The sequence below is a fragment of the Cavia porcellus genome, unplaced genomic scaffold, assembly GCF_034190915.1.
Source record: "Cavia porcellus strain 051 isolate PalLab524CR breed Dunkin Hartley unplaced genomic scaffold, mCavPor4.1 scaffold_3, whole genome shotgun sequence".
NCBI lineage: Eukaryota > Metazoa > Chordata > Mammalia > Rodentia > Caviidae > Cavia > Cavia porcellus.
In genome coordinates, this window is record NW_026947486.1 from 118144002 (window position 1) to 118215832 (window position 71831).

A 71831-nucleotide genomic window follows, 5' to 3' on the forward strand; every position below is an offset into this window, starting at 1 on the left:
TGTGAGAGCATCCCAAGGTTTCAGTGGGCTGTGCAATCTCATGAGAGTCAGTGTGAGGGGAAAAGAAAAGCGGGGCAGGGAACGGGAAATGGAATATAAGGTGGTTGCTCACAGGTTCTGTGTGGGTTCACAAGAGCACACAGCTGGTTGTTCAGTCACTTGGTACACCCTCCATTTAAACTGTGTAAAGGCAGAACTTCAGGAAGTGTTGCCCCGAGCAGCACTTAGTGTGTGGGAGGAGGCCCGGAGACTACCTACCCATTTCATTGGGTCTCATGAGTCAGAGATTACACAGAGATGATAACGACTGCCCTTCCCAGGATCTGGCCCTTTAGGGAACTCAGCAGAGAGGGTGTGGTTTTTACCAATCCAGCCACAGTGGGTGGAAGCCTGCCCTGCGGGTGGCATAGGAGGCTGCAGAAGCTGCCTTGGTGGAGGTGGGAGGGCTGGGGAGGGCGGGTGCAGCCCCGCTGAGGCTGTGCCCACCGAGGCCGGGGTGAGTGCAGGCTTTCGCTGCATCAAGCATGTGCCAGGCTGCACAGCAGCAAGAGCGCTTCTAGGTGAAATCACTGCAGGCAGGGTGGGTGGCAGGGTGGGTGTGGCTACCCTCTCCACAGTAATGGCGCATGAGTTGACAGATGCTGGGGTTGATCTCTGGCCTCAGTGGTAGTGGGTGAAGGTTGTTTCCAAGGCGTTGTTCTGTGTTGCTTTGTTTTCTGCGGTGCTGCGGCTGGAGCCCAGCCCGTGCTCGGCAAGCCCCGTGCCACTGAGCTACCCCGAGTGCTTGGTTGCAAGTTCTTATCATTCCATGTTGTTTCTAATAATTCTGCTTGCCGGCTTTGTAAATTTTGGTTAATGTGGTGGGAGCAGAATAGTATCATTTTGTGTCAGTGACATTTCCCTGGCTGCAAATGACACGTGTGTTTTGAGGCCTTGTGTACTTCCTCTCTCATGAGACACTTGTAGTGTTCTTCTGTTTCTTATTGAAGTATCCTTAGTTTTTACACTGGAGACTCTTTACTGATGTCTTTTTACGTGGCTCTTTATAGCCATTTCTTTTCTTGACTGTTTTGTATTTTAATTTTTGTTATTTTAACACTGCATATTTATGGGGTACAGTGTGATAATTCCATACATGTACACAACGTGTAAGTATCAAGTCAGATAGTTTCCATCTGGGAATGTAGCTTAGGGGTGCAGTGTTCATCTAGCTTGCGCAACACCCTGGGCATCAACTTCCAGTGCCACAAAAATACTTTCTGAATAAATGTAATGGTTGTACTCATGGAGTGCAGTGATATTTCAATACATTCATAATTTACAAGATCATGTGTAGGCTTTAAAATTGATTCTGAGAGCTAATCATCTGCTAGTTAGATTTTCCCTCCTGCTGTGTAGCTTGTTTTTTTTTTTTTTTTACTCTGTTGAAGGTGCTTTTTGACAAATTCTTTTTTTAAAATGACAATGGAAACTGGTATGGAGATTCCTCAAAAAACCAAAACTAAAAATTACATTTGATTCTGCTATTCTTTAGTTACATGTGAAAAGAGTTAAAGACATATTAGTATGATTGGAAGTAGCCTATGTGTCCATCAGCAAATGAATGGATGTAGAAAAAGTGGAATTTATACATAATGGAGTATTACTCTGTGATGAAGAAGGGTAAACTTCAGTCATTTGTAGGAAAATGCATCCACTTGAGATCATAATGCTGTGTGAAATAAATCACATACCGCTAAAAGATCACACAATTTCTCTTACATGAGAACCCCAAATATAAATGAATAGCAAAATAAAAGATAATTAAAAGAAGTAGAGAGATGATAGATCATTTGCAAATGGAGGTATCAGGAAATGGAGAAAAAGGGGAAGAGGAGGAGAGGAAAGGGGGCAGAGAATGGAGACATGTTATGCACGCACGCTGCTCCCCATGAAGACAGTGATTGTTGTGTTCTGTAAACCTGGACTGATACAAATAAACCTGAGAAAGAGATAATAGAAAAGAGGGAAGCACATATGGGAGGGGGCCAAGAGTTGGAGCAAATGGGAGGGAGAGAGATTAAAAAAAGGAATTAAGGAGTGTTCTGCACATGTATCCATGAGGAGTAATAAAAAATACAAGCTGAGTAAAAAAAGACAAATTCTTAATTTTAAAGTAATGTTATCAACCAAAAGAGATATAATTTCTTGTTTAAGAAATCCTAACCTACCACAAAATAGTAAGTGTATCCTCTTACATTTTATTTTGAAGACTTGGACATTTTGGTACATATAAATGAATAGCAAAATAAAAGATAATTAAAAGAAGTAGAGAGATGATAGATCATTTGCAAATGGAGGTATCAAGAAATAGTATCAATACTATTTTGTAGTAGGTTACATTTGGTTTTGGTATGAGGAGTAGAACTCAGGACCTTGTGCTTATGAGCCAGGTGCTGTGCCACTGAGCTATATCCCTGGCCCTAACATTTATTATCTAAGTACATTTTGAGTTCATTTTTGTGTATGGTATATGTATCCTCCAAAGAGAAGACATTACAAAGCTGATGTACTAATCAGCATTGGGCTGCTATAACAATCAGTGTGAGGCTAGGTACAGTATAAAGAAAAGTTCTCTTTAGGGCAAAGATTTGGAGTCTGAAAGTTCCTGATCAGGTGGCTCTATCAACCCAGCCTCTGGTGAGAGCCACTTTGACAGGGTCAAGTGGCGGGACGGCACTGCAGCAGTGGAAGTCCCAAGGGAGGACATGACGTGGAAACCACAGAGATGCAGTGACCAGGCTTACTATTTTTATATCAGCTCCTTCCAGGAACTAGCTGGGGTCCCACAGAAACAGGGTACATTAATTCCTTCCAAGGTCAGTGCCCGCCCCCATGACCAAATCACCAAATCACAGTGCGCCACCTTTTGGACCGTTGGGAGATGCGCCATATCCAAGTCGGAATACTTAAAAGAGTACTTGAAAGAGTAGAGAGTACTTGAAACTGCTGGTTCCGTTCTTTAATGAATATACTATTGTTTGTATTTGCTCGCTTCCATGAGTCGCCTTTGGTAACTTATTGTCTGCTGAGAATTTGTCTGTGTCCTTGCTTTCAATCTCATCGACGTAAAAGTGCTCTTAATATGCTATTGTTGTGTCTGTGTGGCTGAAGTGTCCCAAGCGATCCACTTTTCCTTCCTAATACTGTTTGTCCTTGTCAGCACATGATCATCTTTCCTGAGGTTTGACAATGGTGCTGTTCTTTCCAATCAATTGACTTCTGATTTTCTTGATTCTTTCTTTTCTCTTGTGACTTACTGTCCTTTTTTCCATATTTCCTACTGTCAACTTTATTATGTTCTTCTACTTTTCAGGTTTATTCTTTTGTTCTCCAGCTAATAATTTTAGATTTCATTGATCTGTAACCATGTTTTCTTTTCTCATACATGCATTTAGGCCATAGTTTACAAAATGTTTGGCCACACATAGGTGCATTGATAAGTAGGCTTTACAAAATTATTCTATTATGAATATTTTATAATCTCCATGATTTCTTCTTTGGGCTGTGTTCTATTGTGGTTAAATATACATAATTTAAAGCTTACCACTTAGCTATTTTTTAGAAGAGTTTAGTGAATGAAAGTGATTCGTATGACTGGGCAGCCAGTACCACTGTCCACTCCAGAACCTTAAAATTCTGTCATTCTGGAAACTCTGTGCCTATTAAACACGAACTTCCCATCACCGCCTCTCCAAGCCCCTGAAAAGCACCAGTGTGCTGTCTGTCTCTGTGAATTTGACTTCTCTAGGAACTTCCTTTCTAGAATCATGCAGTATTATTTCATTGCTGCCTGGCTTCCTTCACTGAGTGTAACGCCTTTGTGCTTCATCCTTATGCTGATATGTGACATAACTGTCTTTGCTCTAGGGCTGAATACGATTTACTTGTATATTACACTATATTTGGGCTATCTGTTTATCTGTCAGACATTTGGCTTATATATGCATTCTATAACAAAACACCTGACATTGGGGACTTTATAAAGAAGAAAGGGGGTTTATTTAGCTCACAATTTTGGAGGCCGAAAGGCCAATACCCAGTGGTTTTGTTTGTGGGTCTCCTTGGCTGCCTCACATGCCAGATGACACCACAGGGAGGCAGTGAGAGAGAGAGAGCAAGACCCAGATCACAAGGCAAGACAGGAAGCCAGAGAACAGGGAGGGGCCAGGCTTGTCCACCGGGAACAGCCTCCCTGAAAACCCCTTCCATTCCTCCTCCTGAAGGCAGTACACCACACAGTGACCTCCCACGAGGCCTTGCCTCTTACAGGACACCCACTTCTCACATCCCCACACTGGGGACCAAGCTTCCAACACACATACCTTTGCAGCACAAATCACACCCAAGCCATTGCAGACTTTTGCACCTCGTGGCCCTTGCAAATAACACTGCTGTGAACCCAGGTGGAGGTGTAACTGCTTGGGTGCTGCTTTCAGTTCTCAGAAGTACCCCCAGAAGCGTGATGGCTGGATCCTGTGAGAATTCTGTGTTTACTTTCCTTCAGGAACTGCCCTCATGTTTTCCACAGAAGCTTCCTCATTCATCCCTCTCGCCAACAGTGTGTGGGGTTCGGGTTTCTACATGTCCTTCTCAATAACTCTTTAAGCTCTGTTTTGTTTTGTTATGATTCTTTAACCATATGAAGAATTCTGCTCACAAGTATTTGGGCTTCCTGAGTCTGAAGATCAGTGTGCTTCGTGACTTGTGCAAAAATTCTGGCCTGGAGCTAGACTTTCTCACTCTCCATGAAATTTTATTTCTCTCATTTTCCATGCATGAGTCTCCTTGTTTATTCTGAGTCTTCAGCTGACTTCTAGTTCAAAATTTTTTCCAGCTGTTTTCTAATGTGCTGTTTAGCTTATATGTTACATTTCTCTTTCCGTTTTTTCCTCCCTCGCCTCTTTTCTTTTTCCTCTTCCTCCTCCTCCTTGTTCTTTTTTTCTTTTCAGTGCATTCCACCACTGAGCAGCATCCCCAGTCCCTGAATATTTCTGATAATAATGTCATTTATTTATGTTTTGCAGCTCTCTGGCTAGTTTTAAACCTCTTGTTACTTCAAATATTCACTATCGTTTCATACTATACTTACTTTATATTCTGTGCCTGATAATTCTAATATCTCTGCTTTTCTCAATCTGATTTTGCATTTTACTGTCATCATAGTCTCATTCATAATGGTTCTTTCATCCCTTCCTGTGTTTATTATTTCTCTTACTGTAAGCTCACATGATTTGTAACTTTAGCTGTATTAATCATTTGAGCTTATGTTTTAAAATAATTCTCTAAAGGTATCTTGGATTGTTTTCTTAGGTCTAGCCAGGATCAGAATGACTATAAACTGGATAGTAGAGTTGATGGTTGAGTAGTGTCTGGATTTCATCTCCACGTGTGTGAATATGGGTTTCATGTTGTGTTTCTTGAGAGACTGTTTTCTCTTTTCCTGCTCTTGTAGCTAGAGCTGAGGTGGGAACACACCTTCCCTGTCTCTTGTTGTTGGATCAGGTGTGCTGTTTCATCTTCTGAAACTGTCTCAATTCTCTGACTGCCTTTCATATCTGATTGCTTCCCTTTCTAAACCATAAGCATGGTCCAATTTTGAAAACTAAGTTTGAGTAGCTTATTTATCATTTTCTCTACCAAGAGTGGTGGATATCAAATCCATTTACAACAGGGAGGTCATGATGTTATCTTTACTTCTAAATATATGACTAACCATAAATAAAAGTGTCCTCCAATATTCTTAGCAGTTTTGAAATTAAGCCTGCTAAAAATGAAACAATCTACACACAGAAATGAATCTTTCTGGCTCATGTTAAGAGAGGATTGTGCTAATTGGCTGTACATTGAAATCTGTGTTGTCTAAGTGACATAACATTTGTTTGATAAACATCTCATGTTTAAGCTTAAGTAGATTCCACATAGGAGGCAAAATAATGGAATTTTAATTAAGTACATGCCTACTTTATTGTTATGTAGGAAATGCAGTACATTTTCAGTACGCTTTTATAATTATGCATTTAGAAATAAAGCTATTGTTTTATTGTTGTTGCACCATTTAATTACATTATTGTTCTCTCTTCCTTAGTCATTAGACGCCTGTATGATTGTACTGAATACAGATGGAGTGATCACTTTTGTGACTGAAAATATAACATCTCTCCTTGGCTACTTAGCGGTAAGTTCCTCCAATGTTCAAGAAATCAGATCATTTGGGTTTGTGGCCTAGGGGTTATTATTTCTTTCTAGGGCACATAACACACTGGAGGAGGAGTGCATAATGTTGTCGCAAAATGCGCTCCTCTTTGGTTGTCATCTGTATTGGTTTCAGTTTCCACTCTACAGGCGAGGTAGTGAAGCATATTTCCTCTCAGGGTTTGAAAGCTGCCCTTGTAGGCAATCCCTACGGAAGCGGGTGCTTTCTGGAACAGCAGTCACTAGAATCAGTGGAAAGAGAAGAGGTGTCCCTCACTGCAATAGATATGTTGCTGGGTGTTGTTTGATTTTGTATGTTTTAGAGTCCATTACATATTGAATAAACAAAGAATGCCATGACTTCTTTGACTTCTTTCATCGGTCTAATTTGATGTGGGCTTTCTTTGTGTATCTTTATGTTGAATAACAAATTATCTAGTTTAGAAAAATACTGTAGAAACAGTTGCATAGCTTAACAATATCATAAGTATCACTGGAGACACCTAGGCATTAGCTGTTCTTGGAGATCTGGTGTCCAGAAATGATCACTTGGTCCTGAGCCCTTGGACGATGTAGAATGTCTCAGGAAAGCTCTGTCCATCTTTGTAACACTACTGAGGTGGAATATCTGATTTCCTACTTACTTAACTGGATTTTCAAGCTGCGCATTTAATGAATATATTATTTAAATATTACATTACTACCTTTTGGTGTATTTTATGCTTCAGTGAAAGATCACTACAGACTGGTTAGTTTATAAACAAAACAAATGGAGGGTCAATGCTGTGGAGATTGGGAAGCCTAAGACCAAGGGGCCCGTAGCTTTGGTGTCTGGTGGAGGCTCATTCTCTGGTTCGTTGACAGCTTTCTGCTGGCTGTGTCCATGTCTATGGAAGAGACAAGGGAGCTCTTTGAGGTTTCTTTCTTAGAACACTAATCCTATACATGAAGGCTCTGTCCTCATGACTTAATCAGGCTCAAATTCTCCACTTAAAATACCAGCATACTGAAGGTTAGCTTTCAACATATGTTGCTTGGGGGAACAGACACTCAGCCCATAGCTAGGTCTTTATATTCCAGTTAGGAAGGCGTGTGAAGACCATGTGGCCTACATCCGTCGCAGACGACCCGTTCCCACAAAGTCTGTGTCACTGGGGGAGAATCTTACTTGGGTGGTGGTTTCATTGTACAACTATTCCTCATTCCACAATTTTCTTGAATTTGACAGACCCTGAGCCAGCAAGCCATAGGAATTAATTGTTAAATACAGGAAAAAAAATAGAAACTTGCCTTGATGTTATTATAGTTATTATAGAAGTGGATTGAAAGCGTATTTTACTAGTTAAAATACACAAGTGAGCATGACCATCTTTGAAAGTCACAATACATTTGATATCCTTTTATTCTAATTTATTTTACTCTAATCTATTATGTAGGCAGTGGAACCTACTTCTCATTCCCTGCCTTTCTTTAAAAACATAGTTTACATCTCCAGATTAAGCTTATGTTTGCAAGATTCTAAGGCAGCTATGTAAAATGCTAATATTAGAAATATTTATTGAATTGGACTTGAAAATATTTATATCATAGAAGAGGAATGGTGTTAATACATCTATAGTAAATATGGAATGTGAAGATGATTCAGTATAGTTTAAATTTTATTATAGTGCAGATCAGAAACTTCCCAAATTTTGTGGCAGCTGGTAGTACTTAAATTCTTTGTTCATGGGATTGGTTACTTTTTCTTACTATATGAAGATTTCCTAGTGATGATGGTAGTTAAAATATTACCTTGAAAAAAGTAAAATATTTTGATTTTCTCATAATATTTGGTTTAAATTTTCACTTTCAAGAGGCCCTTTCATCCCTTAACATTTGAGATCCACACATGCATAGAAACACACAGTCTTGGTCACTGTAAGTAAAGGTATCTTGGACATGTGCTTTGGACTAAACTTAAAATGCAGACTTGATTATGTGAGACTGGTGTATTTAAAAGTGAAGTTGCAATGATTAGATTTATACATAAGTATTAAATAGAAATTAAAGTTATGCGGTCTTAAAACAGGGTTATTGTGAGCACCATTTCAGGTCTTCCTGTTAAACCGTAACAATCCTTAGTTTTTAACATAGGCATTTTCTGGGTTTTGGTTAAATTTTTCATTTTATAACTCTTCCATCTTATATTGTTAGGGTGGACCAAATATCTCTATACTAAACACATAAATAATCTAGAGACTAAAATTGAGTTCAGTCATGCAGGAGTTCCTTGAGCTTAGTTCCTCATCTGGAAGCCAGGAAGAGATATCACTAAGATGGTGTTGGAAGGCGGGCTGTTGTAAATAGTGTACTCTGGAAAGGCTTGTCTGATTAGATGACGTTTGAGTACTGACCCGAATGGAGCGAGTGTGCATTCCACGCAGTAGCTGGTGCAAGGGTTTTCTAGACAGAGGACAGAGCATGTAGAGAGGTCTGAGAACAAGAATGTGTTTGGTGTGGAAAAGTTTCAGCAACAAGCTGGGGTGACCAGAGCGTGGTAAGCAAAAGGAAGACCATTAGGAGATGAAGAGAAGAGAATAGGAAGGTCTTAGTTACTTTTCTTGTTGTTGAGACGAAATTCTCAATGCCCCAAGTTAAAGGAGGAAAGATTATTGTAGCTCACAGTTTGTAGGGACCCCCCCCCCCAGAGTTGGTTGGCTACAAGGCAAGGTGGCACGTGGCAGAAGGCATTGCGGAAGAGAAATAGGTCATGCCGGGCAGAAGGCAGCAAAGCAGTCAGGTAGCAAGCAGCAAATGACAAATGACAACAGCAGACCTCTTTCTGTCCCTTGTATTCTATCTAGCTACTGACTCTAATTCATACCCAGGGTGGGGCAGACTTAATCCTAGCATCGAACCATGAATCAATCCCAGTTTTGTATTCTTAATCCCAGCACCACACACCCTAGATCCAGCCATTTCTGAAAAGCTCCACCCTATAATCACATGAGGCGGGGGTGGCATCTAGATATAAGCCATAACAGGTAGCAAGGATCTATCTTGTATATGACCGCTGATCTCCCTGTGAGATGAATGGATCCATTGAGGGGGTGGAGCAGGTGGGAGTAACAATCTGACTTAAGTGTTGTGATACCTTGACCGATGTGTTCAAAATTAGCTGTGGGGAACAGGCATGAAAAGGTGGAGTCCACCTGGAAACACTTGGCTATAAGCAATAGGTGGTGGTGGGTTGGATAGGATTGAAGTACTTTGTAGGTAAAATACGCAATTTGTTGATGGATTGGGAGGGGATATGGCATCAAGATAAAGGTGGAAATAGTCCAAATTAGGATGCTACAACACTGGTCATGAATAAAATGACCAACATGACATAGCAGGGAACTGTTACCATCATGGTTTTAAATATGTATTTGAAATTTGCCATTGTATTTTTCCAATCATTCATTCCCTTGACAGCTTTTCCTTTGGAAAAACTTCATATATAGTTGGTAACTTGTAGTTCCATGGAATCACTCCCCTGATCTTAGGGGCCTCATCACCTGTGCACCTTACTCCATTACCCCCTTGAAAATAATAAACTATGGAAATTCTCCTTTGTGATTATTCAGAAAATAAAATTTTTAATTTAACAGTACATTCATCAAAGAGGTTTTCAGAACTAAAATTTCAGCAGAAGAGAACTGAACAAGTTTTGCACATGAATACCCCTTTAGTTTGTGACAGTTGTGAGCAGATTGGCACAACAGGGAATTGCTAGTGATGCGTCTCATATTTGATTGACTGATTTTTGAGACAGGGCCTTGCTATATAGTTCAGGCTGTCCTTGTACTATGTAGCCCACAGGGACCCTCCTGCCTCAGCGATGCACCTCATTTCATTTGAGATCTAGCCTGGATCTTCTGCAGTGCTCTTATACTCCTGATTCTCAGTAAATGTCATAGACTAGAGTAAAATCCTTTCTTCTGTCTTTGGCATGACTTGAGATCATAATAATATTTGTATGTCAACTAATAGGTAATCAGACTTGGCTTTTAACAAAAAATCCTTAATTTTACTCTGGTATTTATCCTTGTTTCATTAAGCGCTAAGCACCTTGATCATTCTGCCTTGTGTAATAAGAAGAGCAAATGCCAAAGATTTACAAAAATAATAAGAGATTCATAGTGGTTTCAGGTCTCTGCCCTTTAACTAAGAAGCAGGGTCACTGGAATAATGGTTGGCTCTGCTGTTTTAGTTGGTGATTTATTGTAAGGCTTATTGGTACAATTCTTATTCCTGCAGATTTTACAAGAAGCTCATTGCTTCTATTCTCATCTATAGGAGAGTAGACTGTGGCAAGATGGCTCACTTTGAATTATTTTAAGTGACAGTGCTATCCTTTCGATAATCAAGGGACTGAGACAGTAATTTGCAGCCCTTGTTTTGACCCTGTTTTGTATTTTATATCATAATTTTTGAGCATACCCTAACTGCCCTGCTTGACAGTGTACTCATTTGAGTTATAATTCTGTCAGGCTCATCTTCTGTAAATTTTTCAAGTACACAGTAGAAAAGTTTTAGATGAATGAGTTCATGCAGAATCCCCAAAATGCAGGAAATCATTTGGTAGCGAATTTTCTGGAGTTGGTACGAACTGAAAGGAAAATGCCTTGCACCAAGTGAGTTGGGAGACAAATTGTTTATTTCATTGGTGGGCTGGTGGGAAATCCAGTTCCAAATCATTAACCCCGAGTCAGCTTTGGGTTTAACTTATATAGAATTTGCAAGCAGGAAATACATAAGCTGATAGCAGGTTATTATATAATTGGTTACATGAGTCAAGTTGTATGTTGTCAGGCAGATTCATTCTAGACAGGCTTACTTAAAAAGGAATTGTTTGTCATAACTCAGGAGAATTCTGGGAGTGAGTATTAAGCACAGCGGGTAGAGTTAAATGTGTTCTTGATGGGGCCAGCCTGGCCTTGGCAGACGGTTCTTGAAACATGTTGAAAACATAGGATGCATTTTTAGGTGGGGAAACACAGACATTGCTGCTGGACGTAGGTCAAGTTGACCTGGCTGTCTGCAAGAAGCAGCTGGACACAGTCAAGGCTGACTGAGCTTAGCAGTCTTAACTGTGTGACGGGCATGATGAACCTATCTTGTCTCAATATAGCAACAGGCTACTAATGGATTTTTCAATTTCTACTGATTTTCTGCTACATTCAAATTTGTATTATAATAGAACAAGAAACGTCGAGTTGGATGGCACTTGTGCGCAAATCCCATTTCCGCATTCCTGAATTCCCAATGGTTAGAGAAGTCTTAACGTCCTCTCTCTTGCAAGGGATTCAGCGAGCTAATATGCCTGTGAAAATACCTAGCACAGTGTCAGGCTTGGAGTGTTTGCATTATCGTTTGCTACATGAGTGAATGGGTGGATGGATGGATGGGTGGGTGGGTAGGTGAGTGGCCTTCACTGATCAGAGGTAACATGCTTTGTTGTCTAAGTTGTATGTTAAAAACAAACCAATAAAAGTATTTTATTCAAAAGTTTAAGTTTAAGGAAATAAATCTGTCTTTTGGGAAAGCAATAATTTATGGTGTGACTTTGTCTGTCAAAGTGTATTGTCTATTAGTTCCATAACAGTTTGTTTGCTAAATTAAGGTAATTCTATCCTGAGCAAGCCAAGCTTTTTATTGACGGAGATGGCATCCATCTGCTAATTTGAGTTTTGGCCAACTCATAGTCTGCTTCTACAAATGGGCCATAAAGAAGTATTTCTAAATATTGATTGTGGATGATTAATACTAATCAGTTAAAAAACTAATTTTAATTTGTGGTTCCCCGGTCAAAGCCATTATTCACCTATAGAGAATATTTCTTTCTGTCATGTTAAAAACTCATTACTTCCGTGTCTGATACTCAGATTATTCATGTGTCACCATATTTCATCTACAGAGTAAAGCATTCTGTAGTCATTCAATTGATAATTTGATATATATTGAATATTAACTTATGTCAAGCTGTGTTTTCAGAGTATTCAGGGTATTCTACAGAAAGGATAAAACTTTAAGGTGATGGCTATGCTAATTACCCCAGGTTAATCACTATCCAGTATGTACATGAATTAAAACATCACATTGCATTGTATAAATATGTACACATATCATGTGTCAGTCTAAAAATAAGTGGTGAAAGTTAATAAAAGGAAGAACAAGGGATCATTTGCTTCAAACGCTGAGATGTCAAGATGAGGGCTGAGAATGCATTTGGCAGTATGGAGGTCAGCGGACATCTGGGCTGAAGTAGTTTCAGTGGAGTGATTAGGACAAAGACTTGCTTGGTTTCCAGGGAGAGTGACACGGGAAGAAAGGGGGAATGGCCAACTGTAGTTCGTTTCAGGACTTTTATTTCCAAGTAGATCAGATAAATGGAGCTATAGCTGGAGGAGAGCAGGTAGTGTCAAGGAAAGCTTAGAGCTTTTAGAATTTTGTGTGAGTTTTACTCCTTTTTTAACTATAATAAATGGGGTCAGCTGAAAATACTATAGAGGGCTAGGGGTTTGGAGGTTTAAAGGAGGAAAAGACAAAACATAGTCAGATTGAAGAGTAGAAGGATGAATTATCAGAAATGTTTTTGGGCAGGTTTCAATATCCAGTATATCACAGCAGAGGTATTTTTTCTCTCATCCATATTCATTTTGTGGAGGTGTGGGGAGCTGAAGAGCTGGAAGTGTCCAGAGTTGCGATTTTACCTGGCATATACTACAGAGGAAAAGAAAACATGGGAGTGATTGTAGTGGTCACAGAATCTTAGCTGGCCAGGGATGAATGAGACTGTTTGAGGGAGACAGAGCGTAGTGAAAATGCGAAAGGAGTGGACTGGAGGCCTCTGGGTAGAGTAATTGTTGGAGAGGTGGGGTACCTGCGTGAGCACATAGGAAAGGTAGGGGTGGCAGTCACAGTGGGGACAGTGTAGCTGTGTGATGTGCAACAGGTATGCTCATGGATGACTGAAGGGGCAGAACCTAAATTCCCTGGAGGCGAGGAGATGGGGGGATGACAAGTATTAGCACACAGGATAAAATGGTTTTTTTTGTTCTTCTCTTCCTCCTCTTCCCTCCCTCTCCTTTTCCTCTTCCTCTTCCCAGCATGAGATCACAGGCCGAAAATTATTGACCTTTCTTCCTAAGGAACAGAAAGACTTTGTCTATGATAAGATTAAGATGAAAGTTCCTCTGTCAGAATCAGGTACAGATTTTTTTTCAAATGTTAAATTCTTAGGTTTTAAGAGACAAGGAACACTCAGTGGAGTAGTTTTTAAAAGGGCATTGGAGTCACTCTAGCTTTTGATCATATGCTAATTTAATTTCATCTATCACATAGTCGGGCGTGGTGGTACGCACCTGTCATACCAGCACTTGGGAGGCTGAGGCAGTTCAAGGCCAGCCTGGGCTACACGCTGAGCTCAAGGCTAGCCTGAGCTACACAGTGAGACTGTGTCTCGAAAAACAAACAAAAAAAATCATAGATGACAGATTGTATCTCAAGTGTTTAAAAAGTTCCTCTTCTCCACTAACCTTATTCTTTATCATGAGCACTTGTTACTGCAGTGTTTATAGAATTTCATTAGTGCTACAGAAACAGTGGCTGACTCTATGTGATGTTCTAGCTAGTATCTTACTCTACAAATTCAACACACACAGAGGAGCTGCGTGTGTGCTAACATACACGGAGAAGAAAGTAGTGCTCTGTAAAATTTAGTCCAGTTAACACATTAGTATTATGAAAGGATCCTACAAAGTGTATTATAGTGCAAATCACTCTCACTTGGTTTGTGTTTCCTTTTTAGTGGGAACCCACGTTGATTTTTGTTGTCATTTACAAAGAGGAGATACTAAGTCGAGGCGTCGTGCTGTTTACGAGCCTGTGAAATTCGTCCTGACCCTCCGAGATATTTGCAGTAGTAAGTGGTTTGCTTTATTGCCTCCAAATACCGTTCAAGAGATATGTAGCCTGCCATTGCCGACATAAATTGTGTTGGTTTCTTGGTCACCACAAAGTCTTTGAGGTTGTTGTGGTCACAGTGTATGCTTACTCATATTAGATATTAAGAAGTTAATAGTGAAATTGACAAGGTGGGATCATAGAAAGATGAGGGATTAGGTGATGAAGGAGGCATCTCTCCTTTTAAAAAATGATGAAATAATTGTTTAATCTTAATAAGAGACATTGAATGCATAGCCAAACTCAAGTGAAAGAGACCACGTGTACCAGCAATTGCGAGGTGCAGCAACAGCATGGTGATAGCAAAGAAGTGGGTTCTGTGGTGGCCTCGATGGATTTTCAGTTGTGCAGAGACTTCCTTGACTGGGATCTGGAATTCCTGCCCCTCTCAAGGACCAATGCAGGAAACTTAGAGGTCACATTTTAAAGTTCTACCCATTGGCCTAGAGGCGGAATAAATCTGATCTCCCAGAAATTTCAATGGACTTAGAAATGGGCCATTTATACTAAGTCAGAATTCAAGCTTGTGTCACATGTGGGTATCAAGCTGAAAACTGTAGGCTGAGGAAATGACAAATTAATGAGAGCTAATGAATGTATGGTGCCACAAGATGTCTGGAGCTTGAATCAGAGAGGAATGGCTCCAGTAGCTTACAAATATGTGAAAAGGTGTTCCAACTCACCATGAAGCAAAGGAAGAAAATTTAGCAACTCGCAACGTGGCATTTCAGGCAGATTTGCCCACCAGAATGGCATAGATTAGAAAGGTGAACAATACCAGGCATTGGTGAGCATGTGAGAAACAAATGAATAAATAAATAGTTTGATGAATATATTTCTCATGCTTTGTGGAAATTAAAGGTGGACACCTTTTTAGAAATCTCAGACATACACACACAGTTAATATCCATGTGGGTCTGGGTAAAACAAAGACTCTAGATTTCTTCAGGTCCCTAACATGTCCATCTGTATGGGAGCAGCAGACTGAACCACTGTGAACGCACAGCTCATTCCCCATAATGACTTCTCTGTTTTGGTGGGGACGAATGGGAGAGGTCGGCTGGAAAGAAGGAAAGAGGGGAAAATCCCTTGGCTTAGAATTTTGAAAATTATCAGTGGGTTGGTAAACAGTACTTTAAAAAAAAACCAGGTGCCTGTGAATTAGATTGTCACATGTGTGCCCATCTCCTTTAGAGTCTTTCATATTTTTTGGTGGCTTCATTCCTGAGTGCCTTTGCCTGGAATCAGCTATTACGAAATTTCCCACAAAAGAGCGCTTTTTGCTTATGGGATCTGTCTGTGTCCTCAATCTTCGGCTCCTAAAGGTGAGTACACTGTGTGTGCCTTGCCACTGTGGTCATCAGGGCTTCCTTAGCAGGACACGTCCTCTTCTGTCTCTCAGCCCCTGGCCAGCATTCCTGAAGCACTGTGTACAGATACAAGGACTTTAGAATAGGTCAGTTTCTGTGCTTCAGACACTGAGCATCTCCGTGGAGAGTCAGACACACTCAGAAGGTATGCGCAGTCATTTACAAATGACTTTGATGTATTATAAAATAAGTGGGTGCTGGATACGGCACGTGATCAGAAGTGCACGTTTTGGGAGCTAAAGGAAGGTTTCTGTGATAAAGTAAACTTTGAAGTTGACTCTTTTTTTCTCATTGGGTAATTGACTGTAAAGGCTCTTGCTCGCTTAATGTTCTCCTAATCTGTCATTCACACATTTGTCTCTAAAAACAAAAGGTGGTCTTTAGAAGCCATCTGACAGCTTCAGGATCAATTAATTTCTTCTCTCAGGAACATATGTAGCAAACACCTGGTAGGTTTGAGGCACTGGGACATGCCAAGGAAACCTGAAGGCAGAGAGATAATAGCTCCTTGTACTGACAAGTGCCACAGAGCTGAGAAAATGAAATAGTGTGCTAATATCTGATGAGGTTAGGCAGTTTGAGGAGTGCTCAGGGAAAGTCTCTTTCTGATGATTTGTGTTTTGGGGAGAGGCTCCCAGTGATAATAAGAAATGAAGGCAGTCCAGGCAGGGGATGCAACAGTTGCAAAAGCCCTGAAGTAGAAACTAGTGTGGAGAGTTCAAGGGAGCAGAGTAGGCAAATGCCAGGAGGAGGTGGAAGAAACAAGGCATAGCAATAGAAAACAGAACCCAAGAGCGAGGCGTGGGCCAAATTACGCAGAACTTTGAGGTCCAGAGTGATGTGCATGAGTTTTACCCAAAGTGCACTGGAAGCAGAGGTGAGAAGACCTTGTCTTATTTTCAAAGTCAAGCTGGTGAATAGAGTATAGAGATACAAGAATGGGGCAAGAAGACTCATGGGAGAGGTGCCACAGCACATTGTGGGTTGGGCCAGGTTGGATTGCCCAATCAGGAGCTCTGTTTGGACCAACTTCACACTGTGACAACACTGCAGTTAGACTACACCAGTCGCTATGTTGGTCACTGTTCCTGTCAGATCGCTGCTAGTTATTCATGGCTTCCAGAGAGATCACTTGTTCTGCTCAACTTTGCACCTCTGGTTTAAAATGCAAACTTTCCTGACCACTTTTCAGAAACTGTGAATGTTACGGGCCACTCAGGTTTCCACAGGTCAGGTTCTGCTCAATGCTGACCGAATTGAAGGAAGCCGTGTATTTTGGTAAAAGGGAAGAAGGGATTTCTTTGAAGCTTGCTGTGAGCTGTGGGAAGCTGAACATCCTGGCCTTCAGGAAGCCACTTGTCTGTAAAGGGACAAAAAAGTTAACTTTTAAAGTTCCACTTTGCTGTGCCAGTTACACCGAGTGCCTTTATGTTCAGTTATAGACCAGTGGTCAGCACCACCATACCTCCAAATTTAAGAAGAGAAAAGCAGTAGAGAGAGAAGCCACTGAAGACAGTCGGATGATGGAGTTGCCTCTCCTCAATCCTTCCTGCAGCACCCAGGGATTTGCATTGTCCCTCTGTGCCACAAAAATATGCTCGTAGGCATCCCAGTTTAGGGCTCAGCCTAACATTGGCTTCCTCTGTCTTACATGTCTCCATCATCTGTTATGTATCCCATTTTCTCTCTCTGGATTTCTAGGACATCTGTTTCATCTAAGTATATCATTTGAAGAACAGGTCTCATGAGAACAGAGGTTACTGTGTGACAGTGTAGCTCAGTGAGAAGTGCAGTGAGTCGGAGTTGAGATTTCGTTCTGCTCCCAGATCTAATATTTCTGTGCCCTGGGCCAAATCATTATGTCTTTGTCATCCCCAGTTTTCATATCTGTAAAATCCAGTCTTTCTCGCTTTGATATGCTGATTGATTGTGACATTGAATATGAGGGTGCTTCCAGAATTAACACATGCTGTAAATGCCAGGTACTTTTACTGTACATTTGAGTGTCTAAATGTACCATTGTTCTGTTCTGCAGGAACTCTGCTGTACAAATCAATCCTATCAGAATTCGGCGAACCAAGAGCCGGATGAGGACAAGTCTGTGGGGACTTATAGGTAAGAGACAGTGCTGTTATGAGTAAAGGAAAACTAGAGTACATTTTTGCTAAGTAAAACTAAAACATGGAGAAGAACATCTGCAAGTATTTTCCCCATCAAAGTGAAAAAAGAAAACAGTCCAGATGACCGGGCTGCTACTCAGACCACACGTTTCTACTTAATGTAATTCTTATTCTTCCAGGAGAATATGAACGCAAGTGATTTGACTTTTTATGTAAAAAGCAGAAAAACAGTAAATAGCAAATTTAGTTGATATAAACATTAATGACTTTCAAATTAAGGTAACCCATTTAAAGTAGTACTTACTATTTTCTTGAAAGTGAAGGTACTATTTAAAGAATAGAAGCCATTGGCTTACTAGTTCAAGTGGGAAAAATGAACATGCATTCCTAACCTACAGGAAATACGGGCCAGCTTGCCAGTTCTCACTCAGCCCCTGTTATATATCTGTTTAACCATCCTCCAAGGGTCTCTGCAATATGTGAATTCTTTATAACACTATTTCAATATTTAGCACTCGCCAAACTTACTCATAGTCTGTGTGTGTGTGGTAAGCAAAGGTAGCAAAATTGCTTTTCAGTGTATGTGTGCTGGCAAGTGAATAATACCATGAAACATTAAACGTGTGCTCCATGCCTGTAGTACTTAGTGAGAGAGATTGCTTAGGACTGAAGGTGTGCTAGCGTGGGCTCTGCAGGTGACAGGGTGTGGTCGCTGTTACTGTTTAGAGGGGAGAGGAGCTAAGGAGCCAGGGTTGGTGAAGGACTGAATGCTACAGGAAGTGGCCGAGAGAGGCAGATACAGTCTCCCCCTTCTGGCAGGGGTATCTGCGGGTGTTTGGCTGTGAAGTAGGCTCTGTAGCTACACACAGAGCCGAGGGAGGAGGAGAAGCGCTCAAGGCAGCTGGCTGCTAGCACCCACTTCGCTGGGTTAAGAAAGGATGGTGGACGTACAGTGGCACCAGTGGAAAGATGATGGCATGTACCAGTGTGTGCCCCCACCTTTTCTTAAAGAATCTAAAAGTTCTTGTACTGATTTTTATCATGATTGTGCATTCTGATCATATTTAAATTTTTACTTGTATTAGTCTAGGTTTGCAGTACCTAATAATCACTGTCCTCGTGGGGAGTCGGTGCGTGTGCAGGACACGTCTCCATTCTCTTTTCCTCCACTTCTCCATTCCCTCCATCTCTTGGGGCCCCTTCTTATTCACAAAAGTTCTATCTCTGAGTTTCCTATTACTCATCTTTTATTTTGCTATCAATACTTTGGTTTCTCATGTAAAAGACACCGTGTAACCTCCTGTGTCCGATTTATTTCACTCAGCGTGATGGTCTTGAGGGACATCCATCTTCCTGCAAGTGACTCACATTTATCCTAATGCAGGGCAATACTATGTATGAGCCCCACATTTCGTTTTTCCAGTCATCTATTGGTGGAAATTTAGGCCGAGATTCCATCCTTAAGATTTCCAACCCACTCAAGTCTCTAAATGCTCTTCACCACCTGCAGCTCAGAACACGGACTTCAGTAGACTTCCCGGGTTTGCCCATTTCCTCCAAGAAGTCTTGTACTTTATCAGAAGACCTTTTGTTGAATTGTGCAGGGAAGAAGAAAGCTACAAAATAGAATATATTTTAGTTACCTGAACTGAAAAGACACTGTTCTATCAGGAGAGTTGCTGATATACAAGAACCACATGCCTATATCTCTTGCTTAGGCCTCTGTGATTTGACACATCTTTGCATGAAATCTAAAGCACATTCATTCAGTAAGTTTGAGTAGCAACCTGTGTGTAAAAAGATTGGCATAGCTTTGTAGCCAGTATCCACATAATGAGAGTTCATAGGGCAGGCACTGGTATTGTATTTTAGAGTTTAATTGAATGAAAAATATTCTGATGCAGAAGGAAGTCAGGTGTGACACCCGTGATGTTGATTTTTTGGTCTGCGTAAGAAAAAGCATTTGCTGAAAGCTTGAATTGTATTCTTTCTCACCTTATTTCTCTAGTCCTAGGTACTTGGGAGGATAATTCCAGCTGATTAAGTGTGAGGATCAGATAATATAAGGACATCAGATCTATATGTTCTATAAAATATTATGCAAAGGCAAGTTATTAGGAAGTTCTTTTAAATATGAACTGATTATATTTTAAAACTATGCTAATATTTAAAAATTTTCGGATGTGATATATATATATATATATATATATATATATATATATATATATACCAGTTCCCCAGAATGAATGACATTACCATGTATTGCAAACACATTAGTACATTTTTAAAAAACTATGCTAAATTCTTTTGGATCAATAAAAACATTATTAAGTATAAAAGATTACATGTAAACAGAAGATAGTCATGATCTGAAATCTGTGTCTGGTAATTGTGCTATTCCTCTTACTTTTCCATTAATTTAAGGCAGTTCATTTTTCTGCCTAAAGCAGAACATTTTAAACTTCCATTCGTAGGAGGGGGACTGTAGCTGTAGCGGTTAGGGCCTGAGGTAATGGTGCCGCAGTGCAGGGCATGTATCACTGAAAGCTCCTGAGAAGTTCGGCACCACTTACCTAAGTTAGTCCGTGAGAAGTGTCCATCGTCTGCTGACTGTGGGCCCCGAGCTGGGCGTTTCACCCTGCGGAGCCTGGGCTGCACTGCTGCCCAGCAAGGAGATGTGGACCCGCAGGCTTGTGCTTAGCAGTGACAAATAAGGAGTTGGAGCCAGCCTCGCACTTTTCCTTTACTTTTTCATATTAGTATGTGCAGGGGCTGATCCTTCCAAAAGTCAGACTTGGAAAGGCATAGGTAGAAGAAAGGAGAGAGTCTCGGGGAGGTTCCTACGTTTTATATTTGATTTTGTTTATAGGAGTCCAGGGTAATCCATATTCCATCTTTAGTTACTGACAAATTATTCTCATCGCCTAAAAGCATAAAATCATCAGACTATTAGAGTGAAGATCGATAATAGCTATTTATTAATACTTTCTGGAGAGCTCTCTGTAAGGGTTTATACTCGAAACTCATTGAAATCACTGAGTAGTTAACACGTTAATGGAAACAACAAAGTTTAGAAAAATCTAGGACAAAATATCAAAAGTACTAGCTAACCTATTTTATAGGAGGTGACTTTGAAAGGATACAGTGGAAGCTGCCTGGTCCATTCAGACAGGTAAAACTGGTTTTCTCCCTCACAGTGGTCATTTGTGACCCTGTAATCAAGATTATCAGGCTTTCACTGCAGGCGCCTAAAGAAGCAGAACAAGATGGAACTCGTTTCTTTTGTAACCGAATGGTCTTTGCCTTGTCTTTTTCTTTGTGCCTTACTGTCCTCAGCTTCATTATTTTCGTTTTGCTTTTTTACTTTTCATTTGCATTTGGCAGGACAGCGGTATTTCTCTTCCTTACCTGTGACTCATAATTGGTCAAATTTTCCCAAGTACTGTTTCCTTTTTCTGCCTTTTCTCTTCTCTTCCTTTTTTTCTCTTTTCCTATCGTCTCCATTTTTCTCTCCCTGCCAACCCTCTGGCTATGTGTGTGTGTACGTGTGTTTGTACAGTTTGTTATGGGGCATGTAGACATCCTATCTTGTCTTAAATACTTCTGTGCATTATTTCTAAACAAAGGTATTCTATTTTATGGTCCCTATAGGTCCATTTTTGATCTGTCTTGTGGCCTTTCACTGTTCTTCTTCATTACACTTCCTATAGCTTTTAACACACTGCTATCTCTGGGCTGATTGCTGCTTGTTGTGACTCTCCATGAAGCTGCAAACTTCTACTGCACTGTGTGCTCAGTGGTCAGCGCTGAGGCTTTCCTCTTAGAATTTGCTTTCTGGTATGAGTAAACAAGAGACTTCGGCAATAATATCAGCTACCATTCTGCAGAATGCCATTGAGCTCTTTAGCCATCTCTGCCCTATTATGTCTCTCCTCTCAGGACTCTGCATCCTTGACTCTTGCTTAGTGTCCCACAGCCAGTCACGTGCCCCCTGTCCAGAGTCTCAGGCTCCCCAATTGCTTTCTCATTTCCTTCTGACATTTTCGCTTTTCACCCAAGAGTCTTAGGGTTTCTAGAGAATCAAAAGCTCCCACAACTCTGGGAGACTGAGACAGGAGGGTTGCCTAGTGTGGGCAACTTAGTGAGACCCTGTCTCAAAAAAAGAAAAAAATTCTGAGCATGTAGCCCAATGCAAAGGCCTTAGGTTCAGTCTCCAGTACCAGGAAGAAAAAAGCTCCATGAGGACAGGATCTAAATCAGCCAAGTTACAAATTCAGCTTGTGTTTCCTTCAGTAGAGGGACTAACTCATTTTGTTGCATTAACTGTTTCTGATTTCTAGTATAGGGCCAGGTGGTTAGCCATGTGTCTGACTTACCACTAGAAATTGACAGGGCTGATACAAGTGCAGAAGAGAAAAGAAGACCATATTCAAAGCCACCGCACGTTTACACAGCCAGTAGTGTTTTCACAAACAACAAAGACATAACAATTTTATTATTATTATTTTAAGATATGCAAGGTCTTGACTGGTCTCTGTTGCTTTATTTCTCCAACTGGTTTGATTACAGTCCTATAAAAATGACAAAAAAATCATATGCAATGTGATTGTAGAGGCAAATCAAAAGCCAAGTGTGGTGGCTCACACCTGTAATCCCAGTATTTAGGAGGCTGAGGCAGGAGGATCATTGCAAGTTCAAGACCAGCTACACATCCCAAGCCCAGCCCAAACTGCATAGGGAGATTCTGTTTCAAAAAGACAAAAAAAGCATATCAAGATACTAAATAAAACATGGCTGTTCTGCAAAACTTTACTACAAATGTCTATAGCAGGCCAGGCCTTCTGAAGCTGCTTGCTATGCTTATTAAACAGGAGCTGACCGTGCTGTATTTGATGAAGTAAACATGTTGTGTTCCTTTCATTCAAGTGCTGTGTCAGGGAAATCGTTTTGACTGCGCAATGAACAAGTTTAATTCATGAAACAGCTTCAACATGGGAAAGCAGTATGTGATAATACAACTGTGTATGAACAAACTGGAATATGAAAATAAATGCCATACCTAGTGAATGGTAAAATGCCCACTGAACCAGCTGTTCGAGTCCTTCAAAGGGACTCTGTTCTTTTCTAGTGGGAGATGCATCTCTGTGGAACACGCCATCCTCGGGGGCATGGCCTGGCTTGAGTGGGTTGGTGCCTGGCTGGACCACAGCATGTTTTCTCTGTATCTTGCCACACAGTGCTGGTATTAGTATAGTGCTTTGTAGGATTTACAGGTTTCTACTGGAGTGAATGTCTCACAAACACGTGATGGGAATTGTGCAGCCTTGACATTAGTTCTGCCTGGGAATGTATTTAGTGTTAGTAGCCGGCACCCATGCTGGGATCCAAGGATGTCCAGGTGACTCACCGGCCAACGTTACGTCACTTCCTGTATGCTTGAGAAGTGGGCAGAACATACCATACTGAGCAGACTGTTTCATATTTCCACTTTGTTCAGATGTTAATACCAGCATTTTTTTAAGATGATAAAACCTTGAAATTTTTTGCTTAGCTATGGCCTGCCATATTTCCATAGAAATAGAGTTCTGTTGACTTGGTGTGTTTGTTTTCTCTTCATTCTTTGGTATCAGGGCAGTGATTGTCACAGGTTACCTATCCTTGGAGAAGCTAGAGACATCAAACTGAGGTTTCCACCATGTTGATGATCCACTTTTATGAGAACTATGAATATTGTGCATTTATTGTTTTTTTATTCTGGTGAGAAAATACCAAGGGGTGTTTTTCCTTTACTGAGGTGTTCGTAGAAAACTCAAGAAACACACATAAAGATGTGCAAAATGGCCCTTTAGTGAAGAGTGTTTTTTAATATTAAATGGATGGACTGTGGTTTTGGTGGAAATTTTCCCATATGGATTTCATGCTTTGTAAAACATATGAGAGTTGGAGCATTCAAGTTTTGTTTCTTTTTAGTTGTATGTGAGTAGCAGTTTGAAACAAGTCTATTACCATGTGTGCCCTGAAAACAAGAATTTCACTGTCTTAGCTAGATGATAAAATTAATTACCCGCCAGGCAGTTTTAACAGGAACTCCCTATTCCAAAGAGTTGAAACTCAGCATTTGCTTAAAGTCTTTATTTTCTGATGTGTAGTCTTGACTAATTTGTGTGATGTGGACTCAGTTATGTATCACCTTCAGATGTACCCACGTACATTTTAGAAATAAATACATAGGTGGTAAAATTTACACATATACGTGTTAACCCGCATGAGGAATATGATTTTTAAAGCTATAAGAATCTACATCTATAGGTTGAGCAAAACGCTGAAATTGAAGGATGCCTGTCATTGGTCCATTTTGCTGACTGACCGTGTGTTGCCAGACAGCTACAGCCAGAGAACCATAATGGGTATGGTGCTCAGAGCAGAAATTAGACCAAGGAGTCAGTGATTTCCCAAGCTGTTTTGTTCACTTTCTGCCTATATCCCAGTCCTAGCCTATACCACAGGTGCTTGCATACATAAATTACTCTACTGGAGAGGACTTCCCAATTTGTATAACAAACCCCCTCCCTTCATATCTGAGTGAAACACAAACGTGGGTTCTATCTTAGTTACTTTTCTTGTTGATGAAGCAAAATACCCAACATCTAAAGTTAAAGGAGGAAAGGTTTATTTTGCTCACAGTCTGCAGAGGTTTCAGTGCATAGTCAGCTGGCTCCAAGGGAGGGTGGTGTGGCAGAGGGATATCACATAGGAGAAACAGTCCATAGCAAACCGGGATAGGAAGAAGGTACCAAGTAGCAAGCAAGTGATTAGAGACAAGCAGAGACCCTCGGTCTTTCCTTTATATTGTATCCAAGTTACCTGCTCTTAGGGCAAATAGCACTCACACCTGGATGGTGCACCATTAATCCTATCCAGAACTTTCCCAAACCAAACAGTGGCCTCATTTAGCAATCACAGATGTACTGTCCCCTGGCCACAGCTGTCTGATGACAATGCAGTCACCTCTGAAAAGCCCCACTTATGACTGCATGTGGCTTTGGGGAACATCTGGACACAAACCATAACAGGTTCTCCCTCTGCAAGGTACTTTTGTTCACTAAACATGATCTCTTAAGCCAGAAGAAAATTTCCTGAAATAGTTGCTCAAAAAATGTTTCCATATTCAGAAACCATAACGGTAGCAAATGGGATTCGTTGTTCCTTTCTTGAAGGGAAAATGTGATCCGACAAACTTCAGAGCCATCATGAGCCTTCCCAAGCCAGGCCAGTTGGGCACTCTGCAGTGACATCCTGAATTACCCATTAGCCACTGTCATTAAAGGAAGAGAGGCCAGTCTTCTGGTTTTGTTTCTTCAAATTTGGAGCTGTTTATAATTTTTCATTTGAGAGAAGTCATAGCCAATGTAAGATGAATTCACCAGAAGTAAATTTTTGGGAAAGCTTCCTGCCAAATGAACAATGTATTCAGTGGCTGAATGACCAAAAATCAATTCATGCAAAACTAATTCATCAGATGATTAATTTATGGAACTAATTCGATTTATTGATTCATCAAAAACAGTTGGGCTGTTCATTTTTAATATATTCTGGGAGTTGGCAAACATTTTAGACTTTGCTACAGAAGATCTCAGTGGCATATTTTGGGGATGTTTTTGCAACCTTTTAAAAAAGAAAAAAATTCCTGCCTTGCAAATAAATAGGCTGCTGCTGTTTTTGCTCAAAGACCATAATTGGGATCCCTTCTATATTTAATGTATTAAGTACCTTTTCATACAAATATTATTCTTGATTCTATGCAATTACTGCATTCCAAGTTATAGTCAGAGAATATATCATTGTCATCAGCCTTTATAGGAATGTTTAATTTGTCAAAAGTTAAAAATTACAACATGGTTTATCATTCTTATAAATAGAAACAGAATTTCTGGACTTTGTAGGGATATTTTAGTTTATGAATCCTAATTAGCTTAAGAATACATTTTCTATTTCCTATTTTTTTCCTTCAGATTTTATCCCCAATGCCACCAAAGACTCATTTGCCAAAATTACTATTTTCCTCCCAGTTTATCTTTGAGCTTGGATAAAGTCTAGTGATTTGTAATACCTTGAAAGATCTTTTTTTTTAAACCAGCATTTGAAGATACGTAGAATACTTGTCCTGGCAAGTTTTTGTATTAGCATCTTAAGCAAGGCTCCACGGCTCTGTCCTCTGGCTCCCTATTATGGCAGCTAGACGGAGTGGGAGGAGAGAGGAAGCCTGCTGGTGGGAGATGCACCAAGGCACAGCCAGGACGCTGGCCCTGCGGTTGGACTGGGGGGGAAGCTGGGGTCCCTGACAGAGGAAGCTGGGGAGCCAGACAAGTGTCTAAAGACCCCAGGTGTCTCAAATCCTTGCTCTCTAATCATTTTCTTAAGTTGAGCCAATCTAGCATACTGTAAAATTTACAGATAGTTTGAAGAAACAGTTTTTTGGTGAAACAGTATATTTGGCCAATTATGTATTCTGATTTTTTTTTGTCATTCAGCCAACTGATCTTCTGTAGGTTGCTTTTTGGCAAATCTGATGCTAGGAGAATGACTTTTGGTGAGTTCATTTGCTCCGATCCTACAAGCCAAGGGTTTCCAAAAGCTGAGCCAAAAAGAAGGAGCCAAAAGTGAATACAGTTTGCACCTTTTCTGGAAAGAATGGGGAGCATACCAGTGTGCACAAATTTTCTTGGCTGACAGATGGTAGCTCACACTCCTGCTATGCATGATGCTTGTGAGATGCCTTGTGATATGACTGTAAACAAATGGAATTGATTTTGACATGAATTACTGATTTCAAGGACATAAACACTCTGATAATAAAAAGACAGCATATGGAACCTGTGGCATGGCAGTATCAAGACATTTATGGCTGGGGTAAAGCATACCTAGAGATGACTCAATTTCTGCTACTCTGGTGCTACTCAATTTCTGCTACCCTGGTGACAGAGTATTGCCCTTGCTGGCATTTGGAGTTTGCAGACTGCTTCATGTTCTGGCCTTGCCATTTATTAACTATGGCCTTACATGATGTTCACCTTGAGATGCTTTATTTCCTTTTTTTAAACTGTAAGTTATGCATGTCACTAGAACATGTGCCATTGTGTTGTGTTATTGCAGGACTGAGAATGGTGTGATGTGTAAGAGATCCACTGTGCGGTTGGAACGCAGTCAGTGATGATCTCTCCCCTGTCAAAAGTGAGACTGGCTATTGTCCAGTAGTAGGGTTAGTTAGCAGTTGTCTTACGAGGGTGTCCTAATAGAGGTGACAATGAAATACTTCACGACAACGATTTCTTCAGTTGATCAAAGTGATACCCATTGCCTGTCTGCCTTTTGATATGGTTTCTAAAATGAATTTTTCCATCTTTGAACTCTCTAAGTCTATTAAGGTGGCACTATTTCAATGATTTGCTTAGATAAAGTGCTACATTGGAGTATTTAAAAGGGAGGCTTTTGTTGTAGGAAAGACCAGGCTTTGTACATCCATCTAGGGGAGATTCACAAGTGTGCATTGTGTGCAGGGACCCGTAGCCACAGAACACGGTCTTCCTCTTCACCTTCCATCCCAAAGGCAGGGATTGGCCTGAGTGATCTACAGCGGTAGCAGTTTTTCTCAGGAGAAACTCTCTCATTGTGATTATGAGTTACAGTACCCACACTCTTGAACCCCAGTCTGCTTGTCTTAGTGCTTGGGGATTCTGCCACTTGGTGCTAGACAGAGAGAAGTTGCAGCAGGCAGATCTCATTTTTGAGGAACACATTTTCCAAGAAAGAGAAATTAAAATCACAGGAGTACAATTGTAAAGCGAATTATAGTATGATACTTCCTAAACTGTTTCTGTGAGTAAAGTAGCAATTGGGATGGAGTGATCAGAGGCACGAGGGCTAATGAGGGGTGTGATAGGGTCACGTTTGTAGGGGACTCTACAGACTTCAACACGCTTTTTCTTTACAATTTTAAGAAACTGAATTTTTATTTTTTGCACATAAAGTTTTAAAAAGTATTTTTTTTCTGGTTCTACTGACAAGTGACTGAACAATTGTAAACATTTAAAGGGTTCGTGATCCCAATCTGTCCACTTTCCATGGTACCCCTGAAATACTAGAGACAGTGGTGAGGTTAGGACAAACCATTCAGTGGGAATCCTCTCCCAGCAGCCCTGGGCCTGGGCTGGGACTCGTTAAGAAATAGGGGGCTTGCCTCGCAGGAACTTGGGTTTCCTCTCCAGCACCACAGGGGGGAGTGTGGTTCTGAAGGTGTATCAGTTTACTTCTCAAGGATGGCTAAGATGCAGTTAAACCTGAAGGAAAGAAAAATTCCCAATACGTGACGCAGGAGTTTACATTTTAAGTTGGGGGCCACAGTAGTGGACTTCCTGTGCAAGCTGGTTGACAAAGCCTGAATGAGGAAGCTTCAATTTTAGCTGTAAGAAACTAGCTAAACCTAGTCTTCCATTCATAACCATCATTTAAGATTAGCTCATCGCATTTGTGTGAGGAGAGACATTTAGGGCTGTGCTTGTAATGTCATGTGTTTCCTGCCTCTCCTCTGCCTCAGCTTAGTTCATCCTCCACTTACCACAACAGGACAGTGTCCGGTGTCTTTTTCATATGTACAGTTTCCTTTACACAGCAAGTAAAAGCGCATGATTTGCTGAGCAAAGAACAACTTTACATTACAGTAAATCCGCAGTGTTGAGTACTTTACCACTGACTATCAAACCTTGGAGAAAAATTACTCTGGAAATACCAAGGGCAGAGTTTAAGTGGAGTGTTTGGAGATATTAGCTAAGGAGACAGAGGTACTTTTCTTTGCAGAATTCAAATGCGGTTTTATTTTCTTTTTTAATGTAACTACACCTAGCAAAGCTTCTGCTGCAAACCTTCTGCTGCACATCGTTATCCCAAACCCAAATTCACTACTTTTGTGCATAGACTGCTTAGGTGTGAAATACTCCCTACCATTTTTTCCAAACATGTACGTGCTTATTTGCAAGTTTTATACTCTCAATCAATCATCTGGCAACCACTGTCTTACACAGCAGCATGCAAGTGTCAGTTCACTAGAATGCTTAGCAAACATTCATTCATTTGTATCATTAATACTTAGGTGGCTAGAACTGGACGTAAAACACGGTTGTTTCACAGTGTGTCACTGTCAGAGCCAGCACTCTGTCCAGTGAGGGTGGAGATGGAAGTGATGACAGACTCTGCCTCACCCACTGGCCACATGCAGCACTGAAGCACGTGAAATGTAGCTGTTGTATCCTAAGAACGAAATTTTAATTTTTATTTCATTCTTATTACCTTAAATTTGGATGCAACCTGTTGACAACACAGCAGTACATTGTTTACGTCAGGTATAAAGATACTTACTATTTACAGGCCAGTGTGAATGCATTAGATTATTTTTGAGGAACAGGCAAAGTTCTCAGCTTGCCCTTGTCCTTCAAAATAATTTTGTCAAGTTGAGCAACTTTGAGGTGAAAGATGTGCAAACCTTTCGACTGAACTGACTGCCGTGGCAAATACCCACCAAGTACATAATGAGCACTCTACATTGTGCTAACTGCTTGAGACACGCGAGATTCAAGGCACATTCATGGCCTTCAAGAAATCCACCATGCAGAAAAGGTGGACAGAAATAACGAACTTTTATGCAAGGCAGAAGACAATTGAGAAAGAATCAGAGATGACTCCCGGGTCCCAGTCCTCAGTCTCTGGGTAGAAGGTGGCAGTATTCATAAAGCAAGGCGACTCTGGCGAAGGAGTATGGACCGCAGTGAGTTGAGGTGTCAGGTTCCTGTCCTGAAAGGAGCTGAATGTCAGGGTCCGCAGCACAGGGCCATGTCTTGAGATGGACATGTGGGAGTGGCCCTTGTTGAAGCCAGGGCTACCACATGGCCCAGCAAAGTGACAATGTGAAGAAGGACCTGAAAGTCAAGAATAACCTTGAGACTTTTAGCAGACTTTATCTGGTGAGAAAACATTCTGTTTAACTAAACCGCATTATGCATGTAGGCAGAGATCGAGAAACAATCTAAAATATATAAACAATGATCTCGTTAGGGATTTTATTTAAATAATGCATGCATTTACTCTATGTCCAGGTTACTTAACGCTGAAAACTAAAACAGTAAGAAATACATATAGACATGTTATGGTACAATTATACACAAATATGACTGAAATAACTCATTAACAGGCTATTTTGTGCTGTGGAAATCAACACTACCAAATAGGGTGTGCTTGGAACACTCAAAATTTCCAAGTCCTTAAATTTTCTAATATTAGAAATAAATGACACACATAAAATAGTTTTTGTCTGAGTCCTGTAACATAGAAAATAGGCCACGGGTTTAGTAAGCATTTTTGAAATGTGTAACAGTTCAGTGAATCTATTAATTTAACTTTGCTTAGTGAACTCAGAGAGGATCTCACAGATATCATTTTGTCATTGTCTTGCTCCTGCAGATCTTATTTTTTATAGCACATTTATCAGCAGACTCTGCTTTTTTATTCTGTAGCTTGTCAAGGCTTTTCACTCTTTGGCTTCTGAAAGAAAAACTCTGGTGAGGGAGAGGAGCCGGGACTGGAACCCACTTGCTGGGCAAGTTCTCTACCACTGAGCCACATCCAAGGCTGTTAAGAGAAATTCTTGGACACACGGCTTGAAAAAACTACTTTCAATATTTAAAATAAGATGCTCGTGTATTTGTATTCTCTCTCCTTCTTCTCCTCTTCCCCTCCCCCATCTGTCTTTCAGTTTCTCTTTGATGGACGAAAAGCATTCAGATTCCAGTGTGCTGTGTAGCTACATTCTCACCTGGGGCACCAGGATTCTAATTTTCATAGAAATGAATTGTTAATGAGCCCAAGAATGGAGTTTCTCTAATTACAGGAAGCAGAATTAATTTTATCCTGAAGGCAATTTTTGTAATTGCAGTTGATTTAAAAATGGAGAAAGAGCATTTGCTCATATACATTGGCTTTAAAAAAAAAATACTTGCTTTGCTCACCGCTGTTAAAATACGGCATTGAAACTGGTGGCAAACTTCATTGTAATGAGAGTCCAGATGATTGACTTGGTAGAAATTCATGCAGGAGAATCAACATCTCAGAATTGATGTTTTATGTACTGGAAAAAAATAAATATTTTTATTTGTGCATCGCTTTTATTGTGTGACAGAAAATGTCGATTGAAATGGCTCCTGAGACATACTTACCCTGCCTTTTCCCCTTGTTTCTAGAAACGTCTTGGAAAGAACCTCCAGAGATGTTGCTGCTGCTGCTGCGGCTGCTGCCATCAGTGCCAACACCGTTTCCTTTCATGTATGTACACTGAAAGCCATAGACTAAAACTGGCTGATGCTTGCAAAGTGGATGATGTAGCTAATGTGTGTTGCCAATGTAGAAAGGTCTTAATTTCATGAAGTAGCTCTCATGAGCAGGATACCACAGTTGCCATTTGGTAGACATTCCTGATTGGGAGCCAGTAATTACCATGCTTAGAATGGTCCCTGCAGTAACTTCACAAAAGACAGTAAGTCCTATCCCAGACATAGCTGAAGGTTTGCTTGCTGTGTGCGTGTATTTTATAAGGAACGTGCACTGGCCTGGCTGGTGTACTCTAGTACAGCTCAGTTAGTAGGGCCATCAGGTGGCATTCCCTGAGCACAGGCAGTACCCAGGCTCTAATTTGCCTAGGCTGTCCCTTTCCTTTCCGTGTGGCATTCAATGCAGTGTCTGTTTCTTCATCCTCCAAAGTTAGCAGAGTAGATCCTTCAGGGATATACATCATGAAATCTGAAACCTGGGTCTATCCTCAGTGGTCAGAGGGCTTCCTGCCAGTCATTCACTGGCTTAGGTTTGTAAGCCTCAATTCTGGGAGGGAAAAATCCCACTTGAAGAAGAGGGGTATAACAGGATGGAAGACGCGGCACAGAAGGCATTACTGAGTCAAAAAGTGGCAAGGTGGCCTTCCCCTTGCATGCCACTTCATGGGTGCAAGGATCACAGCTGATCGGCAGCTCGCCACAGTGGTAGCAGTGCTACAGAGAGCAATGACTCCAGAGACTTCAGAAGACAGGGGTTTGATTCCCTTGGTTTGCTCATCTGTAGAATGGAGATGGTAATAATACTACATCACAGGGGTGGAGTGATGCTCAAAGGCATCACATCCGTGTATCATCTGTATTTCTGGCATAGAATGAAGCCTCTGGCCGTCTTGTTAACATACCCAGCATCATGAACAAGGCCCGGCACACTGCAGGCACTTGTAAATATAACGTGCATGAAGGAGCATTCCATGTTTATGCACATTGCTTTTTTCATTTAAATCCTCACATGTGCAGTGTGGGGCTTTCAGTGGCACTGTGGCCCTCAGGAGTCCACGTGGCCTGTCTGAGAGCATTTGTGTGTTTCTGGATCAGTCTTTTTAGTGTTTAAAATCTCTTGGTACATGGAGAATCTGTGAGCATGTTTTAAACAGGGAAACACTGATTTTTATATTGCATATTCCAATATTCGATCATTTAACAAAGTACTTCTATGAAAACAGTGGGCTTCTGAACTGAGAGTGCATCTCTGTGGTGGTGTGTGTGCTTAGCTTCCACAAGACCTTCAGTTTCATCCTCAGTACCACACACAGGCAAGCACACACACATATGCGCGTGCATACACAGCTTTCTTCCTCCTGAAGAATTATTTTTGCTTGACACAACAGTTTGTGAGATGAGAGAGATCAGGAAAAGATCCCAAGTCAGAAATTTAGCTAAAATACACAGAGTGAGGTTGATGACAGTTAGACATTGTTGGTTTAGTCCATTAGTGGATTTAAAAGACAAATCAATGGAAACTCCAGAATTACACACAAGGGTGGAATAAAGAGGAAGGATAAAATAAATAGAAATTTACCTTTGAAAACTCCATTCAATCTAAAAAGGTAAACGTTGGGTGCAGAGAAAATATTTGAATAATTACCAGAGATTGTCCACATCTGATGAAAGCTACAACCCAGCAGTCCAAGAATTTCAACCAAGTACAAGCAGAAGAAACACAGAAAACACAGAAAATATTTATGACAGAAGAACTAGAGAATGGCCAGGACTTCTTACTGGTCAGTCACTGGCTTAGGTTTGTAAGTCCCACAATGACCTTGTGAGACATTTTCATTTCAGTTTTGCAGGTCATGAGTCTTGGACTTCTATTGAATAACTGGCCCAGAGTCACACAGTAAATTGTAAATTGCAGAACCAGAATTCAAATCCGTATCCGGCAGATCCCAATATTCATGCTTATCACTACCCAGTGAAGGAAGAATCTGCTTTCAGAGCTATTTTTGACATTGCTTTAGTTTTTGTCATATCATAATTTTGTGTATTTGAACATCTTGAATGTATTTATTTTGAAAACAAATTCTGGTTCATTTTAGGTGGGTCAAGGTGGATTCATCAGTTAACAAAATAGTGAAAATTTCTTACTCTAGAATATCTTACATTCTAGCAGTAGCAAAGACAATAAACAAGATCAACAATTGAGTTGAAGAAAGTATGTATTAGAAAATGTAAGAGCTATTGGAAAAATAGAGCAAGATGAAGAGGACCTAGAGTGACAGGTGGGGTGTATAGTAAATCCGATTGATTCTCAACCCAACAAAGTGAGTCTTATGTAGTATACCTGGAAATCTTATACAGTGCACCTGAGAATAAGTTGAGTACTTACTGGACACAGGTTTGGCTTATATTCTGAATGAATGTGCAACAGAAGAATGACAGAATGTGAGTTATTTAGTCAAAGAGTCGCTGTGTTGACCATAGACTTTGGGAAGGAAGCCAAGAATGGAAGCCAGCAGAGCAGGTTGGAAGCAAGCTCCCAAATCGAAATGGTGCTTGCCTGGACCACAGTCGGGACAGTGGAGATTGTGCATAGTGATCACATTCTAGATACGTGCAGAAGGAAGAGTTTTTTAGAGTTTTGATGAAGGATATGAGGAGAAAATTTAGGGATGACTTTAAGGTGCTTAACTCCATCAGCTGGCAGGGCAAACACCCCAGTGAATGTGTAACACTGAACTGGAGATTTGAATTTGATAATTATCAATATGGATTGTCCTATAGCTGTAAGCTCGGAAGAGGTCACCAAGGCAGACAGTGACAAAGACAGAGGTGTGAGTCAGGGAGCACACCTGAAGTTGGGAGGTGAGTGAAAGAGGGTTGAATGAGGAGGCTGACTAGTGAGGTGTGAGGTTAGGCTGGTAAGGACGGTGTTTCAAAGGAGGAGGGAGGGGAGGACCCTGCAGAATCTGTCGATAGGTTGAGTAGGTGAACAAAAGAGAAGTGACTGTAAGTGTAGGACCTGGAAGTCACCGTGAAGCTTGTAGAGGTGAGGAGTTTGGGTGGAGTGTGAAGGCAGGCAGGGAGATAATGTCTCAACTGGGGTGGGGCCAAGAAAGGATGGCAGAGTTGGTGGCCAAGTGTAGAAATTCTTTTTAGAAGTTCTGTTGTAATGAGTATCACATGTGGGCTAGCAGATGGAAGATGGATGGGACACAGAGAAGATTTTTAAGCTCAGCATATTTTAAAATTTCTATCACATTTTATCCAGCAATTCACCCATGTCTGTTTAACCTATCATTCAATTACGAGCCCAATGTCCCCTCACCTCCGAAACAGTAAAATGCAAGGATCTTTTGAGAGTAAGCGACCACAGGCTTTCATTTCCAGTTCACATAAGCAGCAGCTATCCGAGCCTGTGATTGAAATCTCCCTTATGCCGAGCCTCAAAAGTCGTGCTGCTTTTGTGGCCCTTAGCACGCATACTGTTGATGGAGAGAGTTACAGAAGAAAAGGGAATCCAAAATGCCTCTCAAAATTGAAAGGGCACGTTGCTGAGTCAACATCCACGTATGTAAATTCCTATTGACAACCATCCAGGAAACAAGGAACTATTGATTAAATCGATAGGTAGCTATGATAAGGAGTGGAAGGAAGACAGGTTCTGTCCTATCTCAACAAGTAGCACCCCATCAGATTAGCCATTTAAATCCAAGATTGGACATCTCTAGAAACATACCATTAAAGAGTACAAAACACTGTGCCCGTGGGACACTGAAGTCATGCAGCCTCCTGGAGTTTAGCTTGGATGTGACTCCAGCAAGCAGATCCCTTGTAGGAAAATCACCATGGATCCATGTCTCAAACTGATTCAACAGAACACAGTGCAACAAAATAATTTGACAGAGATGTAGTAAAATAGTTCACTGCTAAGCCAAGTACCTGAGTTTCATATGAACGGTGGTCCACAGATTGCTAAAACAACCCAGTTGTTATGGAAAAGGAACTCGGTCACTGAGCAAGGATGGCATCTCCAGTTTACCGTGGTTCCCTTATAAATGTTTGATTTTATCATGGTGTGAAAGTGATAAACATTCCTAAAAGTAGTCCTTTTAATTTTCAGTTTGAGTTCTTTCCTGGGCTAGAGACATACTACCGTTACATGCAATATTCAGTGCTGGGCATGGTCATGAGGGTAAAATAAACACTTTACAGAGAAGCTGGGGTGCCCAGAAGGGTAACTATATTAAGTGCATTTTCCACTTAGAATGACGCGGTCACATCCGGTACAGTCACATAGCTATCTTACTAAACCTGTTTTGAAACTTTTTCACTGTTATTTATATCTTTTTTCTTTAAAATAACAATAAATTAATGATTTTTAAAAAATCGAATTTGAGGAGCATCTTTGTTTGGTTTAAAGCAGCAAAAGGTGTAATTGAAAGTGGCCAGGCTTAGGGCAAAGAGCACCAAGCATAACATCAGTGGATTCTCTCTCTCCCTGAATCCTAACTTTCCGTACAGCCTTGCCTTTAGAAGTGCTCAGGAAGTGATTAGCCTCTCTGCTGCTATAATACAGTAATTTTACTAATAATGTTTCCCATACCAGCTGCCTAAAACCCACGGAGGGCTCTGTGGCAGCTCCTGGCTGCCCATCCATTGCTCTAGCCCTAGGCTGCTGGACCTCAGGCAGAATGGTCCTGTCAGCCGTGATGTTGTCCCCAGCACCTGTCCCGCTCCTCCATGAACCAGCGGGTTTGGGGCAAATGATAGCAGTGGAAGGTGAGGGGACCGCCAGTGTTCACTGTGACCAGGACAGCTTCCACCAGCTTCACCAAAAGGTAGACTTATTCCAGGGCTTTTGATCTAAACCCTTTAAAGACATGTGCGCTTTCTGTACACACATATACTGTGTTCCTGTTCTTGAATTTGGTGATGTATACCATCTTGAATCTATAAACTCTACTTGCTTTTGTCTTCTAGCAATATTCTTGGGGAACATGTTTGATGATTTTTGTTAGGTTTTCAGTTGGGTTTTTTGTACTGTTGTTGTTTGTATTGCTTTTTTGGAGATAGGGTCTTGCTAAATAGGCTGGGCTGGCCTCGAACTCACAGTGATCTTCCTGCCTCAGCCTCCAGAGAGTTGGAATGACGGGTACGCACAGCTAGGTTTTTATTTGATTGGAGTAGCGTTAGAGATCATGATGTAAAACATGTCAGAATTCATGTTCTGTGTTTTCTTTTGTTTTTCTACCTCCAAACAAATTTTTTTCTTTTGGAAATTCATAGGATCCAGCACAACCAATAAGATCTGAGAAGTGTGAGCTACGAGAAATTGATACAGCTGACTCGGAAATATCCAACTCGTCTGACACCAGCATATCATCCTCGGAAGCTGTATCAGATTCATTAAGTAAGTGGCTTGAAGCATTTCATTGGGGTTATCAAAAGCAAAATGGTGACTTCCAGGGCCGTTACTATTCTCAAGTGAAGATAATGCTCTGTTTCTAATACTGTGAAATCATAGGAGTGAACTCCAACTTCATTTTTTGTACATTTTTTGAGATAATGATTTGAATGCAAAAAATCCGAATATATCTCATCCTGGGTTCAAGTGCTTGGAAGTGGTACTGTTCTCTTTGATTTAGTTTTAATCTTCCGAAGATGGGGAGTGGATCTCATTCTTTTCCAAATTCACGCAGCCTTTTCTGCTGTGACACTGGTGGCATTCCAAAGAAACCTCTTCTCGTTAGATTTTAATGAAGGAGGAAGGGGAAAGGTACAATTTCAAAAATACTGATATTTCTAAGTAGTCCTCTTACAACTATAATTGCATAAAATTGACAAATCTTAATAGTAAATGTGTAATTCATGCTATAACCCTTAAATAGTTGAATTGCAAATAATTTTGTATCATGGAATCTCCATGTATTGAATTAATGCCTCAGTTTTGATCTTAGATTTTGTTTGCAGTTTTTTTTGATTTTTGTTTTTCACAGGTGTTAAGCACAGTTTTAATGCATCTATGTTTTAAGTACTCAGAGTTAATAGCCCTTCTATTGCTGTCAGTCTCAGAGCTTTGTTCCAGAAAAATTATTTCAAGACAATAGTAGTGGGGAAAACTATGAATTTATAAATGATTCTTAAAATTTATAAGAGCAGTAATTGTTTTGAACCTATTTATCTGGAATTGCTGGTTGATTTCCTGTAGATAATTCTTATTTATTGTTGTTAAACTTACAATGGACAAATTTGTATAACCTAGCCTGATAAAAGTGGGCATAGTAAGATGGCCAGCAACAAATGTCCTGTGTGGTCAGAAACAAGAAGCTCCTGGATTCTTTGCTGCCATTTATAAGGGATGACTGAAATATGCGTGAATATTTAAGTTTTTGAAGTCTATCACAATGACATATTGCCATTAATTCTCCTCAGACTATTTTTCATTCAACATCTTACCATTTGCCACTTGCTGAAGCAGCTGTGGGGTCCTCCCTTGTGTCTTTATGAAATGCAGTCAAAAAATCCAATGAATACTGGTATCAAGGAAGTCCCAGTAGCACAACTAAAGACACAAAAGAGGATGTCCAGAACTGCTTCAGAAAGTGATATTATTTGATTCTGTGTTGATTTGATATCAGAGAATTATAAATATATTATTAAGATGTAAAACTGATTTGGAAAGTGATTGATAGTGAAACACTAGTTAAGTACAAGAGTTTGGACAAGGGTCTTCTACTGGGAGTATCTAAACCACAATTTTCCAAAACACTGTGGTCCCTCAGTTCGCAAACTTAATTCATGTCACTAGTGTGTGGAAGATGGCCCCATTGCTGCTTGTGCAGGGAAGATGGCCAGAGTCCTGTTCAGCACCTGATGCAGAGTTTGAGAATGGAAGAAAAGGTTTGCTGAACACTTCTGTTGAGGAACCACATCATTTGCAAGCAGAAGCATTCATGAACTGAGATAGTACTGTGGCGGAAGGACAGTTTGCTCATGCCCATAGCAGCATAGTAAAGTATGCCATTGTGGGGTGTAAAAAGTCAGTGTGGGGTGTCCAGCTGTTTCTATTTTCTAAACTTCTCATTTTGAAATAATTTCAGACTGAAGGAAAACTCACAGAAATAGTACACATTAAAAATACAAAAAAGAGTGGAAGTTTCCATTTAAGTCACCTTTTATTCAGTGTTCCTCATGTAACATCTTACATAACCAGAGCACAATTTCCCAAAGTAACACACTAACATTGGTCCATGGTATTAACTAAATTTCAGGCTTTATGCAATTTTCACCAGCCTTTTTCTCCCAGAATGCCCCGTTCTTAGCATCCAAGCCAGGATCCCCCACTGCACTTGCACAGCATGTGTCTTTAGTTTCTTTAACTCTCTGACAGGGGCTCAGTCTTTCCTTGTCTTTTGTGATCTTCATATGTTTGAAAAACATGGGCCACAAATTTTAGGGACTGTCTCTCAATTTGGAGTTTCCTGATGCTTTCTTAAAATGAGATGGAGGTAGTGCCTGTCTTAGTTACTTTACTCATTCTGTGACAAAATACCTGATACCCAAAGTTAAAGAGGAAAGGTTTATTTAACTCACAGTTTGTAAAGTTTTCAGTTCATAATTGGCTAACTCCAATGCAGGATGGCTTGGGAGATGGGCATTACAGTGGAGAAACAGTTCATAGCAGGCATAAAATAACAAAGCAATAAGCGTTAATCACAGTGCTTCCTATCCCTTGTATCTCATCCTTGTTACTTAGGGCAAGTAGCATTCACACCCTTAATTCTAGTACCTTTAGTGCTAGCATTGCACCATGAATAAATCCTAGTATCACACAGTCCAGATCCAGTCACCTCTAAAAAGCCCCACCCATGACTCAATGAGGCTTTGAGGGGGACATCTAGACACAAGCCATAACATTCTATCCCATGCCCCCCAAGACTCATGCGTATCCCTTTATACCAAAGGCCTTTAGTCCATCTCCAGGAGTTACCAAAGTGCTAACAGTTTTACCATTGCTAAAAAGTGCAAGACCAAAGTCTGAGATTTAAGGCAGATTCTTATCTGTGAGTTCCTGTACAAAAGAAAGTTAAACACTTTACACAATGGCACAAGATAAACTTTACCATTCCCAAAGGCATGAATAGGGGAATACAAAAGAATGAGATCAAAGTAAGTCCAAAATCCAGCAGGAAAAATACTAAATCTTAAAGTTCCATGTTTGGCATGTGTGGCAAGATGTCAACTCCAGAGGACTTGGGTGTCTCTGTTTCTCCTGAAGGGCCAGTGGCTGTAGCTCCTACTTTTCTTTTGGGCCAGATCTGCTTCCTCCTTGTAGTTTTCCTCAGTTTCCTCCTACTGGCTGCTCCAAATTTCTGGAGTCTCCAGTGTGCCTTTGGCTTCACACTCACAGCTTCACACATTGCCCTCTTAGGGGCACACTGCCTGGCCTCCCAGAACTTGTTCTGAAATCTGGGCAGAACTCTTTCTGACCCCACAACTCTTGTATTCTGTGTGGACCTAAAACTGGCACCACTTGGATAATGTCAGTGTCTGCTGTCAGCTGGAGCAATAGCCAGGCTTCCTTCTCTCTTGTTGTAGAGCTTGAGTGCCTGTGAACCAAATCCTGAGGAATAACTTCACTAAGCCTGCACCATTCTAGAGCGTGTACTCTGGGGGCTCTCTTCTCAAACCAAAGTCTTTTACCTTTGCAACTCTGAAGCTGAAATGACCAGAATCCTGTTGATGATGCCCTCAGGCAGTCTTTTCTATTGCTTTCTTCTGCAATACTTGGCTTTTTCTTGTCTTTCCAGTGACCAACTAGAGTTTCCTTTCTGGCCAAACTAAAAATGTTTTGAATCATTCTGTTGGGCTCTTTGCTCTTGATTCTCAACATAAATTTGGTTAAAAGTTCCCAACAGTAGCCACTGCCTCAAAATTAGACTGCCTTGAAATTTCTTCTGCAAGATTAATTAATCCACCACCTTTAATCTTAATCTTAGGCAAAGTCACTGGACCTCGGCACCAAAGCTTCCTAAATCACATGGTCATGTACAGTCACAGCAATGACTCCACTTCTCTGCTACCAAAGTCCGTATGAGTTACTTTTCTCTTTGAAAAGACAAAATACCTGACATCCAGTGTTAAAGGAGGAAAGGTTTATTTGATTCCCAGTTTTCAGATGTTTCAGTCTGTAATGGGCTGGCTTCCAAGGCAGGGTGGCGTGACAGGCATCACAGAGCACAAACAGTTCATGGTGGGCAGAATGTAGCAAAGCAAGCAAGGGACCAGAGAGGCTTCTTTCTGTCCCTTATAGCATTTCCCTATGAATCAAACCAAGTGTTGTACACTGTAGATCCAGCCGCTTCTAAAAGACTCCGTCCATGACCACACAAGACTCTGGAGTGACATCTAAACACAAGCCATAACAGTTCCTTTGGGAAAGAACAGCACAGCAGTAATATAGCCTCCTTAGTGGTTGGCATGGTCTTCTTACTCCCCAATATGTCAGCTTGATCACTTGACTAAGGAGGTATCTGCTCCATGCCAAGTTAATCTTGTCCCCTTTGTACTCAGTGAAGGTTTAAAGGCTGCTAACTTGACAACATGCACAGATCTTGTTTCTTCTATAGCTCTCCATTTTAGCATAATCAGTAGGACTCGCTCATTGCAATTAGATCTATGACTTCTAAGGCCTATTTCTACTTGCCTTCATTCCTTGTATCATTTTTTACTGGAATCCTGTAAGAAAATATTCCTTCACCCTCTGTCTTCATTTACTCATTCATTTATATCAACATGGATTTGTGCATATCCATCTTTTATTATTTTGCTTGTGCTCCAGTGTCATTACTCTTTTTCCAGACTGATCTTCCTTCATCTGGGGGCTCTTTTTGTTAGACTCCCTTGTCCTATCATCTGGCCTGTATCTTTTCTTCCTCTAGTCAATAAATGGTTCAAGGTCACCAAAATCAACCTGTTTTCTAAGGAACCTTAGGTTGCTTTCTGGAGAACAATAATTGCAAATGAAGGCCTGACTCCCCAGTGTCCTCGTTGCTGCAGGTGTATCATGGCATCTGTCCTCTCCTCAGGGGACAGAGCTAGGAAAAATGTGATGCACTCACCCAAGTGCACACCCCCTCTCTATTTGTTTGTTAAAAATAACAGGAATTTGATGATACCTCCTACTCTCATCCAGTACTACTAGGATTCATTCTAACCTTTTCTTTATGCTTATTTGAAATAGCTATGTTTGATGGTGAGAAATCTATTTCGCATTATCTGCAATATATTTATTGATTATTCAGTTCATAAAATGTATGAAAAGAAGCTTCCCAATTGATAACTCATTCCTTGCAAGAAACAAGTTTATCATCCAGAGCTAGTGTGTGCATGCAGTTGCTTTTATCTTTAGCACCTCCAGACACACCACTGATTTCAGTTCCGTAGTCCTCGCTCTTCTCACTGTGGATGTGTCACTTATTTGTCATGTAGTTAGGTTCATTTGTTGTTTGCACAGTCTTCAGTCTAACCTCCATTTTCCACATCCGGATCAACTGATTTTTAAACCCGTGTGCAGCGCAGGTCACTCTCTAGGATGTGAGGTTCTGTGGGTTTTGACAAAGGCAAAGCATCACGTATCCCCACAGTACCAAAGGCCACAGCACCATCATCCACCAACCCTTCCGTCTCATCCTCAGCACCCAGCCTTTGTTCCTGTCACCTGACAGACATTAATCTATACTTCATCTCTTCGTTTCCTTTCCTAGCATGTCCTATCAGTGGATCTGTACAGTGTCTAGTCTTGTTTTCCAATTCTGAGAACCAGACCCAGAGCCTCACACATTCTGGGCGTGCACAGTACCACTGAGCAGCATCCATCCACAGCGTGGATGTCTCCCCTCTTTGATCTGGCTTCTTTCATTTCACAGAGTGCAATTAAGATTTCATCCGTGCTGCACAAATCAGTGGTTCATTATTTTACTGCTGAGCAGCACTGTACTTTATGAAGGTGCCACTTGTAGGACATCTGGGCTGTTTCCAAACTTAGTATGATTATGAATAAAGCCTCTGTAAGCATTAATGTGGAGACTTTGTGTCAATATGTTTTCATTTTACTTGAGTAAATTCCTGGGGTAGGATTACTGGGTCATATGGGAAAGCTGTATTTAACTTGTTCAGAAATTACTAGACTGTTTTCCAAAATGACTCCACAACTTTTAACATCCTCTACAGTACTTCTCAGGGCTTTAACAGCCAAATCATGCCAGAACACCTCCCTGAGCACTACGTGTACTTCTGAGGAGCTGCATTCTGTTCAGAAGTAGCCTGTGAGTAGGTTAAATCTAGTTTGAATTGAGACTTTTATAGGTAAATAGACGCAACTTGAAACCATACTCATAAGTGAAGTAAATCAGACTCATGTGTAAACACAATATTGTCTCCCTAGTCTAAGGAACTTAAAGAGTAAATAACATCCCAAATCTGCAATAGATACGGTGAAATGGTAAGAAACATCTCAAAGGGGGAAAACAGTTGGGAGCGGGGAAAGGAGAAAAGAAGGACGGGAAAATGAAAAAATATAAATTTGTATGTAGATACACAAGATAACTAAGATAATCATACTATTAATTGTATTAGTTCATGGAAAAGAACAGTTGATGTTCCTACTGTTTGATCACCTTTGAATGCCTCTATTTGGTAATCTGGGCATCTATTCTGAAGATAACAAGCAATAAAACAATCATTGTTAAATTCCTATCATCATGTTTTGAAACCTTACATTGCTATTGTTTTGTTGTTGTTTGTTTCGTTTGGGGGGGGGTTTCTCTCTTTTTTTTTCTCTTTGATCAGTTGGATAGCACCACCAAGACAAATGAATCTTAGAATGAAAAACACTAACACTGGGAGTGGGTTCAGGCACCGGCATAAACTTGGAGATGGGCAGAGGCAAGTTCAAATATGCCCTCTTTTTCTTCATTTTCAAATGTGAATGGCTTTTGAAATACGGTTCTGAATGATTCCTGGTACCTGATGGTCTCACCTCAATGGGAACTGCAGCTGTACTATCTTATCATATATTCTCTTTGATAACACTGGAACTTTTGCTGTCTTAGTTATGAACGCCAATGTGATTTTCTCCTCAGCTACAACCTTTCATGCCTTTGTGAGGGATAGCATGATGGAGCCAAGGATATGCCAGGACCCAGTTGACATAGAGTTTCCACTGGATTCAAGCATTCTAGAAGAATCCCAGGATTTAATGAAATTGGAGATGTCCATGATGCAGGATACCCTGATGGAGCCACTGATGCAGGATGCCCTAATGGAGCCAGTGATGCAGGATGCCTTGATAGAGTCAGTGATGCAGGATGCCTTGATGGAGCCAGTGATGCAGGAGGTAACGATGGAGCCAGGGGTACGAGAAGTCCTGGTGAAGCCAGTGATTCCAGAAGTGCAGATGGAGCCAGTGGTGCCGGAGGACCTGTTCTCCTGTGGTGGGGCTACAAGCACCAGTGCTCAGGTACTTCTGCAGTCTTGTTCCACATGCATGTCCAGGCCTCTAACATTACAAAGCCCCAAAATGACCCTCATATGCCCAATTGTCTTTGCAGAAAGCCTGCTCTTTATTTTTAAGAACCATGTCACTATCTATGGTATAATGAATTTTCACATTCAGTGGAGAATAGGGGGCCCTTGCAAACAGGAAGGTTGGGGTTTCTCTTAAGTGAGTCCAAATCCCTGTTCTCTTCATCATGTAAACCACACAAGGACATTTGTTGCCTTTGAAAAAATTTGACCCAAATAGGATGCTCACCTGCTCTGAAAAGGCACGGTGTTTAGAGCCTCTCTCTCATCTCCTGTGACAGGCTTCTGAGTAACTCAAGGGAAGACAGCTTCAAGCATTAACACCAATACATGGCCCAAAGCCTAATCCCAATGACTGGGTTAAGTCACATCTCCTCTGCCCCTGAGTATGTGTACAGTCACACATTTGGACAGTCATCTTGATGTGAGCACTCTTCAGACCAAGACTGGGAGCTAAGGAAGGGAGTTGATGGTTACTTACATGAAATTGTGTGCATCAGTTACTCAGCCGGAGAGAAGTCACTCCATCTCTGATGCCCAAAGCAGCCTCATCCGATGAAAAAGAACTGAGGACTAGGCAACACTGTTTGCTTTTGGCCCCAGGTGTTTGACCTTGGCAAATTCCTAATCTAATCCTCCATTTGGCTGTGTGTGTGTGTGTGTGTGTGTGTGTGTGCGCGCGCGTGTGCGCACTTGTGCTGGGAATTGAACTCAAGGATCCCTGTGCTAATCCACACCTCTTACTGTATTTTTAAATCTTTAGACAGGGTCTTGATAAGTGGCTCAGGCTGGCCTTGAATTTGTCATCAACCTCTCAAGTGGGTAGGACTACAAGTATGTGCCACCACGCCCAGTAGTTTCTCTAAAATGAAAAGATCTTGCTTTGGACTGTGGACTGCTATGAAAGTTCCTTGAACTATTCAAAAGGACAATTCTGTGGGAATCCATTCTGTCCTCTTTATTGTCCTTATTGTACTCAGAAGTTGTGACTCTCCTTTCACCACTCACAAGTTTTCTCCTCTATTGGATTTATTTGTAATTAACTTTTAGCGTAGCCTTTGTTTAAAGTGATCAAAGTAACCAAGAATGAGTGTCATTTGCCTGTGTGTGTGATAGTGTTATCGGGCTTATTTCCTGGTGTCAGGTCGTGGCCACCTGGAATGCACCCAGAAGGGGAGACTAGGCTGGCAGAAGGGGATGAAACAACATTGGAGAAGAGAGAAATGGTGAGGGATAGGATGGCTTTATCCAAATAGCTGAAGTGTCATCATGCTCGTGATGGAGATGTTCCAGAGGACCAAATTAGGGCTGGCACTAGAAGCTGCAGAGCAGAGTCCTTTCAGATGGCTTCTGGTATACCTCTTGGCATGAGTAACATTGCCCAGCTGGATCAGGTCACCACTACCATGAGCCAGCTTCTCATGGAGCTGGCGTGGTAGCTCATTTAGCAGTGAGAGCAGGGATAGTTCCTTCCTATGTGGTCGGTTTCTTCTAGTCAACAGGGGTGGGGGCGCTAATAAATGCCTGTTTTCTTTTGGGGAGAGATACATAGTACACAGCAAAAGAAAGGGAAAGGCAAGTGGACAACTTTCAGACACTTGCTGTGCTGTGTTTGTGATACATATTCATGACATTCGTCACGGGGAATTAATTAGTACCTACGCATGCTGTGTCTTCATCCTTTTCACTTCCGTTTCCCTTCCTCTCCCTCTTGTTTCTTCCCATCCCCAGATTCTGCCTCCCCATCGTCACACAGTTTATCTCCCTATTTCCCATCTTCTATTTTTATTTTGCTCTTCAAATTATGCATGCTGTGGGTTTATCATATAAGAGAAACCACGTGCTATTGAAGCTTCTGTGTCTGATTTACTTCACCCAGGATTATGGGTTACTTCACCTAGTGCAGCCATTTCCCTACAGATGACTCAGAGTTACCTTTATGGCGAACTAGTGCCCCACTGAATGCAAATATCACAGCATTTCTTCATCCATTTGTGCGCTGATGGGCATATAGGCTGCTTCCAGGATTTAGCTGAGTTGTGCTTCTAAAAACTTACATAATTTTAATCCAAATAAGAAAACAAACTCCTATAACTCATATGGTGTGCTTTCTCTTCTTCCCTCCTTCCCTTTCTCCTTCCCTTCCTTTCTCTCTCGGTCTCATTCACCCTTTGCTGTGTACTTACATTAGTCATAAAGGTCTAAAGGGCACTGAAGGACCACTGTGTGCTATCATAGTCTTTACTTTTGGTCCCTAGAGTGTGCGTGTGTGTACCTTTTCCCCATTACTAGCACTGTATGTTCTTTGTGGATCAAGACTACGGGTCTGTCTTGATTGTACAGTTTAGGGCAATCAGAAGTTGTTTCCAGGCCTTGCACACAGCCTTGACAGTTCTTTTCAGGAATTCTTTTTTTCTTGACAGCCTCGGCCAGGAAAGTCATATCCATATTCAGCTGTGAAGTCACGTCCACTTTCTTCATTTCTCAAACATGTCCCTTCCTTCCACTGTCTCGTGCCTTGACGTTTTAGGACCCTGGTTTCTAGACCTTCGATGATCCCCACATTTTGCTGGCTTTTCCCTGACCCCAGCCACAGGGAACATTTAGGAGAGAGAACTCAAGCAGAATGACCTCAGAAGCCAGCAGAATGTACTGGAAATGCAAAAGGAGCAGCTTGTGGCAATGCAGAAGTCTAGTTTTTGAGTCTGAATGGGGAGGAGAGGGGGTCCCTGGCACTTCTCAAGGAGTTAGGTCATCTAGAGCAGCCTTCTGCAAGTCCCAGCAATTTTTCCCTTTGGCTTATGGCTGCAGGAGCTTAGATGCCCAGCCAAGGCTTTGGCAGTGGCCAGTGTGGCTCATATACAGCCATGTTTTCGAAGGGCTTCCTGTGGGCAGCCTGCTCCAAGCTCAGTTCGGCTAGTGTCCTGAGAGAAGAAGTGGGCCAGCAGTAAGTCCTGTGTGCTACTGTGTCCTGACAGGTGCCAACCACATCACGCCACATCGCTAACAGTCCTGACCCCTGGGATGTGGAGGATAAATCCACGAAAATTTACCATGGGAAAGTGAAGCGCTCCCCCTCAGGTGGCAGGGAGCCCAAGCGCTTCTGCATGTCATACCAAATTGACACATTCATTGAAGGGCTTGAGAACTCTTTCACCACCTCCGCCCAGGTATGGAGGGCAGTTGAAACTGGGTGACTGAGGGTAGGTGTGACTTGTGTAAGGGCTCAGACTCAATCATGGTAACCCTGGATGCCCAGCAGGCAGCAATTCATTTGTCTGGGAGAGTGGTGAGTCCAGACACATGCTAGCCTGTGTAACATGCGTGTACCTGGGCACTGAGGCATCAGCGTGGAGGTAGTTCCCAGAGACAATGCCCGTTGCCTTCTCTTCCACAATGGCATGAGACATTCATTGCTGTGAGGCCCCTGACATCTTGTCTTTGATGCCACAGTGCTTGCGTGACTTGGAACAACACATGCAAGAGAAGGATGAGCGGCAGATGCAGCAGGAAAAAGAGCGGCTGGCACAGGAGGAGGAGGAGCCAGACATGGGGCAATGGGAGGAGCTGCGCATGCTGCAGGAGGATCTAGAGTTCCAACCGAGAGTGGTGCCTGAGGAACAGCAGGTACAGGGGCAGCCACAGCAATAGAATGGTGTCACCACAGGGAGCCAGATGGCATGGACACATCTGCAAAGCCAACCTGTCATAGCCACGCCTCTTCACAGTAACCCTGTTCTTTCTGTGCAGGTGCAGCCCCACGTCTTGCCTCTTCAAATGGGAGCTGAGCAGCAAGCCTCTAGCAGCAATGAAGATAATGACTCTGACAACTGGGAAGATGAGAGTTCCAGGTAAGAAGCTTAGAGAACAGGGAAGTGGGCTGGCATCACTGCTTTCCTTTCATGGCTGGACACCATGCCTGAGGTCATGGATGAAGGATTCGGCCATGTGCTGCCAACAGACCTCTCGTGAACAGCACCTGGCTGCCAACTCCTCTTTCCCTGTGGCCATTGGCCACCCTACCTCTGTATAGGATCTGAGTAAGCATCCGTGCATGGACCAGAGGAGCCCCTACAAGTGAAGTGATCAGGAAGCCTGTAGTATGCAGACCCTCAGTTCACTTGACTTGATTCATTCAAACCCAGCCTCTGGGTCCAGGCCACTTGTAGGGAAGCCTTGCATCGTCATAGCTGACTAGTTCCTGGGCTTTCAGATCCATTGTCCATCTTCCCTGGAACTGGTGATGACAGTAGGTGAGGTGAAGAGCTCCCCACAGCAGTGACAATGAATGTGAGGGCAGTGGGAACAAAACACGATTTACATTGCCTGAGTCGTGTGGAGCAGTATGGAGACACATACACATTTCTGCTCCGCACTAGTCATTTGTTCCAAGCGCCAGAGAGAAGGTTCTGCCCAGCAATTAGAGAATTGCTCAGCATGTACTTAGGGCCCAGGAAATACCAAATGCTGGCTTGTAGACACTGCCTCTCAGAGCTCTCTCTGACTTTTACTGTAGACTCAGCAAGCCTGGCCCAGAGTGGGCGAGCACCACGCACGTTTCCTGCCTGAGTTGGGCATTGAAAGAGCCTGGGATGGGACTCTGTGACCTGTAACAGTCTCCAAATCCTCCTGGCTTTGGGTCATGGTGAAAGCAAGGATTCCAGAGCACGGCCTTTCAGCCTCTGCTCGGTTACCAGTGCCCTCTGCTTCTGGGGTGGGTGAGCTGGCTTGCACTGTGGTGAGCAAGGTCACAGTGGAAGCAGGACGACTCATGCAATAGAAATAAAGTCAACAAGGCAAAAATGAAAGAAAACCAAAGAAACAAGCAGCGCTGCTCCTCTCGGCATCCCTACCGATATACTCACGAGATAAATAGTGCACATCCCGTGCCTGCTGCCAGCCCGAGGCCTGTGTCACTGCACCAGCTTTCTTCTCTTGCAGCATTTCTCCTGCAGAGCAACAGGGGGCTGTTTCATCCAGTAGCTCTGACTCTCTTCCCGCCTCCCCCTTGTCACAAACATCACCTGTAAGACCTTTAACCGACTTCAACACCGAGGAGCTCGTACAACTGTGGCTAGAGTTACCAGCCTCACAGGCTGCCTGCTCAGAGCTGAACAATTTGACTGCCAGTGATGAGAGCTCCTCTCAGGAGCAGGTCGCCTGGCAGCAGGTATGCTATGGCCTTCTCCTTTGCCCTCCAGCCCAGGCCAGAGGGGAAGCTGATAGCTTCCCCTAAAGCACACGCCCTAGGGACATGCTCTGGGTGTGACAACTCCAGAGCTCAGTGCGCGGATCAGCAATGACTCATGGGACAGCGATATTCACTACCAAGCACAGCTACCTGCTGCAGGACTCTCAAAAGGTGGGCTGCCCCAAGCGGGTGCAGCCAAATCTGGCTTCGGAACGGCTCTTAATAGGAGCTCCCTGGGAGGAGGGAGCCAGGCAGTGTTTATGATGCCAGTCTTACTGCCTGCACCCAAACCTCATCCTACCTTTTTGGGTCTTTGGATCTTTTAAGAAATCTAGAGCCTAGTATGGATACATTCCCTCAAATTAGCAACCACCAACCAAAAGGCAGACCCCAAGTTTCCTCTGTTGAGTGTGCTTGGTGACCACCTCCAGGGCCCTTGTATTAGGCAGAACAGATGCACCTTGGAGGTCCCTGCGGTGGCCACTTTGCGGTATGGGAGCAGGTCCAGATGGCAGTCACATAGAGGGGTTTGCTCCCAGCAGTCTCCACAGCACGTTCCATGGGACTGCCAAGCATCAGTCACAAAGGTGTTTACTGTGGCACTGGAAATCTTGAATGGTGCAATCCTCTCTCCGCAAAAATGAACCAGAATACCCCCAAAACAAACAAACAAACAAAAAACGACAAATGAATGGCTAAAGGAACATGAGAGCTTAGACAGTTACAGCAGATCAAAGTATGATTATTTCCCCACGCACAGCTGCACCAGCTGGGCCCCCACATAACCAGAAAGTGGATCCTTCTGAGCAGCTAAGCACAGGAAGAGGCCAGAAGGGGTCAATGGGTCCAGTGGCTCCACTGTCAAACCATACCGGGCAGGGGCCTTCCCTGGACCTGGCCAATAACTCCAAATCAGGGTCAGCGTGGAAGCAACAGTCCAGGGCCCTGGGCTGTGGGCTGTGGGCTATGAGCTGTGGGCTGCAGCTGTGGTGGTGGCTGTGGCTGCAGAGACACCAGGACAGAGACAGGGCCAGGAGCTGTAAGGCAGCTTTGGGAAAGCTGAGATCTGCAGCTGCTGTGTGCCAGACAGGAGAGGAAGAGCCTGGCTTCCTGCTCCCCTCACCCAGAGCCTTGCAGGCTCAGGTTGCAAAGAGACACCTCTCAGCTCCTTGCAGGTTTGAACAAAAGGAATCCTCCTATTATACCAAAGGGGCAAGGACTCCAGCAAAGCATCTCACCTGGTCTCTCTTTCCCCAGCAGGTCGAGGAACATGAGGAAGCAGCACCCGAAGCAGAAGACCAGGGCTCCACTGCAAACCTGCCTAGCGAGAGACCCTTCTTCTCCTTGAGGAATTATAGTTTGAGCAGTGTGCTGCGCCAGTGGGATTCTGTTCCCCACCCATGAGAGGAAGTTTGGGAGAGGCAGGGGGACCTCCAAGGGCCACAGAGTCCCTTGGGATAGGGATGGGAGGGAGGGAAACATACTCTCTTTTTGATGGGAATTCATATTTGCCTTTTTTAAGCATAACCTAATTTGTGGAAATCACGCTTGCAGGAGAGCCTTTGATACCTAGTTTGCTAACTGCTGTCCACTATGCCCAGCTTCACCACCTCACTTTCCACCATGGGCAGGCTGGCCGCAGCATTTTCAAGTTCAGTGCCATTTTTATGCCAACAAAAATTGCCAGAGTGGCAGGCATGCCAGTAGAAAGCCATTCAGGCTTAGCCGTAGGAAAGGCCAGCAGGAAAACGTCTCCAATTGCAAACTTAGAATCTCAACAACATACTTGGGTATAGCTTGGTTGCTTAATAAACATTTTCATTTGTGGCAACTCTGTCTGAATTTTTGACTGACTTTTAGATCCCAGAAATGCTACTGACTCAACTGACAGGTGCCAGGGCTGATGGGCTCATTTCTAGCTTTGCTGGAATTTGCTGGTGTCTCTTAGAAAGTCATGAACCTTTGCTGGAAGAAGGCAAGGAAACCCTCTGTTGCAGTGGCAAGGAACACAAAGGGGATATAGAAGGCCTCACCCCAATAGGAGTAGGCTGACATTCCCTAAACGGTGTCACCTCAAGTTGTTTAGGACTGCAGGTTTGTGTGCCCCCCTCATTTATATATTGAAGACCTAACCCCAGCATGATGTATGTGGAGAGGCCTTTGAGAAGTAGTTACCATGGATGAGGAGACAACTGTGGGGCCCTGATACTGGGATTAGTGCCCTTCTAAAACAGTAGGCAGCAGAGAGCATGTTCCCTCCTCACGGACCTCTTATGTGCACTCATACACCACAGGTCATGTGACCACGCAAGGCGTTGTCCACAGGTGTGCTCGGAGCAGTTGCACCAGGCACATTTTCACACAGATGTGGGACACCACACCGGAACTACTCAGGGCAAGGTTTTCCGACCTCCCTGCCAGCCTCATGTGCTTCGTGCACCCGGTGTCTGACTCAAGCAAGCCCACCCCATCCTTACTCTCCAGGGCTTCTTGGGTATGGGTGAAGAAGCCCAAGGCTAGGCAGCACCCCGAGGAGAGGGCAAGAGGGAGAATCCGCAGGTTAGGCAGGCCTGGCTCCTGGCACCCGTCTCAGACCCCCAGCCTTCACCATCTGGGTCTCCTTGGTGCCGGTGTCCTTCCTGGGTGACCCCAGGAGGCTAGTTGCCTTCTGCTGCATGCCCTGGGCACCTAGTTTGGGACACAAGGGCCTCCTTGCTGCCCTATGCAGGAGGCAAGGAGGGACTGTGGCAGGCACAGCATTCGCACAGGAGCAGCCCAGCACATCACGGCAGATCTGGGAGCTTTCCTGCGATTGCCACTCTGTCAGCCCTGCGATGATGCCAGCAGGGTGGCCCCCAGCCAGGCCAGTCACCGCCCCATGACTACTCCACTCCCTCCCGCATTGTGAGACTGGGTGCAACACACTTGCCTGGGAAAACAGGAGCTGCCCGAGGTGAGCGAGCATGGCAGAGATGCCTTAGGTGCCACAGACACAGCCCCGGGACAGCTCATTCCCAAGTGGGCGGTGCCAAGTGCTGCTGGGTGTTCCTGCATTTCCATGGCCTCAAGCTTTCCGACTTCCAAACCGAGTTTATAACAAGGAAGAGGGAACATGACTGAATCTACAGGCTGCGTCCTATCCCAACTTCATTTGCACCATCCACCACTGCACCAGGAGCGGGCCACCGGTGTGATGTCCTGAGTGATCTTTGAAGAGCTTGAAAATAGGGAGAGGGAAGCCCTGGCCTGGAGCCAACTGGGATGTGGGTGCCAAAATATTTGAGAAGGAAATGCTGTGGGGCAGGGCACTGTGAGGAGGGTGCCAGGTGGGACTGGCTCGGTGCCGCAGCTCCAGGGCAAAGGGTGTGTGCTCCGGTGAAAGAGGAGAGTTGAATTCATCTTGAGCCATGGGGACCTTAGCAAACCCCATCTCCACCTTTTAAAATGCACCCCGCCAACTTAAATGACAACTGTCAGGTTTAGAGCCAAGACCCAATTGGCCATGCAGTAGGGAATACTGACTAACTGGGGCACTTTTTAGCTGTACCAGTGGGTGAGAGCTTCTAGAACGGTTCTCCATCCCTCATCAAGTGTATCATGAGTTCACTGGATTTGAGTTCCCTCCCTCTGTGGCTGGTCTCTCCTCTCTCCATGCACTCTACCTTACTCTACTGGACCATTAAGTTTGGTAGAAGTGTGGGACCTCTCCGCCCTCACGGACCAGCCACTATTCCAAAGCCTGGAATGCGCTCCTGCCAGACTGCATTTCTGGGCCTTCCTCTGCACGCAGAGTGCATCTGCCTTGCCCATAGCATTCTCACTGGCAGCCCAGCACTGCTGTGGCCCTGCTGCTTGTCTCCTAGATGGTTCCACAGATGGAGCAGCCCTTAAAAGCCCCACCACCCAGGCCCTTGCAGAAGGGGGCTTCCTCCTCACAATGTTCCAGTGATCACCTTCGTGACCTCAGCCCTTAGAAGTCACCAGGAATGTGTTTGATGAGAAAAAATAGCTGCTCAAGAAGGCCAGATCAATTGGGGAGCCAGGATTGGCTTGGACAGCTACCCAGCAGCTGGGAGATGCCAGGCAGTACCTGGGGCCCAAAGGGGCACCATCCCCAGCTTCAAAGCTCCAAGGTCTCAGGACGGGCTTCCTCCTATGTGTGCTGCCTTCTGTTTAATGCCAGAATGACTCACTTTAACCTACTGAAAATCAGGCTGTACCCGGGCAGTTTTTCCTTGAGATGCCACTTCCACCAAGAAGATTTGCAGAAACGGCTGGCATGACCTGGGTGCAGGGACCTGGTAGGTGAGACAGCAGGTTCAGGTTGTGAAGCACACAGTGCTCTTCACAAGCCAGGCGCATCCTGATGGTGGCTCCAGTCAGCCCCTGCGATCCCCTTCGTGGCCACCACCATTCTGGAGTCCTGTAGGGAGATGGGGTAGAAGAAGAGAGGCAATGACAGTGACAATTAAATACCAAGAGGCCTGAAACTTCTGGAGCCATGGATGTTTCCTGCCCGGATGGAGGCCTTGACCCCAAAAGTCAAAGGATAATGAACTACACGGTCATCTTGTTGATGAAACGAGACCTACAACCATGCAGAATCAAAACATGTCAAATGCAGAAAGGCAAAGGTCAGCCGACGGGACAAATTGCAGTATTTCGAATAGCGTGTTCAAGTGTTTGTGTAATCTAAGTTCCAGGCTGTGGGGTGGGCAGGTGGGAGGCGGGCTGTGAGTTTAGCTGCCCGGCCTGAGCTGTAGCTTCAGCAGGGAAAGGCAGTGATTTACACCCTGGGCTTGGAGCATCTGGTCTAAGGAAAATTGGCCTGTGGCTCCCTGCCCAAGGGGATGTCTGTGGGCAATAGAGGACCCAGATGGAGGATGGGGCTGCCCAGTTTGCACTACTCTGTTATTCTGTTTCCCTTGCCTGCCAGCAAACAATGACCCTCCTCCCCCCGTTTATCTAAGATGTGGCAAGACATTGGATTGGAGGCTTCTTCCTGCAAGCCCCTGCAAATGGCTTTACCTCTCCACGTGTTTCTGATTCACTGGATCACTGGAGCAAGGGTGACATGCTTGCCTGAGGCTGGGGGTTGGAATCTGGAGCCCTCCTGGATCAAGAAAACAATGAATGGATGAGCAGACAAATACCCGTCTGCCTTCATGCCATTGTGAACCCCGCGTCCTCTTCCCAGGCTCCAGGGAAAGCACAGGGTGGCCTGATCCCCCCAGCGGTGGGTGTACGGCACAGACCAGCCCCTTTATTTCCTTCATCTCCCTTTCTCTTCTCCTGGTCCAGTTGGATCTTATCTCCTGGTCCTTTCTCAGAACACTGATCACCTCCTGTAACTGCTACACCAAATATAAGGCCAGCCACTTCATCCTTGCATGCACCCAGGCTAATTTGCAGACATCTTCCCTTCCCAACTCCCCTATTTCTCTCATCCATCACCTTGGACACAAGCCATCTGTCTCCCCTCTTGGCACACTGGAAGGAGCAAAGCAAGTGTGAATGGATGAAGAGTGTGCAACTGAGCAGATGCTGTTTAGTCTACGTTGTTTTCTGTTCCCAGGTCCAACTCGGACAAAGCATATAGGAGGCACCAGGGAAAATCTGTTGATCAACAGGCACCCTCCACTGGATCCTTTCATATCCTTCATTCAGCACAAACACCTTTATTAGATCACTGGGCACATGTTTGTAGGGCCAGCCTGGGAGCCCATACATCATGGTACCAATCTTGAGGGAGAGGTTTGATGGGAGCAGGGCATAGGTTGAGTTTCTTGGCACTGTTTGGTTTCCCAGGTGTCCAGGAATATCCAGTCTGTTTATTCTGGTCACTGAGGGCCAGGGGATGCCTGGTGCCCAAACGAGGACCAGGACAAATGTAAAGGAAGAAGGTCCCTTCGTCTATCTTGAAGTCTGTGGATTCTTCTCTCCTTGCCCCACACATTCCACCTGTGGCCATTTGGTGGAACCTACAGAAGCTCGAGCTCAGTGGGCAGCACCGTGCACTTGGACATACTGGGGATTCTGGAAGGAGGCAAGAGGGCCACTGGAGTTTGGGAGACAAGAGTCCCAGTCCAGCAGGGGCGTGGCCAGACTTATTTCTTGTCGTCTTTTGCCCCCTGGTGTAGAGTTCCGGTATTGCAGCTCTCCATATGTCCCCATGTGACTAACAGTTCTTGGGTGCTTACTTTGGGTCAGGCCTTGTGTCTAACAAATCCTCATCTCAAGCGTTCAGGCCAACCCTTGGTCAATTCTGTGATAAATTTCCCTTCTCTGCCCTCCTCAACTGCCCTCGGATCCATGGCCCGTCACAGAATCACTCCTTCCCCTCATTGCCTGGTTTACCATTGACTGGCAAACTCTGGATGAAGCCAACTTTGTGTGCTCTGGGTATGTACTTATGCATCTCCTTGCTGCTAAAGAGAATCACACACTCATGACCCCCACTCTCACATAGGCACTCTTTCCTGTTCAGCCCTTTGTCTCTTTCCAGTTGCATTCTAAGACCACTGATTGACTCTACCTTCAAACGCCCATGACTTCCCACTTTGCTCTTGCTTGCCTGGCCTAGTCTCAATTTAGAAATCAGAAGCTATGGAATAAAAGTTCCCTCATCATCCCATCACCAGGCCTTCCTCTGCCTTCCTGTACCCTTAAGCTTTCCTCCAGCTTCAAAGGTGACTGTCTCCTTTCCAAGGATGATGTCTTACAGCTGTGTTCTGGATCCCCTCCCATCCCACTCACCTCTCTCTGCAGCATCAGTGAACGCCCCACTGTCTCCACTTCCTGTCTCTTCCCTTGTGCTACTCTTCCTCTCATCAATGTCCATTCACCAGCCAACCCCTGTCTCTATTCTAGGGTTCGAAGATACCTCCCTTCTGTAAAATTCTTTATTGCTTTTTCAACCTTGGTATTTTGGTAAATAGTAATAGAAAATAGACTAATACAATACCAAACCATACATACTGTGATGCCACAGCAGTCAATGTGCTAACCAAAAGGGTTCCTAAGTGATTAATGGGCAAGCAAGGTATACAGTATGGATACGCTGGATAAAGGATAAAGGAAAGATTCCTATATTTGGCAGAATGACATGAGATTCATCATACCACTAAGAACAATGCACAAATTAAAGCATACAAATTGTAGGGTGCGTCTTAGTTTCTTTCCCATCACCAAGACAAAATACCTGACATCCAGAACTTAGAGGAGGAGGGGTTGATTTGGACTCATGGCTACAGTTCTTGGTCTGCTGGTTCCCAGGCACACATGGCATGGTGGGGAGATCTGGCACTGGACAGGGACCAGCCTTCCCGTCCTGGGGGCCAGGAGGCAGGGAGGGAAGGGAGAAACCAGGCAGGGAGCTACTCCTTCCAGATCACTGCCCCAGTGACCCTCCTCTTCCAAGCAGGCCTCACCTCCTAACAGCACAGTCAACTATGGATTCATCAATGGGCTAACCCGCTCCTGAGTATAGCAAACCTTGATCCAATCCCCTTCCAAAAGCCCTGCCTCTGACACAGATTCTCCCACAGCTCTCAGAAGGAACCCACCTTGATTTCAGACAAGCTGCCAGGACAGGGAGACAATGTGTCCCTCTTGTCTAAGCCATGAAACAACCCCACTGCAACTGAATTTGGAGATTAATTCTTTAGGAAAATAATTAAAGTTAAATGAGGTCATAGGAGTAGGGCCTGAATGCAATAAGAACAATGTCCACAACGTCCTTTTAAACAGACTGAAAGCCACCAGACACCGAATATTCTGGCACTTTGACCATGGAATTATTGCCTCCATAACTGTGAGAAAATAGGACCATAGTTTAAGCCACCTGATATATGGTATTCTGTTGTGAAAGCCCACGCTAGCAAACAAAGTTCCCCAGTGGGTGGCACTTGGCTACACAGACCTGGGAAAGTGGTATTGCTAGGACGTCCCTCCTGCCTTCCTCTCCTTTTCCTCAGCACCAGATAGCCATTCGGAGTCTCCCTCATGCTAGTTCTGCCTCCAAAATCTACCCGGCATCCATCTACTGTACTTTGCCTCCTAGGCTCCCAATAATGTACACATGTACAAGGTGTGATCAAAAGTCTGGTGAATATTTGTTTTTTAAATTTAAATTTAATTTTAATTTTTTAATATTTAAAAAAATTATTACAGTAAAGGCATATTGTTGTTAATCCTCCTCAAAATACTTTCTCTTGTTTACAACACATTTTGGCAACTTCCTGATGAAGTTCTCTATTTCCTCTTTCATGAGTGTCTTTGGTTGTTTAAAGTCCTCTTCTGTGAGTGTTTTTGCTGTTCTGGCTGCCTCGATGTCCTGAGTTGATTCAAAACATTCGCCTTTACCTTTCATGGCCATTTTGACTTTGGGGAAGAATGAAAAGTCACACGATATCAAATCTGGTGAATAACTGAGGAAAACACACTGTCATGAGCTTACAGCCTGTCTTTCGTCGGGTGGCAAGACATGCACACAAAGGACTTTCTGAACTTCTTTCCAAAGTGACAAGAAATGAGATAAGTGTGATGGAGTAAGGGGAGTGTCCTGGGGGATTCAGGGCAATGTGTCATGCAGTGTAACACATTTATTTTAATTCAAACGCTCACTATGTATTTTGATCATACCTAAGTGATCATTGTAAAATATAAAACCAATCACGTCACCTTCTTGCCTAAAACCCACCAAGATGTTGTAACATACTAAGTGGTTATTGCTGATTTTTAAGAAAGATTATAGCTTTTGTAAAATTGGCTTGTATCTACCAATCTTGCTAAAAACATTTCTAATTAATTTGAATTGTCTAAGCAAGCACCCATATAATTTATAAATAATGATACACATTTATAATGTATCCTGTCTAACATGTATGATTCTGGATTTTTTTTTCAAATTGTACTTCATTATTTTAGGTAAGATTCCATCCCTTGTCATAAGCTACCCTAATGCCACCACACATCTCAATTTGTTTTGTTGAATAGATAAGTGAGCATTCACTCTCAAACAGACCGAGTAACTAATCAGCTTCTGTAGTCACCTCTGAACTGCGAACGGCATAAATTGAGGGTACCGATAGATGTTTCCACTCTCTTCAGAGTCCAGAGATCACTGGATGTTTATTGAAAAGAATGAAAGCCCCGGAGATGCTCTTCTGGAAATGTGCAGTGGAGATGAACGTGGCAGACCATTTTCACTGGCGAACCCCGTGAGCTATGAAGGTGCTCCGATCCCGCCTCACACATGTGGCTGCTGGACTTGTCCTTCTCGATTTGCTTTTCTCTCCAAAAATAAAACCACAAAAACTAAGAGAAAAGTGCATGAAATAGCTTTCTGATCCTTGGTTGAGTGGATAGGCCTTCCTGTGCTTAAAGAAACATAAAAGATAACGAGGGATACACAAAGCGATAGATTACTTTAAAATAAGGAACAAAGGTGTGCCCAAAAGATGAGCAATAACAGACACTGAGCAAGAATATAAATATGTCCTGCTTCAAGTAGAGAGAGTATGTATGAACACCTGAAAGAAAAACGTTGAGATGGCAGCAGAGACTGAAACCATGACGATCACTGACAGGAAATAAAAGGGAAATACACACGTGAAAATATAAGCATAATGAAAATGTAAACTGCGCCAATGAAGTATTGAGCACATTTTAAAAATACAGTCAAATTCCAACTTTTCCTGCCAGCAAAGGTGGGATGGAGAAAAATCTTTCAAAGGTTCATATTTTAAACCCAGGAATTTCGTGCTAAAAGTCCATAATTCTACTTTTAAGAAATATGTAAACATTTATTTAGAAAATGTATTCATTCGCAGCACCATGTATAGTAATGAAAAGCAGAAACAAACTGCGCGTCCAATCATTTGAGGAACTTTTTGGCAAATTTTGAAACCTCCGTGTGACGGAATAGCTGGTAATGCCTGCAAATATTGTAAGTAAATAAAAATCATTTAATAAAATTAAATGTTCTTTCCTAATTAAAGTAATGAATTTAAGGCCAGGGATATATCTCAGCTTCATAAGCACTTACCTGGCAAGTGCCAAGTCCTGAGTTCAATTCCCTGTATCGACCCCCCCCCCAAATACACTATAAAATAATGAATGTAGCAAGTGAGGAATTAAAACCTTATTTCTCAGTATGACACAGCTGGTTTTGGAATCAGTGGCAAACCTTGAACTAAATCATGAATGACTAGACGTATTGTTATAAAAGCCAGGGACGCTGTGTTGTATTAGGGTCAATTCAAGGCCAAGCAGAACTCACACTGGGAAGGCAGAGGCACAGTTGCCATAACTTAAGAAAACTAAAACTACCCAATTTAGAAATGGTTGGCAAGGCAGATAGATACAGATAATCTTACCAAAATATCAGCATCTTTCTAACCTTAATCCAGTGATAACCAAGTTAAAAGCTAAAGTGCGAAAAAAATTCATTCATAATTGCAACAAATACCCATGCATAGAAAACAACTGTACATAAAACATTTCAAAATGTGCAGGACTTTCAAAGGAGAGAACTTTACCGAAGGACATTAAACATGACTTAGAAACTCAGTTGAAGAGAATTACATTGTAAAGGTACCAGCTTTCCCCAAAATTAATCCACAGATTTCTTATAATTACAACCAAGACAGCAACTGTATTTTTCTTGTGTAAGTTTATGAAGCAACTCTAGAAGCTGGATAGACAATTAAATAAGCAATAGCAATCAAGAAAATTGTGCAGGAAAGAAGTAGAATGATTGGGGACACAAGGTGAGCGGATACCTTGTGCACCAGGTAACAGCAGGTCCCTTTCCGCTGTGCCGGTTTCAACAAGGTGTCAGTTCCCTAATCCCCAATGTCCAAATCTTGAACAATCAAAATCTCCAAAACCTAAAACTCAATGACCACAACCAAGAAAGTTTAAAATCCTGAATGCTGAAACCTGAAAGCCAATTCCCATTGAGTGATGGAGGAGAAAGCTACTATCAGAAGTCTAGAAAGCCGAATTCTCAGGACAAAGTGAATGGCTTTTGAGCTTTGCAAACTAGTGCCACTGGTGTTGAGCTTTTGTGTTGTTGCTTTGTGGTGCTGAGGGTGGAATCCAGGGCCTCAGGCGTGCCGGGCTGCAGCGCTACCCCTGAGCCACGCCCCTAGTCTCTTGCTGCGTTTCTCATAGCAAAGGTGTGCGACCTGTCCTCTTTAGGTTAAAAATTCCTAGAAGTTAGCCGTCTTGTTTATGTATTAATGACCGGAAAAAACAAAGCGCTGTATAAAAGATTAGTTGAAGATCTGGTGGGCTTTGCAAAATAAAAAGAGATTCAATTGAATGCCCAAAGCATTACATGACCACCGTTTCTAAAAGTGAATTCCAACATGTTCCTGATAAATTTGGTTTCTCCAGTCAGCCTAGCGCATTTGGCAGAAAATCCAGGTGACTGGAATGGCCATTCAGCACGGCAACAGTGAAAGCTCAGGTTAAAAATGCTTTGTTTTGTCATATTTGGTTTTATTCTCTTCCAGAAAAAAGGTAATAAGAACTATGGGAGTAATAAACCCCAAAATGTGTAAATTTTGTTGTAAAAAAGAGGAAAATTAAGTACTCTAAAGGATACAACTGCAAGTGTGTTTAGATGTGTAAGATAGATGACCATATTACTGAGTTTTTGTTGGATCGTTGAACACAACTGTTTGCACTCTCACTGTTTGAATGTCCACTTTGTATGCTTTAATCCTCTAACTTGAACAACTATTTCTAAGATGACAATATGTAATCTATTAACTAGTGATTTCTTACTGTTTTTTTTGTAATTCTGTATTACTTGTACCCTTATACTGTTTTGTTTTTTTTTCTTTTTTTCCTTTTAAATAAAAAAATAAAAAAAAGAATAAATCTTTTCCTCCTATTAAAAAATGCGTCATTTGTTTGCACTGGCATTCCTTCCAACTGATGAGATTCTAGTAGCTTTTAATGAATTAAAGCCTCCTTTGCTAAGAAACCAGTGAAGTTACTGACTGGCTTGAAGAGCACGTGCATATTAGGATAAGAAGACTCTTCCACCGCCTCCCCTGCTCTGTTCCTTCTCTCTTCTTCCTGTGGGTGTTGCTGGAGGATCACCAGCCTTGCTCCCCACAGTCCGCAGGGCTGCATGAAAACACGTGCAGAATGTGTGGCTGCGTACCCAAAGCCGCACAAGGCACAGCACAGAACATGGTAAACTGCTAAGAAGTATTTGTGTTGGTGCGCGTAGGAGAATTGCGATTAGAACAGACCAATGGAGAAAGTGAATGTGAATGTGTGCTCTGAGGAAAGCCATGCCCTGAAAGAAAACAGCTATTCATTATGATGCAAGACCTCAAATTGTCAACTCACCGACTATGAAAATTGATTGGCTCTTACATGTCATGTGTCAAATTTGCCTTTCTTCATGCTTGCATTGTTTCTAGCTGGAAGTTTAAATTTAGTGTAAAGACTTACAGAGATTTCTGATTCATTTTATGCATTGTTCGAAACTTGAACTCCTCAGAAGTACATTAGCACAACTTTGACTGTGTGTGTTTCTGTGTAGAATCTTCTTCAACACGTGTACTTGTAGTAGATAAAATTTCTCAAGATCTCAACTCTTTGAGCTAATTCATTTACTGTGATCCATGGTGATTCTGATTTACTTCTTCAAGATTTAGATTGCTTATCATTGTATTTCACATGATCAGAGTTAGAAACCTGTGTGCACAACATTACCAGTGATAGGCACGTTCATTTACATGCTTCACTTTTTGATCTATTGCTTTCTGAGTGTGCTCTGTCTGCTCATGTCTGTTATATCTGTGCTACTGTCATTTGCTTACCTGACTGTTTCTATGGTAACATAGATATGTGTGTTATTATTAGCAAAGGTAAAGATGTTATTGTGCAAAGTGTCCTACAATGTATTCTGCTGTGTTTTTATGTTTCTCAAATTCACTTTCAGAAATTCAAGTAAATATCTTTTGAAGATTTTTAAGGTTATTTGTTTCTAGAAATATATTTTTGCATTTTTTTTTACTTTTGCAATTTTGAGCTTTCTGGATTTTAACCTTAGAGATTCTATCAAAAACAAACAAACAAACAGACAGACAAACCCCAAAAATATCTGGTTCTGTTGAAATGTTCTTTGCACTAGTGCACTTGACTGGATTTGGAAGTTTTGGCTCTCAGCATGAGAAAACTGGGGGAGATAGCTTATCTATTAAAACCCTGATTTTTCCCAGTATTCTCAGGCACTGATGCAGAAAGATCACAAATTTGAACCAAGCCTTGGAAACTTAGCAATTTAGAATAACTCTGTCATATAATTTAGTGCAAAGGCTCTGAGTTCAATCCCTAGAACAGCAAATAAATAAATAAACAGGTAATTTATTTTTATTGTTATTGTATATGCTTACAGGGCATAGTGGCTCTAATTGTAACAGGGAGCTGGGACGTGTACATGACACATCTTATCCTTTCCCCTTCCTCTCTCTCTATTCCTCCCATCTGCAAATCCTTTTCTCATTTGCAAAAGTTTATCTCATTGGTTCCTACCATGTACCCTTTATTTTGCACTTTACATTATTTATATTTAGGTCTCTCATGTAAGAGGCACCACGAGATGTTGAAGCTTGTATGTCTGATTTACTTCACTTAACATTATGATCTCAAGGTGCACCCAATTTTCCTACGCGTGACTAAAATTTATTCTTCGAGCACTGTTCAACCATAAAAAAATCCTAATTTTTCAAGATCCAGTTTAACTTCTCAGTTACAAAATGCATGATGTAAAATTTAATTGATCTACGTATTGAAAACCAAGAAGGCAATGTATACCAAACTTTAATAACAGCTTTCTTCGACTAGTGGAATTGTGCTTATTTAAAAAATATATATGAATCCTGACTCTGCATTGGGAAATGAGAGATCAGAAAGGGGCTGGGACATAACGTGGAGACAGGAAGAAGGTTTTGCAGAAGATGTAACCCTAGAGCAAAGATCTAAAGGACAAGCCAGAGCCAGTTCTGGAGAAATCTGGGGGTGGAGAGGCCTCATTCAGCTCATCCTCTACCACCCTTCCATGGTGAACTCAGCTCTAGACCCACTAAGCTCCTGTCACGTGCCCGTGTCCCTGGTTCCACGGGGCAATGCCAAACCAAAGGGTTGAAGTGCCAGGCAACACGGGAGGCGGTGGGTTCTGTTGCAGAGAAGCCAAGACAATCCTGCTGTGAAGCAGTTTCTAGCCTGAGCTAATGACGCACACAGCTCTCCAAGAGTCTGAGGCAGAAGGACCCCAACTTCCATCCCAGCCCAGGATGCATTTTCCCAAATGCCTGGGAGAATCACGGGACTGTCATGAGCAGGGTGTGGTTGCCCAAGTTTGCCAGGGTGCCATGGGAGAGCCCATCCCTTGCCCTATTTTTACCTCAAATGCACCACCCACACTCCAGCCCCAAGGTCTTTACCCATGCAGCTCCCTTTTCTCGAATATTCTTGCAGTTATCTGTGCAGCTGTCCCTTACCTGCTCAAGGTTTTTCCTCCAGGGGTCCTGCCCTGACCAGCAGTTTTGCCACTGCTGTGCTGTCCCTCCAGGCTCCTTCCATGCCTCATCCCACTTTGCCTTTCCTGCAGGCCTCATTAGCATCACACACATTTCCCTAGGTCAGTGATCCTAAGACATGCACTTTACAACATTTACTTGTCACGTTCACATTCCGTGTCCACACTTCTGCCATTGAGGTCAGTCCGAGTGTCCTGTGATGATGCTGGGTCTTCAGGGTGAGTGTCAGCAGTCGAGAGGAGACTCCTACACATGGGACATTCACACCTGACAGAATCAGGTAGACTTTATCCAATTTATTTTGCTTCTATTTTCTTTTGTGATGTTGGCACCAGAGAGATCTATAATAAAAATCGATGTCTGGTGAAGTCTGAAGGACCTTTTTTGGTAAGTACAAAGCAAGAATTCTATGTGCTAAGAAAGCACCGTATCACGAATAATTAGATGCATAACTTCACTGGTAGATCACGTGGTTTCTGTCACCTTCGCTTTGATGGGGTCTGATCTCCACTGCACTTATTTACAAATGTGTTGTCTGTTTTCTCTTGCCCGAACATCCACAAGGATGCAGTCTGTAGTCTACTTGCTTTCTAGCTGTATTTTCGACACCTAGAGTATGTTTGTGCATCGTAGGAACCCCAGGCCTCCATTAGACCCCTTAAGCAAGGAGAATCCCAGGGAGAGGGGACATGGCATGGACCTGTTGTCGTCAGAGGCCACTGTGATTTGGGCTTGTCATTTGTCCTCTCAAGCCTGTCATCAGCATCCGTTCCCAGAAGGGTCCATTCTCAACCACCAAAGTTTGCTTGGTGGCAGTGGTATTTCTGATGCTTGCTGAGCATTCTGGAGAGGGCGCTGGCTCCAGGAGCTCTGTTGGCATGGCGTGCCCACTCTCACCCCCACCCCAGTCCACCTGTCAGAAGACTAGAAAGGTCTAGGAATGCATTGGGACTTGAATGTGGAGACTTCAGGCATGATTGGTGCGGCTTGGGTGGGTCTAGCAGCCGGAGAGGTCTGATTAGGCAGAGACTGGAGGGACAGCCTGGTGCCCAAGATAGCCAGCAGGTAGCAAGGGGAAGGCGAAATACCCTGGGGTCGCCAAGGTGGGAGGTGGGAGCTGACTTTTGAAAGCTAGGTCTCCTGGCGTAGGCGCCCCCACAGGCGGGACCAAGGAGGCAAAGCTCCAGATGGGCTAATATATAACGGCCCCTTGACCTTGCCTTTGGCTCCCCGCTTTGCTCAGGTAGCCCCACATCCAAGCCACATGGCCTGCTGGGTGCAGACCCCTGGCTTCTCTACCGAATGTAAATGAAGACACGAGAACATTCATGGTAGTGCAGTCCTGGAGAAACCCTGCGCTAAAAGCAGCAGGACAGGGGCGATGGAGGGAAAGGGCGGAAATTCCTGTGTTGCAGCAGAGGTGCCACTCAGGTCAACTCTCCAGCTGTCCCTAAGCTCCCAGAGCCCTAGACCTGCAGACCCTGGCTCCCTGAGGAACATCCCCGCCATGCGTCTGAGCGACACTGCGTAACTCCAAGTAACCTGGTTTCTGGGCCTCCTTCCCCTGCCCAAGTTTGCCAAGAGAGCCTCGTAGCTTGCCGGGAGCTTCCCAGAGCTGGGGAGCGGGTGAAAGCAGAGTCTCCCTTGCTGCGGTGCAGATTGCCAGGCTCATGCTGGCTTTCGACAGAAAAGTGAACAGTTCCAAAGCCCCACGCTGGGGCAGACTATTTGCCCAAGGTCAGCGCATTTTCTTAAATGAGGGTATGTTTGTTGTACATAGTGGACACAGTCGTCGTGGGGACTTGGTGTGTAATATGTGATAGAATTGGAAAGAAGTATGAAATATAAATGACCTTTATTTTAAGAATGCGGTGAGAGACCCGCCCCCCCCCGACCCTCTGGGGTCTGGCATTCTCTCCGTGGGACACGCGGAGTGGGGGCATACATGTAGCTTAGGTTTGGGGTGGAGCCTAAGGGGCATTCCTGATGCACAGGTAGCCCATTGGTATTCATTTCGCACCACAGGTAAATTCCTAGGGGCGGGGAAGGTGGAGCTGCTTGGTTCCGCCTCTAAGATTTTACTGGCTACAGTGTCCGGCCTAGGGCAAGATTCTTTCAATATGTAGTCCAGGTTGACCCTTTTGTTTCCTCTTCCCTTCCCCTGCCTCCCCTCTCCCTCATCTCCAGATCTCTTCCCATCTCCACAAATTCTGTCTCCCTGTTTCCTACCAGCTAATCTTTTATTTTCCGCATTAAATGATTTACACTTCGGATCTGTCATGGGAGACAAACCGTGTGATATTTAACCTCCTGTGAGCACTTCATCTTACTTAGCATCATGATCTCAAGATCCAAGAGGAGGGGCATTACAGAGACCTCTGCTTGGAATTCAGACAGCACAGGAAATGAATAAAAGATGGGGGAAGGTAAGGGAGGGGACTCTATTAAAGGCCTCTTCCCTAGAAAGCTGCTTGGATGCACTGGTACATAGTAAGCACTCAATTAAAAGAGCAGGGACTTCCCCTTCTTGGTTATCAGGACAGGTGCCGCCACAGACATAGGCATTCATGTGTCTCTTCAACATGCAAGCATCTTTTGGGCAGACTGATCCCATGTCCTCTGGACATGCATCCAGGCACAGGACTGCTGGGCCATAAGCAGTTCCATGTGAGTTTTTGAGCAACCTCTACATTGTTTTCCATAAATGGTGTATGAATTTACATTCCTACCCACAGGGCACAAGGGCTCTCTTTTCTCTCCATTCTCACCATGACTTGCTTTCAGAAAATGTCCTATGCATATATGATTGAATACTATTCAGCCATTAAAAAGGAAGGAGATCCTGCCACCTGCAACTGCAGGATGCCATTATGCTAAGGACAAATAGCACATGATATTACTCATACATGGAACCTGCTGGTGGTTGCTGGGGCTGGAGCCCTGGGGGCCAGGAGGCGGGCACAAGATGTCAGGGACCCGGAGGAGTTCAGATCTACTGTGTGTTGTGGTTGTATGCATGTCGCAAAACAACAGACTGCACAGTGGAAGCCTATGTTTTTAGTCCTGTACTTCAAAAGAATGAGGAGAAAACAAAAAGCTCAGGGGAAGGCTGAGGGACAGATGAGAGGTTACATAATGTGGCCCTGGCAGTTGGACCACAGATGCCCAGTGAGTAGCTGAAAGCAGGCAGGAGCTGGGCATCTGTATCTTCGTCTTTGGTCTCCTCTCTTACTCCAGCACGCTGGATCAGATCGGCATTCAGCCGCATCATAGGCACGCTCATCTCTTAAGGAGCCGTCTAAACACCTGCGAGGCAACTCTGATTGACCCTACATTTCCCCAGCCCATCTCAGCTCCCTTTAAGACTGAGGACACCCAGATCAGAGTCACTGAGGCAGGCTTAAGAGTCACAGGGAGTGTAGAGCCTCGCAGTCATCTCGTGCTGAGCCCACCCCCCTCCCAAGCAGGAGGGATCATCTCACCGGGGCCACCCTGCAAGAGCACCATAGATCCACCCTGCATGACTGCACTGGGATTGCCTACCCTGCCAGCTATGTGCCCCGCCAGCTGTGCAAACCCCTAAGGCCTGCCTTTGTTCTCCTCCCCCCACTATAGACCCACAACATTTCCACAGGGATCTTGTACCTCAGTATCTGTGCTTCCCAGCACTGGCCATGCTAATGAAAGCTTACTTCCCATCCTGTACCAGGACTCATCTTGATTAGAATTTTGAGGCTGGTGGCCAGCTTGTTCTGTTAGGGCCCTGGAGCTGGGACACTGGCCCTAAGATTTTGGTCATAGCTGAAACCTGGGCTTTGGCACTTGCTGGGGGTAGAATCAAACCAAAACACCAACACTTTTCCCTTGAAACCACACGCAACTCCTGTCTTCTGCCATCACTTCCCGCATTCATCTGTCGAAACCCAAAACTTGGGTCTGCTGCCACGTGATTGAAAGTGGTGAGCTTTGCCCTCAAGTGCACCCTTAACACAGCCTGGCAGGCTCCCTGCAGCTCTGAGAAAGACACACCCTGCTCCTGGTGCCCTGAAGAGTACTTTAAGCCAACCTGCCCTGTGCAGGTTCCAGGGAGCCGTGATCATGAAGGATCATGGATTTGAGGCTGTGGAAGGAAGGAGGTGCAGGAAGAGTCAGGGTGTGTGGCAAAGGGAGGCAAAAAGCAGCAGAAGAGCTGTAGTATGGGGTGTCCTTACCAGGCGGGCAAGAGCATGGCTGGCCAGCAGGGCGAGGAGCTGGATCATCTCCAGGGGTGGCATCACCAAGAATGCGCACAGCTGCCCGACTGACTCCTCTACCTGACGTGACCTGACCTGACCTGACTGTTCCTGGAGAAATCAGAGCTTGCCTAGATCCAACCCTTGCCTCCCCCTGGTGCCTGCGTCTGTGACCCCCCGGACCCCAACCCTCCCCACTTCAGACGCCTTAGCGTCCTGACACGTTACCACGCTGTCCTCTTGCTCCTGGGTTTTATTTGTAATTCTTTCCCACCGCCGCTTCTGTTTTCCCTGAAAGAGTTGCCTGTCCGTCCGTACTCACCAGTTCCACACTACACTCCCATTTCCTCACTCTTGCTGCCTTCGTCCCCTCCGTGTCCCCTGGGAGACAGCACTCGACCTCAGTCATGACCTCCACGATGACCACTGTGATGGTGAGCTCCATCTGAGCGGAAGTAAATGGCTGCTCACTGCACCTCCCGCCTCCCACCTATAGCCCCATGTCCTGGGACCCCTCCTGTCCCCTGACTGCCGGGGCTTGCTGTTGTGACTGCTCATCTTTTGTGCACCCAGTGTCTTATGGATACCCAGTCTCATGACTCTCAGTGCTGACAGGATGGTGCTTCTTCTCCAGTGGCACCTCCTGCTTTGACTGTGCCTCTGACGCCAGATTCCTGTCTCTGTCACCTGTTTCACTGCCATCTTCCTCATCCCCGCCCTGCCTGCTTCTGAGTAAAGGCCAGAGAACCACCCGCGACTTGGACCTTTCTGTCCTTGTCCAATGCCAAACCGTCACAGACTCTAACGAATCTGCCATTAAATCCACCTGGATTCTCCCTGCGGCTCACTGCCTGCCGTAAGCCGCTGGCATCTCTCACCTGCGCGACTTCGACGGTGCCCTGAACAGTCTTCGCCCAGCTCCCTACCTTGATATCGAGCTTCAGAAAGCACCTGGATTGATGATTCGTATGAACCCCGGATAACATCACAGGGCTCCTGGCCCTGAAGCCCGTGTGTCTCCACGACATTTGACCTGACAGCACAAGTGCACCCGATGGCTTCACCTCTCACCTGTTTCTCTTCCTGGCTCGCCATGCCCCAGGCTCAGCCTTGGGGCCCTGCCCACCCAGACACCTCTGCACCCGAATCCTGAGGCCTCTCCCTTCCTTCCGGCCCCAGCACCCATGCTCTGCCCTGGCGGGCCCTTTCCACCCCACTCTGACTCTGCCTCCTATGTCTCCTCCGCCCAGGTCTGTCCTCAGCGGCTGTGCTGGATCTTTGACTGCTTGGCTTCTTGCCTAGTATTTGCAAGGGCAGGTGTTTGCACTTGGTTTATTGGTCTCCGTAATCCTGGGTCCTCGAAGAGTACTTGGCACATAATATCACTGAGTAAATACTTCATGTATTAGTTTGCTTGGGCTGCCACAGCAAAGCCCCACGGACTGCGTGGCCGAAAGAAGAGAAACATGCCGTCTCCTGGTTTCGGAGGCTGGAGCCTGACATGCAGGAGTCAGCGGGGTCAGTCCCTTTCAGGGCCTCGCTGTTGGATTGCACACTGCTGTCGAGCTGTATCCTCCTAGGGAGTCTCTGCGTGCAGGTCCGTACCCTAACCTCCTTTTCCTATAAGGACCCAGATAAGTCTCACCAGATGAGGATTCTGCCAAGCACTTCAGTCTACTTTAGCTACTTCTTCTTCAAAGACATGGTCTCTGGACAGAGTGACGTTCTAAGGTACTGGGGGCAGGATTTCAACACATGGACTTGGGAAGGGGTCACAGTGCAGCTTATAGCCTGATTAATGGGCTAATCACATACAGAGATGGAGTAAGGATCCATCCCTGTATTTGGGTTCAAAGCTCTTGGTGAGGCTGGTAAAGACACAGGGGCCACGGGCAGCTGGACTCAGAGAAGGGCACAGGTCCCGGATGGATGAGTGTCAGAGAACCATGTATGCATTAGGCAGAAAGCGCTCATCTCAGCCAAGCTCGAAATACACCAGGCTTGCAACAGCAGGAAGCAGGGGCCGGAGCTGCTCTTGGTGTTGGGGATACCACCGTAGACAGCCTGGTCTGGAGAAAGCTCTGCGTGGGGTTCGAGGGACAGAGGAGGGTGCCAGGTCTCTGGCCCCAAGGGTGAACAGCACAGCTGGATGCCGGCCAAAGCTGGTGGGGATTAAACTCTCAGGGAAGCACTATTAGCATCATTCCTTTGGGCAGATAAGGAAACTGAGGCATGGACAGGCAAAGTTCCCTGCTGAATATCACAAAGCTGAGGGGCGCGGCAGGCAGCGCAAGCCCAAGGAGCTGCGTTCAGCCCTCCTCCTCGCTTGCCACGGCAGACTCCAGTTTGTGCTTTCCTGCAGATGGCTTCAGAAATGGAATGGTCCACTTGGGTGGGGGCAGAGGCCCTTGCCTGACCTCATCTGCACTGCGTGGGAAGTATGAATACAAGGGGCCCAGGCTCGGGTGGGAGGAAAGGCATTCGGGACAGAGAGGGAGCTAAGAGTAGGCCCCTGTCCTGCAGCCAGAAGGTTGGGTGCGGACCCAGAGAGGACAGCAAGAGCCATTTGCCCTGCGCACACAAGGGAAGTGGTCCCTTCGGTTCGCAAGTTGTGTACATGGGCTGCATGATCCTTGAGAGCACGCAGCTGGCCTAGGAGGCTCAGGTCAGTGAATCAGTGAACCGAGAGCACAGTCTATTTCTGTGCCAACCAGGCTTTCCGTGTGCGGCCTCCGGCCCATCATCATCCCCAAGTGATTCCATTCTCTGTGGAACCTGTGGGAGCCAAGGACCTCGGGCCTTCAGTGGCAATGGCGGGAGGGCTGCCGAGTCCTCAGGCAGGCAGCAGGCCACCAAAGCACTCTGAGGAGCAGGGGAGTGAAGGGAGAGTGCCCGGGGGAGGAGGTGCTCCAGCAAACTGCCGCACTGGAGGCCCGGGTGAGTGAGGCTTCTCTGCCTGAGATGGGGCAGGGGCTAGCTCCAGGACTTCCTCAAGGTCGGTCCTATTAAATGCACCACAGTGTAGCTGGCTGCGGCCAGGCTAGAAGCCCATTTGTTAGCAGGGAGCATCGGCCTCTCTTCAGGAGTTTGACTGGAATCAGAACCTGAGCTCCCTCGGAAGCTGTTTGCCTGGTTCCTAGTTGCTTTTGTTGGCTTCCATGCTCTCTGGGGTGTCATCTCTGCCCCACCTCTGCCCCAGGCAGCGGGTTGTCCCCCAGGCAGTCCAGGGGAGGAGGGCCCCCATCTCTAACGCTTGCAGCCCCAGTAGAGCCCTTCCGCTCCCCTACTGCGCCCCAGGCTTTCCCAAGACCGTTTCCTCCTCCGTGTCGCCACAGCCTCACCGGGACCCAGGCTTCTCCCCATTTCTCAGATTGCACTGGGGAGAAGCTGAGGTCCCTGGCCTGGCGCAGGGAGGTACGTGAGATAGCCAAGGTCACTCAGTCATTGGCAGGACGTGGCCTCGGCTCGGCCCTTCTCCGGCGGGCCTGGGGGAGCCCCGGCCAGGCCCAGCGGCCCGGTTGCCCACAGGAGCCCCTCTCCCGGAGGCGGCACCGGGGACCGGGCGGCGGGTACCGCAGGTGAGGCTGCTGGGGACGGGGCGGGGGTTGGGCTGCGCCGGGCCGCCTGGCGCTCGGGCCTCGGGCGCGGCCGCCCAAACTCGCCGCTGCGCCGGGTCCTGCGAGGACCGGCGCCTGGCGTCCCGGCCGGCCAGGCGGGGTGGCCGAGGGTCCCCGGAGCGCCCCGGGCCCGCCGGCCAGGCCCCGCCCCCCAGCGCCACGGGCGGGGGCGGGGGCGGCGCCGGCGGAGTGGGGCGCGGGCGCGCGGTGCTGGGTGCGCGCCGCCGCCCCTCCGGCCCAGCCTGCCGGCCCTCCCTCCCCAACCCTGGGCCAGCTCGTCGCCCCCACCCCACCTTCCTGCCCTGGCCCGGCGGCCTGGTGCGCGGTGCAGCGCGACCATCGCGGCCTGGCGAGAGGGACACTGTGGTCGTGGCGCTCGAGGGTGGCGCTCGAGGCGCGGGGCGCGAGGCCAGACCTGGCGCGGCGGGGCGTGGGGGGCGGGCATCGGCGGAGCCCCCAGAGGAGAGCGGGGACGGGCAGGGGGGCGCCGAGGTAATGGGCAAGGCCTGGGCGCCCGGCTGTGAGGGGCGGGGGTGCCCGGCGCACTTTG

General features: G+C 44.2%; 2 protein-coding genes and 1 long non-coding RNA gene across 4 annotated transcripts in view; all 3 read left to right on the plus strand.

Annotated features, from left to right (window-relative positions):
- The first annotated feature begins 17626 nt into the window (after positions 1-17626).
- LOC134475395 (uncharacterized) lies at positions 17627-43602 on the plus strand. The gene is made up of 4 exons (XR_010046496.1): positions 17627-17708; positions 31000-31081; positions 36373-36496; positions 43230-43602. It is a non-coding gene; the product is annotated as an uncharacterized LOC134475395 (long non-coding RNA).
- Positions 43603-46490: 2888 nt separating this feature from the next.
- Positions 46491-50291, plus strand: LOC134475338 (uncharacterized). The gene is made up of 6 exons (XM_063245613.1): positions 46491-46607; positions 46650-46841; positions 47125-47298; positions 47422-47522; positions 48613-48841; positions 50120-50291. Exons 1-6 carry the CDS (start codon positions 46491-46493, stop codon positions 50264-50266), a joined length of 960 nt encoding a protein of 319 aa, XP_063101683.1. The 3' UTR covers positions 50267-50291.
- A 20885-nt stretch (positions 50292-71176) lies between these two features.
- The window catches only part of Prrg3 (proline rich and Gla domain 3), a 10549-nt gene continuing 9894 nt past the window's right edge, over positions 71177-71831 (plus strand). The window contains exon 1 of one of the 2 annotated variants that reach the window (XM_023564410.2): positions 71177-71242. The gene's annotated coding sequence lies outside the window, so the exon portion shown is untranslated. Of the gene's footprint in view, positions 71243-71465; positions 71774-71831 lie in introns of those variants that run through there. The other variant, XM_063246534.1, reaches the window with a different exon arrangement.

Coding starts and splice junctions, on each gene's coding strand:
- LOC134475338 (XM_063245613.1), top strand. CDS start 46,491: ATGCCCAGCCAAGGCTTTGGCAGTGGCCAGTGTGGCTCATATACAGCC. Junction 47,299..47,421: donor TGGTGCCTGAGGAACAGCAG/GTACAGGGGCAG, acceptor CTTTCTGTGCAG/GTGCAGCCCCACGTCTTGCC. Junction 47,523..48,612: donor TGGGAAGATGAGAGTTCCAG/GTAAGAAGCTTA, acceptor CTTCTCTTGCAG/CATTTCTCCTGCAGAGCAAC.